The sequence below is a fragment of the Mus caroli genome, unplaced genomic scaffold (assembly GCF_978045245.1).
Source record: "Mus caroli unplaced genomic scaffold, Mus_caroli_1 scaffold_11, whole genome shotgun sequence".
Lineage (NCBI taxonomy): Eukaryota > Metazoa > Chordata > Mammalia > Rodentia > Muridae > Mus > Mus caroli.
In genome coordinates this window covers 36,043,410-36,115,498 of record NW_028227266.1, presented here as the reverse complement: position 1 = coordinate 36,115,498, position 72,089 = coordinate 36,043,410, and the positions used below count along the sequence as shown (strand labels likewise).

At 37.9% G+C, this 72,089-nt stretch overlaps 3 protein-coding genes across 5 annotated transcripts; all 3 read right to left on the bottom strand.

Annotated features, from left to right (window-relative positions):
• Window positions 1-8,396: 8,396 nt before the first annotated feature.
• LOC110301345 (olfactory receptor 8B8-like) lies at window positions 8,397-17,127 on the bottom strand. 2 transcript variants are annotated; one of them, XM_021171794.1, is made up of 2 exons: window positions 17,109-17,127; window positions 8,397-9,319 (listed from the first exon to the last, which is right to left on the bottom strand). In XM_021171794.1, exons 1-2 carry the CDS (start codon window positions 17,125-17,127, stop codon window positions 8,397-8,399), a joined length of 942 nt encoding a protein of 313 aa, XP_021027453.1. The 2 variants fall into 2 exon arrangements, with proteins under 2 accessions (XP_021027453.1, XP_021027454.1); XM_021171795.2 differs by lacking the exon at window positions 17,109-17,127 and having other exon boundaries at window positions 8,397-9,347.
• A 9,888-nt stretch (window positions 17,128-27,015) lies between these two features.
• On the bottom strand, window positions 27,016-27,969 carry LOC110301737 (olfactory receptor 8B8-like). The gene has a single exon (XM_021172361.2). The coding sequence runs from the start codon at window positions 27,946-27,948 to the stop codon at window positions 27,016-27,018; it is 933 nt and encodes a 310-aa protein (XP_021028020.1). The 5' UTR covers window positions 27,949-27,969.
• A 13,789-nt stretch (window positions 27,970-41,758) lies between these two features.
• LOC110301526 (von Willebrand factor A domain-containing protein 5A) lies at window positions 41,759-66,210 on the bottom strand. Of its 2 annotated transcripts, XM_021172019.3 has the most exons (20): window positions 66,085-66,210; window positions 65,143-65,216; window positions 62,034-62,091; window positions 61,716-61,918; window positions 61,215-61,437; window positions 60,922-61,097; window positions 60,458-60,572; window positions 57,339-57,508; window positions 56,611-56,699; window positions 56,316-56,460; window positions 55,759-55,838; window positions 50,161-50,275; window positions 49,278-49,442; window positions 48,481-48,578; window positions 47,941-48,191; window positions 46,360-46,425; window positions 46,167-46,265; window positions 45,564-45,694; window positions 42,994-43,120; window positions 41,759-42,518 (listed from the first exon to the last, which is right to left on the bottom strand). In XM_021172019.3, exons 3-20 carry the CDS (start codon window positions 62,074-62,076, stop codon window positions 42,439-42,441), a joined length of 2,376 nt encoding a protein of 791 aa, XP_021027678.1. In that variant the 5' UTR covers window positions 62,077-62,091; window positions 65,143-65,216; window positions 66,085-66,210; the 3' UTR covers window positions 41,759-42,438. The 2 variants fall into 2 exon arrangements, with proteins under 2 accessions (XP_021027678.1, XP_085700657.1); XM_085844531.1 differs by lacking the exon at window positions 46,360-46,425.
• Window positions 66,211-72,089: the final 5,879 nt, after the last annotated feature.

The following is a 72,089-nucleotide window of genomic DNA, read 5'->3' as shown; positions in this document are numbered from 1 at the left end:
AAAAATGTGCAAGAAATTGGAATATATTAAGTGTATGTACTATTTCTAAAACCCACAAACTAAGAATGATAAATTATCAATATAGTTTAGTATTTGCTAATTTTACTACATTCTTTTTTTAATATACATGTAGAGAAGTTATAGGGATTATAAACCCAATTTGAGTAACGTTTAAAACCATATATTTTAAGATAAACAGCCTTTAACTTAAGATGGCCAAAGCAATGATATTATATATTGCTGTAAAGACAATGATAAGAGTTTTAATTTTCTGATATTAAAGGTTACTTAATAAAGACTTGTTTCCATTAAACAAACAAACAAAAACAAACACAAACACACACAAAAAAACCAAACAAATGGGGTACAGGTCTAAATAGAGAAAATACAAATTTTTGAGGAATACTTAAAGATATGTCCAATATCCTAAGCCATCAGGGAAATGCAAATCAATATTATTTTGAAATTTCATCTTACAGCTGTCAGAATGACTAAGATTAACAAAACCTGAAAATTCATGTTGTTGAGGATATGATTAAAAGGGACAGTCATTCAGTACTGGTGGAAGTATAAACATGTGTATCCAGTGGGCAATCATTATTCTGGTTCCTTAGAAAGAATACAATAAACTCCAAGGCAATGGGCACAGAGAATCCTTGTTGTTGTTGGTATTCTTGTATCAGTTAGGGGCAGAGAAGATGGCAATCTTTTTTTTTTTCTAGCTTGATGCCTTGCTTGGTGGTCCAAGCTGTTTTGTGTTTAGGGCTCATTAAAATCAAATTGAGGCAGTGTAGCATAAAAGGAGGAAGATGGGCAGAGACCTACACACCTCCATGCCACCCACAGACTGATCCTACAGTGCACACCATAGGTGGGCCATGCAGTGAATATAGAGAATGTCACCCAGGGGCCTACCAGCCATGTGTCCAGTCTGCAACTGGAGCCACCACAATATGTATGTATATGGTGGTCAGATCAGAATGAAAGAGAAGTAGAGCTGCTTGAGCATTATGAAGAAAGAACTAGAGACTAGAGGCTAGGGAAAACTAGCCTGTTATGAATTTCCATCACTGCCATCTGGGGCCATGGTGAGGTTCCAGCATGAGCTGCTACTGGCACAGTTTCAGGGCTGTGTCAATGTCCATGGCTCATATTACCACTAGAGAACATTGGAATGTCCCTGGTCAGCGAAGTTACCAGTGACCATCTGGATGCCCATGCTCTGTGCAGAACTGGCCTCACCCCTCACTAGATGCTGTGCTCTGGAGAGATGGCTCTATCTCTCACCACTGGTTGCAATCAGGAGGGCAGGCCATGTGCCTCTGGGGAACCACAGTAGAGCTGGCCCTGCTGGCAGGAGTGGGGGTAAATCAACCCCTAGGCCCTGAGTATGTAAGAGCTGACCGTGGGGAGTCCCAGGGGCAGAGGTAAAGGCCCACTTCACTGTCTCCACCTCCTGCAGTTTGTGGTTGATCTCCAGAGGCTTATTCTAAGACCCTATTGCTGAAGACAATATCTACACAATTCATTGACATGGCAAAATCTAACTTGTGCCTGTCTAGAGCCCACACCCCTTTTAACTAGTGTTAATGGTACTAAAAGGTACTATTTTTACCACCAAAGTATAAACCAGAAACGTAAATATCAATTCATCTCTAGACTCATGATTAATAGTGGGAATTACATGTTTGATGTGCTAGTACCATAGTGACACTAAGTCTGTGGGGAATATCTAACCAATATATGATTGAATTTAAGGTCCATTATATGAGATGGAACTGGCCCAAAGCACTGTGTGTGTGTGGCCAAGAACTTGAGAGTAGATAGTTTAGAAATGTTAGGGGACCCCAAATGTTATTGTTCTGCTAAAGGAATGCTACAACAAAATGACTCCTAATGAAATTCCACTACACTTATAGATAAATGTCTTGCTCAGTCATCATCAAAGAAGCTTCCTCCTAAATACAGAGAACCACAGTTGGCAATGTGTAGAGTGAGAAACCTTGGAACACTCAGTCCTCAATGGTGTATTGTGTGGCTTTGAAAGGCAGCCTGTTTTCTGTTTGAGCTAGGTTAAAACCCTGGAGACCCAGCAGATAACTGTGCAAAGGATGGAAAGAAGTTTGCCAAGCTCCTAGACACTTGACTCCTGACACGAGGCCTCAGCTCCATAATTCTGCTTCCATCAGTCACATAGGGCAATGCCTCAAGCTCCTGGTATTCTGTCTGGACTCTATCCCCACAGTTAGCTGGCAACAGCCAGGGAGGCCTGGCCCACTATAAAAGGGGCTGCTTGGCCCTTCCTCCTTGTCTTACTCCTGCTTCCCGCTTGCTTCTCTCTTGTCCTTCTGCTCCCCCTCTGAATTCCCTCCATCATCTCTCCACATGGCTATGGCTGCCCTCTATTCTCTTCTCCCTCCCTCTCTCCCTCCCTCTGCCTCTACTACCCTCTTACCTCTCCTTCCTGCCATAACAATAAACGCCTTAAAACCATAGACTGCCCCTTCTCTTCAGAATCTGCTATGCTGGAACAGGTTGTGTCTAATCTCCCGTAGAAGGCCTCTCAGAAGGAAACAAAGCATTCACAGCTATGGACTCCACCAAGCAAAGCAGACCACAGAGCAAACCAAGGTCTCCTCTCCTTTCCAAGAGACCCAGCTGCAGTGTTCTCCTCCCAGCCCCTTTCCCTTTGGCCCCAAGCTAGAGCCAGTCCCACAGGCCCCACTCTGTTTTCAGCTCTTCCGAGGCATCCAGTGGTGTCTCCGGTGTCCAAGAGCCTGAGAATTTATCTTCCTTGGCCTCTGTGCAGGCCCAGAGACCTCTAGCTGACATTGGCAGGTCCGCAGGGACCTCAGACTGCACCTCCCCACCCCTGGATGGGGACCGGTGGCGGCATGGGGCATGTACAGTAAAACTTCCTGTGTCCACCTCCATGAATGGCCCTAGCCCTGTGGCAGCCAGACACAGGCCACCATTTTAATGCACAGTATATCAACAATAGTTCCATCCCCTCACTGTGCAGGGAACCCTGGCAAGAGGAGACAGGAACAGTCTAAGAAGCAGAGGAGGGTAAAGGACACCAAGGAAACAAGGCATTCTAAACAAGGCAGGACAAATATATTTGAACTGAAACGGACTATTGTCTTATGCACAGAGCCTGGACATGCTCAACATCCCTAACCCAGATGCTATCTCCAGTCAATACCATATATATATATATATATATATATATATATATATATATATATTCTCTAATGTATTCTCACTGGGAATAAAAACCAATCTCAATATCAGGCTTCATAGTCAGCATTAGATGCCAACATAAAATGATCTTAATGGTATCTATCTATCTATCTATCTATCTATCTATCTATCTATCTATCTATCTATCTATCTATCATCTATCTATCATGTACCTATCTATCATTTATCCATCATTTATCTATCTCATAATGCTTTGGGTATTTTTTCCTACCATTTGTCTTTTGCTTATATACTATGGTTTTTCATTTGGTGCTTTTAAGGGATTTCTGTGCATCCCAGCCTGTGTTTCTCTACCACTATATGTACTTCTTGTGATTTTTCTTTTGTTCCTTGTTTTTCTATTCAATTTTTTTTGTTTTGTCCTATGCCAGTTTGTTTGTTTATCTTATTTTACTGTTGTTTTTTTCTTTTTCTTTAAGATTCTTATTTGTTTTCTAATGAGAAAGAGCAAGAAAAGATGTGGTTTTGGGTAGATGTAGAGGTGGAGAGGGTCTGGGAGGAGGAGGAGAAGGGGCACTATAATTAGGATATATAATATGAAAAAATATTTTAATTAAAAAAATAAAGCTAGTTGAGATAGTAACTTTTATGCAGTATGAATGTGTGTGTGTGTGTGTGTGTGTTCCACACTAAGCAATTACAAGCTCAGAATGGTGTCATGTGGCATGAATATGAGAACTAGAACATTTGGGATGAAAAATGCTGACATAAGGTGATACCAGCTAATTAAAATAAATAATCAATAGCAAACTGAAAATAATAGAAAAGGAGAAAATAACAAAGTTGCAAATAGCTTGAATAAGTTATAATTTTATATAAATTCATAATGAGACATCAAACATATTGAAGCAACTGAGAACATTTTACAATACCCTCTTTACTACAGCATTGCTCCAAGCAAGGTATAAATCTATAGGTGGGATACACTGACTTCCATTCCATTACAGAATCTATGTGTCCTATGGGAACTCCATACCAGACACGGGGAAAAAATGAATGCCTTTTTTCAGAGTAGATTCCCCTTTCTCTTGCTGTTTTTCTAAGGTGAGACATTTTTGTATGAGACATGTGAACAGTTCAAATATTAGTGCCTTTTCTTCTACCTACGAATTTATATGTTGCTCAATTGCGTATATTTCCAACCAAAGTTTGAACTTTATTATATTGTTCTAAATAGTATATGTATAAAATTATTTAAAGTGTGAACAAATTTCTATGTAAAAGATGATAAAGACCTAAAATCATCATCTGACGCTGTAAATAAAATCATTAAACCACCATGCGATGCTTTAAATAAAATGGCATCATCACCCCATTTTATTTTTTCTTCATGTTGATTCTATTTTAAAAATTGGCTCAGTGTTTTTGTTTGCTTGTATTGTTTTGTTCTTTGTTTTTGTTTTGTTTTTCTTTTTGGTAGACCCAAACAAGTCTTAATTGTCATCTATCTTCAGACTACAAATAGAAAAAAAATGTGGAAGAGACACTAGTCTTGAAATGGCATCTATGATGTGTGTGATGGTTGTAGGCCACATCATGGCAAGACCCTTGGAATAAATATATGCTCCAGAGGAAAGAGAGAAGCAACCATTCCAGCCTCACTGCACTGATCTAATGGCAGAGATAAGAATGATATGAAATTAAGTGAGATATGGTACTCAAACATATTGAAGATTCTAGGATGGGGTAAGAATCAAAGAAAGAATGATGGCATCTGTCACCTTATGTTTCCATTTACTATGCCTGCCAGTGTAAATTATGGATATTTCACACAGCAAAATTGAGCAGTAAAAGCTATACAATATGAACTATTAAATGTACTTTCTGAACAATATTTTTAATTTAATATTTATTGTTACTGTGTACTTCAGTGCTTTTATTCATTAAATTGTAATCCTTTTACTTAGTATTCTTTTTAAAAAATCAGTTGAATCTTCAATGCCATATTTTTATCATGTTCACCCTTTTTCTCCAAGTCTTCCAAGCTGCACTCCCCCTTTTGCCCATTCATTCTTTTTCCTTTTTATTTTTTAAGTCCACCACATCCAATTTGTGCTATACATACATTCTTAAGTGTGTGGCTTTCCCCTGAAACACAGTCAACCTTTCAGGAGCCACACCCTTATACAAAACTGTCTCTCCCTCAGCTATCAGTCTCCAACAGCTAGATGGGTATGAGTAGGACTTCACATCCACTTTCCCTCTCAATATCAGGATTGTGTCTGCCTTGGACTTTCATAGTTCTTGGGCATGATGTCACAACTTCCTGGAATTAATATGTATAACTACCTGTTGTGTCCAGAAAACATGGTCTCTTGTGGACATATACCACATCTGGATCCTACTTTCTTTCTGCTTCTTCTGTAGTGACTTCTGAATCATGAGAGGAGGGATATTATATAGTTGTCTCAGCAGGGCTGAGCACTTCATGGTCTCTTATTCTCCATACCTTTACCACATTTGGATTTCTGTGTTGATCATAGTGCTTTTGTTGTTTCATAATTACCGATTTTGAATGAAAGATTCAAGTGTCAGTCATGCATTTTTTATTGAGATTTGGAACAAGGCAGGGACATCTCTGAGTATCAGGATCAGCATCTGTGGAGCCCGGTGAAGCATTTTTCTATTTTGGTTTCTGAATTTTTCCTAGTTAGCAAGAAGGTTGACAAATAGCACATTGAAGATAAAAGTGTGTGCATTGTTCCTCCTAGTGGTGTAAATACCACTGATATTTCTCTATGGTTAACTGAATTCTTTCTGAGAGAGACTTTAAATCATGTAGATTACATCAGACTACTCACTAGGGGAAACATTGGCCTTGCTTTCGGCTGTAAATCTTTACTGGGTGGGATTTCAGTATATAAAGGTACATATTGTATACTTCAGAACCCATCTTATGACCCAACCCATTCATATTCCTAATAACAATAGTGAAGTGTCCCAAACTGGAGCTAAAATCCTACTGTATCAGAATCATAGACATTAGGTTAGTGCAATCAAATTTAAAAGGAATTTTAGTCAAAAAAAAAAAAAAAAAACAAAAACAAAAACAAAACCAAAAACCAACCAACCAAACAAACAAAAAAACACATCTGGAAATTAACCAATTTGGACTACAACTCTACTGTACTACTCTCTAAAGCATAACAAAAATATTGTATATAAAGTAAAAATTAAAAATCCAAATTTCCATTCTTTAAAATAAATTAAATTTGAGAAAAATAAAGTATATTGATATTGGAGTCATTTAAGGGGTATCACTGAACACTGAACCCAAAAGGAAGGAATTAATTCATATCAAACACACCAAATCAAGAAACTGACACCACAACCCCTTATGTATAATTTCTCAATCCCAAAATATGGAAATAGAAAACCTAGGAAAGTATATGTTATTACAGATATAATTTTAAAAAATAAACATTTAAACTGAGCCATGGTATTATATTGAGAAATTCATTTATGCAATTATTTGCCTGTTTCACTTAAGAAAAATTACAGCATCCTTTCAAGAGGACTATTATTATGTTTTCTATTTATGAATCATATCTTCCAAAAATCTTACCATGGTTCCAAAGTAATTGAAATTTTGTTTTAAAATTTATGTAGGAATAATTCATGACAGAGCAGTGGTAGGGTGATTTAGTTTCACACAAAACACCCGGCTTTCTAGAATTGACTATTCTTTAATATTAAGTAATATAACCCAGTATTATCTCCAGAGAAGTACTATAGTCTACCTTTTTCTGAGTATTCTGCAATACAGAAAATGGAGGTTCCATTTTCTCCATTGTTCTATTTCAAAATATTTCTTCTTATATTGGAAGGATAAAATCTTCACTACTGTTTGTCCTGAAATTGCTCCTTTTCTCTTCATTCCTCACAAAGTGTCCATAATATTTTCTTTCTTAAAACTTTGTTAGTCCATTTAATATGAATAACAAGTATGACCAATGTTTTATGAGAAGAAGGGGTAAACTATAGAAGCTAAAACTACACAGAGTAACAAAATCCAATCGAAGTGCTCCCTAAATTTTTATTGTTGATTCTCTACACTGCAATCTCATATTTCTGAGCGACACATTTCTTCCATGTGCATTTGACATCCTCTTTTCTCTTCACAACTCCATTATATTAATAAAGACAGGGCAAAATTTTCAAAGGGCTTCTACAAAAAGATATCAAATTTTAATGAACTGAAGTCATGTGTTAGTCATCTTAGAAATATACTTTGCCATATCCATCCTTTTTCTTGAAAAACGAACTCCAATAAAATAACTTTCATCAATAAAAATTGGTGTGACTCATATACATTTATAGAACAGCAAGAAAGAATATACAGTCAGAAATTAAGGTGGAAATGTTACAGCCATTTTGTTGAAATTTAACTTACAAAAAATTTTTTAATAAAGTAGAAATATCCCTTCATTCTTTCTTTTATTGTGACTACAGAAAAAGCAGATAAAAGTATAGTGAATAATGTGAGATGTTAGCATTCTGATTAGTGATGCTTTTTCTTGATTTTTTTACCTTAAGAGAGAGAGAGAGAGAGAGAGAGAGAGAGAGAGAGAGAGAGAGAGAGAGAGAGAGAGGAAGAGAGGGGGGGGAGAGAGGAGAGAGAGAGAAACATTCACAGTTTAACAGGCTTTTTTCTTTTTTTTTTTTTTTTACTTCAAATGATAAGTGAAACAAATCTGACAAGAATATTGCACAGAATATATCATTGTCATGTATGCTATATTAAACAGTGAAAGAGGAACAGTTTGTATAAATTTCACACTGGTATTTAAAAGCAATATATTTCTCACCTTGTGAAGGAATGATAAAAAAAGGATACAGACAGATTCTCTGTCGTGGAATTTTGTTTCAAGTGAAAATAAAAACTATCTGCAATAAAATACTAACAACCTATAGTTGCTTTAGTCAATTTTAGATCCATTCATATATTCTAAAAAGATGTTTATATTAACAGTAAGAAATAAAAGATTTGCTTTTCACTATTTTAAAAAGGCAACAGGCTAAAAGGAATAACAATGGTGGAAATATTTTTAAAGATAATATGAATATTAATTTATATTTGTGTGCTAAAATATGTGATTAACACAGAAAATGTCTACTTTGCAACTATACTTTTAAAACTTCCTCCTACTCAAAGTCTTTCTTAGGGCAACTTTAACATCTTTGTTTCTCAAGCTATAAATTAAGGGGTTCATCATAGGAACCACAATGGTATAAAAAATGGAAGAGATTTTTCCTTGATCAATAGATACAGCAGAGGAAGGTTTCAGGTACATGAATCCACATGATCCAAAGAACAGAGAGACAGCAATTATGTGGGAACTGCAAGTGCTGAAGGCCTTGGACCGGCCCAGAGTGGATCTTATTTGGAAAATGTTGGAGAGAATAAAGCCATAAGAGAAAAAGATAATGGCACTGGGAAGAATGATGTCTTTTCCCCCTACAATGAAAATTTCTGTCTCATTGATATAGGTGCTGGTACAAGAGAGCTGCAGTAAAGGGAGGACATCACAGAAATAGTGGTTGATGATGTTGCCATCACAGAAGCTCAGTCTGAGCATGCAACCAGTATGGATCATAGCATCAAAAAAGCCCATCAAATATGAACCAAGCATGAGATAAGAACACACCCTTGGGGACATGGCAGTGTTATACAACAGTGGATTACAGATAGCAACATAGCGATCATAGGCCATTGACACCAGTACATAACATTCAGAAATTATGAAAAAACAAAAGAAGTAGAGTTGGGACATACATCCCATATAAGAGATAAGATTCTTCTTTAGTATAAAATTCATCAGCATTTTTGGTGTAATCACAGAAGAATAACAGAGATCTACAAAAGATAAATTCAAGAGAAAAAAATACATGGGAGTATGTAGGTGAGAATTTAACAGAATTAAAAATATCAAAGTCAAATTACCAAATACCGTAATCATATACATTAATAGAAACAGTAAGAAAAGAGGCATTTGGAGTCCAGGCTGGTCTGTTAATCCCAAAAGAATGAATTCAGTCACAGTTGAGCCATTTACTAGAGCCATTCTTCTCCAAGAGAATCTGTGGACAAAAAAAAATATAGCAAAATTGGAAAACAGAATAGATTTGCCAGAAATATCTTCTCCCCAAAATATGAGGTATATGCTGACAGTGTCTGAAATATTCAGGATGAAATTTCCAAATAGCTTGCCAAGTATGGTGTTGCATGGCTATTATTCCCAGCACTTGAAAAGTAGACACAGGAAACTCAGGCCTGTAAGTTTATCTAGCGTATACAGGAAGTTTGAGTCAAGCAAAGGCTAAAAGAGACTCTGAGTCCAAAGATATGAGAGAGAGAGAGAGAGAGAGAGAGAGAGAGAGAGAGAGAGAGAGAGAGAGAGAGAGAGGGAGAGGGAGAGGGAGAGGGAGAGGGAGAGGGAGAGGGAGAGGGAGAGGGAGAGGGAGAGGGAGAGGGAGAGGGAGAGAGAGAGAGAGAGAGAGAGAGAGAGAGAGAGAGAGAGAGAGAGAGAGGCAGACAGGGACAGAGGAGGACAATCAAAAGAGAAAACATTCACGCTACATGTTAGTATATAGTATCTTATACCCCATATTAGAGTCTGAAAAATTAAAACCACCAGCTTATCACTAATTTTAACCATCAAAAATGATCCCATATTCTAATGATGCTGTATTCTAATCTAACTGCTAGAAAACTCAGGGGAAAAGGATGAAGTGGGATAGGCAGGATAGAGTTGCCTTTATCTCTTTATTGTAGGATGCTGACTTCAAAGAACGATAGCCATTACCTTCATGTTGAAAGGAGCTATGGTTACCTGCAAAGGATTCTTTGTTTCTGCTTCTTGATTTTCCTTTACAAGTGAAGAGAGAAGTTCAATAGACCATCGTGTGAGATTCTGGCTATTCTATCTGTATCCCACTTGTATATAATTCTGCCTCATTTTACATAGTGTTTTAAGGTATCACTTACGATGAGTATGGAAGGTTAACTAAAGGGGAGCCCCACCTATGCAGCTACAGGGAAATAATCATCCATTCCAATATAAGACATGTCCATGATATAGATGTGCTGTGGTTATCATACCTCATCCATGCTGCTGTAAGTCCAATAAAGTCATTGGTTCTTTGAATTACAGTTTGGTAGAATCATTACTTTGATAGAGTTCTGGTGCTGTATCTTAGCTACATAGCAATCTGTTCATATCTCCCTTGGAAAAGTTCACACAGCACTGACCTACCAAGTCTTTATGACTTCACCTTCTCCCCAGTATAGTTGCCAACATTAGACACCTGGTGATGAGCTCCCAGATTGGAGTCATTAGAGTTGGAAGCTGGAAACAGATCTTAAGAAAGGTTACATTACTGCCTGTGACATAAAGAAACTCGGATGGAAAAGAGTGTAAGAAATGCTCTTGGAGTGGAAACTTACTGATAAAGACCTTGCAAACACTCTGGTCAGAGTCTGAATCTTCTCTGCTCACCAAGGTGCTTATAGGAAAGGCACTGGATTTTAGGGCTGTAAGAAATGGGAAGTAAAGTGTGCATCTTCATGCAGTGTGCAACATTTTAGCATGGGTCTACTATGGAAATATAAAAAGCAAGACAATACCTAATGCTTTTTACTGAATTGCAGTTATGTTCACATCTGGTGTCAGTAAGAAAATCAGTTGATGCAAACCGAAATCTAAATTTTTTCAGGTATGCAACATGATTGGGTTCTAAACTTCAACATGTTGTCTCTGGTTAGCTTACACCTTGAATTTCCTACCAGGACTTACCTTAAACTACCTCCTCACTGAATGTGTGTACATAAAATACATAAAAGAGTCTTATATATAGGGAAGCATATTTGAATTAGCTTCATTGTTGAGTCATTTTTGAGTGAATATTTTAGTCTAACATAAAGTTCTAATTGTCATACACACTCTTTTAAAGTTAGGGGTGTACCAATGACGTTGTTCAATAAAAAGCACAATTGTTAGTATAGATTACTAATTAGAATTAGTTGAAAACTTACCCGTCTTATGACAGAAGTCCTTGTTATTTCCTTACTACTACAGTTCACCCTTATCATCGTAATATTAGGCTATGAGGCTTCAATTCCTTTACTCATAAAGTGATGCAGAATAAAAATATTCTCTCCTATACACAGATATTTCTGAACTACTAGTCATAACATGTAATTCTTAATCTTCTGACATATAATGGGAAGTACAAATGAGCCTTCTTATTATCACAGTTGCCACTTGGTGAGTTCCTCCTCCTCCTCCAATTCACATGGGTTTAAAAGCTTCATGTATTTTTTTCTTTCATATGAGAAAGGTATATGCAGGGTTTTTGCCTCCTAGAGAAGAGATGCTATACATAGACAGAAAATGAAGCAATTGCATTTATATATTGCACAATTGTGTATCTTTAGTTACCTGGAGGCTCAATGTTTTAACCTGCTCTGAACTTTGCTTCAGGGATTATACACTGTCCAATCTTGAGCAATAATGAACTTCAGTCTTCCACTATATTTTATCCATAAATGAAAATTGGTAGTGCTCCACAGAGTCTATCCCCACATTACTTCATCAAAGTTTTCTTTCCACTAATATGCTAATATATTTCAGGTATCATCTCACTGATATTTCTCAAAAATCACTTTAAAGTTAGTTTCTGTTTAGTAGGTGTGTGCTTACAGTGTTCTGGACCAAACTCAACTCCTTGTATATACTTCTACTATGACAGGGTTACAAGCCTAGCCCTCCAGCCCATCAAGATCATAACTTTTAAATTTAAAAGTATTTTTTGGCTGGGTGATGGTGGTGCATGTCTTTAATCCAAGCAATTGGGAGGCAGAGTCAGATAGATTTCTGACTCTCAGAAATACTCAGATTTTCTGGGTGTTTTTTTTTTTTGTTTTTAGTTTTAAAACTTTTAATTAAAATATAATTACATCAATTTCCCCATTCACTCTTCTCCCTTCAGCTTCTCCCTTCAAAAATCTCATCCCTCCAACTCCTTCTGTTGTTGACCACTTTGTTTTGGACAACCAAGTATTTGGAGTTATAGAGAGCCCTAGCATTGTAAGAGGCCAAAAGAAGCAATTAGAGAAGGTTCAGCTTCAGTAGCAGTTAAAACCCCAGGATAGAAGGGATCAACAGAGAAGCTGAGGCTTTGCACTATGAACAGAACACAGGAGAAAGTATTGTTGAAAGTGTGCTAAATATTTGCAGGTGGCTTAAAGGAAAGTCAGAAACCAGAAAGAGGCCTCTGACCTTGGACAAGACAATGTTTATTGGCCAACACACAGAAACACCCACTGGCATTGTTTCATCTATGTGGGTAGATTGATGAGTAAATGCCTCTCACCAAGGAGGTAGATGAGAGAATGCCCACAGGAAGAAGATGGCTGCCTTCTTTATAGGGGTGAACGTGATAACCTTGAATACAATACCTTCCATCTCATATTTCCTCCCTTCCAAAGTTGCCTTGTCCTGCCACAAGGGAAGCTGGGCAGTGTAGTCTTTCAGCAAGAATCAGTCATTGCGAATTCTAAGAGGATATAGGGAATCAGGGCTGTTTTTTCTGTTGAGAAGGGTCTTTCAGGAATAGTCTGAGTTTCTGGAAGACCTCAGGAAAAGGTGCTCTGGTCCCTTAGCAGAAGTTTTAACTCTTTCTACTAGTCTGGATTATCTGATTGTCATTCTGTATTGCTGAAGAGAATTAAAAACAACTGTGAAAGCTGTAAGCAAACAACTTGGTTATAGAAAAAGACTGTTTGCCTGGGATGTTTGAGGGAAGGGAAGGAATGCAGGTATGAAAAACAGAGTGGGTCTGTAAGAGGAAGCTGTCCTAGAGTCCATTCAGGGTAACTGTAACTGGTGTTAGCAGGATTGCTACATGAAAATGAGCTAGCAGAAATAGCAGTAAGGTTAAGAGTATCAAAGGAAAGTATCAGGAGAAAATATAGGACTAATGTAAAAACTGTATCTGTCTGAAGGTTAAAGAATAAAGTATCCTTTTAGCCAGTTTTTCCACAGCATCTCAAAGGTCTTTTTGCAAATGGTACTAAGAGCAAATGGAGTTGATGTGGGGCAAGAACAGTTGGGACAGTTTATGTGGTACATTGTGTATGGGTAAAGGATACAGTTCTGTAAGTAAAGCACTTACAAGACAGAGTAAAAACATACATGAGGGTACTAAGGAAGAAATATGTGACCCAGGAAGGAGTCAGAGTAGCAGAAGCTCATACATAGAAGTCTAGTGGTTGAATTTTTCTCTAGTTCCAGGTTTTAAGCACCACCTCAAATCTGTTAGGATTTGTTCACATAAAAGCAGTATACTGGCAAAGGAGAATAGACCTCCAGTTCTTAACAGTGGTCAAATCCATTCCTTTTTAATTTTTGGAATACTACCGCAGGCATGCAGAAGAGATAATCTTGAAAGATTGTAAAATGATCTGAGCTGAAGAAACAAAGAAGTTAGTTGATGCAAAGAAGGCTTCAGCCCAACTGTTTTAGTTCTGGAGTCCCAAACAAAGTCAAGAGTGGCAAGAATAGGGATGAGTCGGAAGAGTGGCAAGAATAGGGATGAGTCGGGGGGGGGTCCATGGTTCATTCTTCTCTTTTATGAATTCACCTGAACTGCTTTTAGAGTCCTTGGGGCATTGATCTTTCTTGTACTTTGAGTCTGCAGTTAGAGGGCATCAGAAGTGGGTTGATCCAAGGAGCCATGACAAAACTTAACAGGTAGTTAAGATCCAGAAGATAAGCCTGAAAGTAATAACTATACAACATTGCAGTTAACATTAAGAGACAAAGTTACATAAGGAAATCTTTTACAACAAGATTAACATGAGTTTAACATAAAACTAAGCATAAAGTTAACATAATGTTAAAAGTAATTTGTAATTGGCTAGATCATGTACCATAGTTCTGTAGAAAAATAAAGTAACTGAAATTTGCTATTTGTTTACTGGGGCTCCTTCATAAAGAATAAAAACCTGAAAGCTTTGCAAAAAAAAGTTTAAAAACTTACAGTGTATAAGGAATGAATATGAACAGAAAGTATCTAAGTGATAGTTTTTGCTTCCAAGTATCACAGATAAAACCGTATATGTGTGTGTGTATTTTATTTTATTTACTTACATTTTTGTTATTTTTTTTATTTACATTTCAAATGTTATCCACTTTTCTGAATTCCCTTCTGGAGACCCCCTATCCCATCCCATTCCCATGCTGCTATAAGGGTGCTCCCCCACCCTCCCACGGACTCTGGCTTTCCCACCCTGGCATTCCCCTATACTGAGGCATGGAGCCTTTACAGAACCAAGGACCTCTCCTCCCACTCCACTGCTACATATGCAGCTGGAGCCATGGTCACTCCATGAGTAGAATATCACTATTTGCAGATGATATGATAGCATACTTAAGTGACCCCAAAAATTCCACAAGAGAACTCTTAAACATGATAAACAACTTCAGCAAAGTGGCTAGATATAAAATTAACTCAATCAAACCAGTAGCCTTCTTCTACTCAAAGGATAAACAGACTGAGAAAGAAATTAGGGAAATGACACCCTTCACAAATAATATCAAATACCTTGGTATATATCTAATCAATCAAGTGAAAGATCTGTATGACAAGAACTTCAAGTCTCTGAAGAAGGAAATTGAAGAAGACTTCAGAAGGTGGAAAGATTTCCCATGCTCATGGATTGGCAGGATTAATATAGTAAAAATGGCCATCTTGCTGAATCTACAGATTCAATGCAATCCCCATCAAATTTCCAACTCAATTCTTCACAGAGTTAGAAAGGGAAATTTGCAAATTCATCAAGAATAACAAAAAACCTAGTATAGCAAAAAAATATTCTGAACAATAAAAGAACTTCTGGTGGAATCACCATCACTTACCTCAAGCTCTACTACAGAGAAATAGTTATAAAAACTGCATGGTAATTGTAAAGGCCAACAAACAGACTGGGAAAAGATCTTTACCAATTCTATATCTAATAGATGGCTAATATCCAATATATACAAAGAACTCAAGAAGTTGGACTCCAGAGAACCAAATAACCCTATTAAAAATGGGGAATAGAGTTAAACAAAGAATTCTCAGTTGAGGAATATTAAATGGCTGAGAAGCAACTAAAGAAATGTTCAACATCCTTAGTCATTGGGGAAATGTATATTTGTGTTAACTATTAAAATAAAATTTAACTTAAATTTTTTAAGAACTGGTACTATTACCCTCAATGACAGTATCTAGATAAATGATAAAAGTAGTCAAGGATGTCAAATTTGTAACGAACAACTGAATTAACAAAGAAAGCCAAAGCCAACTCTTTACTCCTTCTGGTGATGGATACTGGATAAACACATACTGACAGGTGTAAGCATATTTATTGACATCATTCTAATTAAAAGATTACACATTTAGAGTCATGATTTGTATGACAGGAAAGATAACCAAATAAAATGTACTTTTATAATTATTATTGTGGTGATCTGAATAATAATGGCTTCTATGGGCTCATATATTTGAATTCTTAGTCACCAGAGAATGGAATACTTTGAAAGTAGTAAAAGGATTAGGAGGTGTGGTCTGTTAGTAGTGTGCCACTAGGGAGATGGGCTTTGGAGTTTTAAAACCCTACATTGAGGCCAGTCTCTGTGTTTCTCTGTGTCTCTCTCTGTCTCTCTCTCTCTCTCTCTTTCTCTCTTTCCCTCTCTCTGTCTATCTCTGTCTCTGTCTCTGTCTCTGTCTCTGTCTGTCTCTCTCTCTCTCTCTCTCTCTCTCTCTCTCTCTCTCTCTCTCTCTCTCTCTTTCTCTCTCTGGGTGTGTTTTCTTGCCTGCTTGATTGCTTGCCAGCTTACCTGCCTCTCTGTCTGCCTGCCAATCAATATGTAAATTTCTCAGATACTGTGTGTCACTATGCTCTCTACCATGACAATAATGGACTAATCTCTGAAACTATAAGCAAGCTATCAATGAAACACTTTCTTTTATAGAAGTTGCTTTGATCATAAAGTCTCCTCACAGCAATAGAATAATGATGTAGACAATTAGCTTTGGAATTTCTTAAGAAACAAGCTTCATTGCCAAAGCCTGTATATTCTTTGTAAACTTTAAGGTAGGAATATACACACTGGCTCTGGAGTTCTCTATGTAGACGCTAGATTATATTTTTAAAGCACCACAGGTGATCTGAGATTAGAGAGAATCTCCTTAAGGAGATTCTGATAAAATATTTAGAGACAATATTTGTTCACCTCCTGCTCATCTCCTCCTGATGATTCTAAAAGCTTAGTATATTATTTAATAGAATTATTTGTTGACTCTAACAACGCAAGAAACCTAATGCTCAGTTACTGCTTGGGTATTCTAAATAACTACCCAAAGCTGTTAGTCTGATGACAGGGTATATGGCAGCCTACTTTAATCAAGAAACATGGAACATTAGAGTGTGGACCCTGAAAGTAGCTTTGGGTAAGAGGTAAATGCCAAGATAAATGAATGCCAAGACAAAGGACATGAGTAATTGACCTAGTGTGGAGGTCTCATACCAGGTGGGTGGTTCACTTAGGCACAAGGCTCCCTGTTGATAACATCCTACAAAGTTCAGTCAGTTCAAAAAAACTGAGGGAAGGTTGATTGCTATTTGCCTTTCTGTTGTTTGAAGCATTTAGGATGTGAGTAAAGTCCCTGAGATCCTACACTGTCATGTGATATATGAGGAGTTATCCATCTTTAAATGAAGAGGGGGGGTTGTTGTTTTGTTTTATGTTGTTTTGTTTTGGTTTTTGTCCTGTCCCCTGCCCACCCCACCCACCCACCCCCCGTTTTTTCCAACATGGATAGAGATGTTCAGGCCTATACAGCGGGAGTTGGAGACAGAAGAATTCTGGTAGGTCTTATTTTCCATGGACCCTTGTCCTTTAGTGAGGCTAACTGGATGGTGCATGCTCCAAAGGAACTACTTGGGCCTGAAACTGGCCATGCACGTGTATCATAAATTTCACCATTTTACTCAAGAATGCATTTTTTTATAACCAATATATAGGTATATGTCTATGTGTATATGTACACATTATACACATATTTCATAACACACATACACACACACATATATATATTCCTAGTTAGGGTTATTTTACAGTCACCAAAGCAACTCAGGAAAGAACTACTTCAATGTTTCTTATTAAAAAAGTCAGGACAGATGGTCTTTGCTTGTTTCTCCAAGAAGGATGCTGTTTCTAGGTCAACTAATCTGGGATAGTGAGTAATAAAATACAGCAGCTACAATCAGACATCCAGAATCTCAGGGAAAGTGAGGTCTCAATTTCTGGATTTTTGAAAACCCTATATGGAGGTGGCTACTTCCTTTTGTAACTCCTTTTCTAGTCACTATCATGGTGTTATTATTTGCTCTCTGCCTCAATAATTGTGTTTCTACCTTCCTTCAATGACAAATACAAAAAAATTCTAACCAAATTATTAATCAGTTCCTATTACAGGATTACCAGCCACTGCCCACAGAAGAGCCGCAGAAGTTTTGAAAAACTAATTCGTAAAGTTGTTTTGTGTTAAATTAATAGAGTAGTCCATGAAGAACACACATTCTCCACAGATCTTTGAGGCTTCCACTTCTGGGATATCTGAGTAAAAGCTCACCATTTCAGGAGATCATCGGTGAGTTACATGGAAACTCAGATGTTCTAGTCCCTAAGAATCCATTACCAATTCAATAGAGAACTCAGAAAGCTGAAATATAGAACCCCGAGTTTTCTCCTTTTGAGATTTTTGCATAGAATTAAATATGAGCTGTCAGCTTCAAAACTGAAAGGAGCAGAATAGAGTGGGACAGGAAAGGAGAATGGGGAAAAGTTTTGGTTGGGGATTAACAGACAGTAAAGCAGCAGGGTCAGTGTGTGCAAATTCTTGGCATCTTAACATTTTAATAGGACATTAGCTTAGCTTCTTCCAACATGAGTTCAAAGATATAGTCAAGACCATTAACAGAGGTAAATCTCATTAAATCTTATTCCTTGGAAACTAATCACTTGGGTCACTGATTAAGTCTTCCTTTGGATTCTGGGGTCAATATAATCCGCCTATGCCCAATGCTTAAAATACCAAATTCCAAGAGCAAGACACTCAGGATAGTTGCTCTAGAACACTAGGTGGAAATGTTAAAACACGAACAGGATCCGCATTTTTAGATATGTACCTTATGCAAAAGTAGGCTTGTTTTTAATGTTGAGTAGATTTGTCCCTATCCCGGGACACAAGTGGTTTTCATAACACTAGCACCCTTTTGAGAAGTGAGAAAGGTGACTGTAAGAATGATGGAATGGATACCCATACTGATTAAAAGAAGGTCATGCAGTTAGGAAGTCAGCCCTCCACATATAGTGTCTACCAGTCCTTTCTAACTACTTCAAATTATTTAATTCTCATGAATCAGAGCTTGCTTGTTTATAAATGAGCATCTCTACTTCTTCATCTCAGTTTCCTTTTGTGAAGTATCAAGGTAGTAATTCTTATTACAAGGTTATTGTAATGTCAAGAAATAATAAAATTCTTAAGAAAATCAAGTTAGGGCTTACCTCATACTGTTAACTATAATTTTATATATTATCATTTTTAACTTTGTGCAATTATTATTTTTTAATTTATTTTTTTAATTAGGTATTTTCTTCATTTACATTTCAAATGCTATCCCAAAAATCCCCCAGACCCTCTCCCCCCACTTTTCTCCCCCCTCCCACTTCTTGGCCCTGGCGTTCCTCCATACTGAGGCATATAAAGTTTTCAAGATCAAGGCATTATTTATTCTAAATTTAATATTTCACTTTGTTAGTGTTATGCTTCCTGTTGGTATAACATTAAACAGTTTTAGTGAGCTAAGCTAACTCTTAGCTCACTAAACTTAGCTCACTAAACTCTTAGCTAACCTTCCCTTTTGCTTCTGAAAAGATAGGAGAAGAGGCAGAATATGTGCACTAGGAAGCAAGAGATAGGAATCAAAGATGGAAGAAATTATCAAGACTGAGATATGACCTAGTATATCCTCCAATGGACTGCCAAAGCTGGTCACAGAAAAGACATGTGAAAATATTAATGGGATCAAGGAGGTGTCACAAAAAGAAACTGAGACCTCGATGATTACATATTGAGATCCAGAAACAAGAAATTCCATAGGGTGAATTATAACGATCCTAACTGAAGACCAGCTTTTGGAAATTTCCTCAGTTTTTAATGTCACAGCAGAAAAACGCCAAGCCCAGATGTCACACTGTGAAAGTCATTGACCCCCAAGGAGCATCCATGAATACAGTTTGAAAATGAACACATTTTAGTACCCTTCTCTTGGTGTGTGTGATCCCTGCAGCCCAATGTAGAATGGGCCAGAGAAGCAAAAGAGAGCAAAGCATCAATGTAGGTTTTTCTGGCTTTCATAAAAGGTAAGTGCACCTGTAAGGATATGTTTAAAATGACAACCACTATATTTAGATAAGAATCAGACCTCAATGAGAAACTAAGTTTAGTGTAAGAAAAAAAAATCAAGTAATCTACAAAGGAAGACTTTGAGTGATGGTTTCAAAGTTTAATATCTTCATGACACAGGAAACCTAAAAGAATTCTATATTAAATTTGGCAATTCTTACTAGTCCTAAGGGGAAAAAAAATCCCCTGATTTGAAAATGTCCATTATTAAATAGTGACATTGTAGCTCATCCTATAAGTGGGAACACAAATTGTGACTATATTGCATTTTAATCATTCAATATTACTGGATTATATTGTAATACAAGTCACCATCACCTTCATACTAAATAAATATTTTAATTTACTTCAAAGGAAATAAATTGCCAAAATGAGAATTTACTTTACTAATTCTAGCCCTAGTACTTTCAAAGCAGTTGAAACAAATTAATTTGCTTCTGCACTGACAGTGTAAAACCCACCACACAATGTAAAGCATGGGGCTTGATCAGACTTGGACATTACTGATGCTGGGAAAGGAGAATTAGTAATAGGATTACTTTTTTATTTGTCCTATTTGTAAATAAGAGTCATTGTCACATGTTGATAATGGGGTGAATAACTTTTTGGGAATTATTTGGTCATATTTTTTCCTCTAGTTATCCAATAATCTATATGACTTAGCCTAAAGGACATAATTAAGTTCACTCGTTTTACCATGTAGAAGTAAAAAGTCAACATTTCAATGGCCATATACTGATCCTGGATAGAGGATAGAAAATCATGGATACTTAGAAGTTACATCTTAGAAAGGGACCATAGTCCGGGAGATAAAAATATGTAGCTTCATGTCCAGCATCCCCATCTCCACAGTCCCACAGTGCTTGGTTGCTACGAGGTGACATGGTCTTGTACATTCCGTGCTGTGGGGCTGCACTCACTTGCACTGGTCTCCAAGAAGCAAGAAGCAGCCTTGTAGCACTGTCAGGGGCTCACAGGGCTACACTGAAGATGCCTCCCATCTCCCGCAGTGGCCCTAGGGATACCTCCTAAGTCTCCCTAGTTTTGTTCTCTACCACTTTCAACAGTCACAAAAAGCTTTCAAAAATGGTCTGTGTTCTACATCTGTTATTTGAGCAATGGTCAGCAACACAGAGGTAACAGCTAAGCAAGGAGGAGGACAGGGTACACAGGAGAGAGACTTTTCCTGAGGGCCAGCAGAGAAGACTGGAATACAAGAGAAGAATTTCTACTGACAGTAGCAAGAAGTGTAGAACAGAGGCAGCACAGCTGAAGGAGAGTGTCTGACAGCAGAGATTTCAGACAACTGCAACTGCAACTGGCAACTGCAAGAGACTGAGAGAGGAGAGAGGTACCAATTACAGTGAAATATTGTTTCCCTCACTGCATGTTTCACCATCTAATCCAGACCTCCCTTCTGCAGTCAATCAATTGTAGCAAGTGTTAAAATTCCTTGAGGTAAAGACTGGCTGTAGATATGACCAAAGTTACAGTCTTAAACTAGATGCAGCAGTCAAGATTGTGAGCAACTCAATTGCAGGCAGAGAGCTTGGTGAGTCAGCTGGCCATACCCCTGCTGTTAACTGCTGCAGGGAAAGGGGGAATCTACTGATGTGTGGAATGAAGAGCCTTGAATAATCCTTACACTTTCCATCCAAGATCTCCAGCTCTTAGCTATTCACAAAAGACACAACTTTAATTTCCCCAGTGTCTATAGAGAAGGATTTCTGGCCTGCAATGGATTAAGATGGGTGAATAGTCAAAGCTGCATTGACAGGAAAATCTAACCTGAAACTGAGAAAAAAAAAACCAAAAAACATTCAGATAAAATGCTTGCAAATTGGAGGAAGAGTGAGAAGAGGGAGGTCATAGAGAAATGTGGTGGGTTTGAGGGGGTAAGAAGAGGAAGGACAAGGGAGGAAGGGAGTGAAGGGAAAAAGGGGGAAAAGGGAGGGAGGAAAGGAGTCAGGCAGGGATGGAGAATATGAACCTGAAATTGAGATCATTTATATACTATCAATTTAGAGAAATCTCCTAGAAACACACACCAGGATTAGATTTTTTCCCATCCCACCCCAGGATTTCTGGTAAAAGGCAGTTATAATAAATAATTTGTGTTGTTAACTAGAATAAAAGGCAAGTCTTACCCATTAGAATGATCAGTTAGGATTTCTCTCAGAGAGAGCTGAGAAGAGCATACACCTGTCTCCTGAAGTCTACACAGCTGTAAACCAAAGTGAAAGCAACTTCCAGGAAGACCTGCCTCCTTCTAAGGACCAGCTATAATTTTACAATTGTATGATGGAGGGATGGACTGAAAATTCTTAATCAAATAGTAAATTTCTGCTTCTGTTTTGGTAGAAGGATGAAAGTGTTTTGTTTAAAATTTGGAGCAATTTCTCTATTTTTCCTCTCTGCATAGCCTACTCAGAGACTCAAAAAAACTATTAAAGATAGTCAAAGGTAGAGGATTTGTTTTTCAGGGTTGAATGCTGAAAACATATTATCTAAAAAATGATATAAAATGAGGTAACTATTGGATTTCCGAACCTGGAACAAACACTTGAAATGAATATTTAACATACCAAAGCAGACCTGGTCTCCAGGGTCTCCCAACATCTCTCAGTTGCTACCTGGCATACCCTACCCTTACCCATGAACCTTCAGGACCAGGGACTGGGCTTCCCCTTCCCAAGAGGCTCTTGGCTATAAAATCCAGACATTTTGGTCTCTCCCTCTCTTTTCTCTGCTTCTCTTTCTCTCTCCTCTCTCTCTTTCCTTTTCCTTCCGTGTGCATGCCTTCTCTCATTCTTTTACCCCTGTCCTTTGTCTCCCTCTCCATGGTGGCTTCTCTAGCCTACTTCCTTGGGGCCAGTGAACATGACTACTCAAGAGCCTTCCCAATAAATGTGTGTTTATATATATTTTAAACTGGCTTGAATTGGCTCCTTTCTTTGAGAAAGAGCTTATACACCTCAATAACAAGATCGCACACTAAGAGCATCCTCTCTGGTAGATTTAACTTGTTGGGAAATTATTGAGCATGATTACATTGGCTTTGATCTGTATGTCTATATGGTATACCTGAAGATGGCACATGTCTTCTAACAAATACTTTCCTCCTAAATTGAATATTATTGTGTCTATAGAATTGTAATAAATGTATAAGTACCTTTGGACTGTTTTAAGTTATAATAAATCAAATGTGCCTGAAGCTCCCAAATACATACACAAATGTTTATTAAAGCACAATATGAGCATAGGTTTTGTTTTGTGAGTAATGGATATTTTTTATATGACTAGCTGACTGTAAAAGAGAATGAGTCTGTGTAGGAATAATATCCTGTATTTCCCCCCTCTCCACTGTAACAGATCTCCATTGACTGCAGTATATGGACAGCAAAGTCAGAAGGGCAGAGCTCTTTCTCTGATCTGGTGGATTCAAACCCTAGGACTTGAATTTGGCTGCAGAATAGATGCAACTGTTTGCTTAGAACGTAGTATATGAAGGAAGACATAGAAGATGCTGGTGATCTCAGGAATAATTACATAAAATAAAAGTAGGCATGAAATTCTACAGGCTTTTACAGTTTTTAAGCATGAATGAATTTTATTTACATGTTCATTTGTGTTATGTTTAAATTGTCAGGAAAGTTGACTCATTTCTTATAAAATATTAAGTAAATTTAACAACCAAGGATTTTAGGGAGAAACGTGCTATTTTTTTTTTTTGTTTTGGCAATTTTTCTGGTCATGAATCTATTTGAATGGAACAGAACAGTGCACTGATTTTCTTAATCATAGACATTTTCCAAGAAATGCATCAGCAATTTCTTCCCAAGGAGCTTGCTGTGTATTACATCCTTTATCTTACCACAGCTCTTGGTTCAACCTGGAGACACAGAAACGCAAAGCAAAGGAAGCTACTGTTGGAGTACCATTGCTCATTGTTTGACCGCTTCATTATATATATATATATATATATATATATATATATATATATATATATATATACATATATATATATAAGAGTCGCATAGTCATATCCACTGGGAAAGGTCATGAAGTCAGCAGAGCTGCTTAACACAGTCCCGGCAAAATGGAGCACATTGACTAAATCACTGTTATTCTATTTCCAACTTTTTGGATTTTGTCTCTGTATGCTGCATTTTGGGGAACTTTCGGCACTATGATTCAATGTATAGTGTTTTTTTTTTTTTTCAGAGAAAATTATATCTGAGTCTTTGTAGGAAAATCCTACATTTAACTTTATCTGGCCATCCTTTGGAAGTCTTCCATTTGCCCTGAAGTACATTAAGCACAGATAGCTAGATGAAGCCATTAGTCCTGGAATTGTCTTAGGGTATCTGCTCCTGAGAAAACTCAAACAGTATAATTGGTGCAAGGCAAATAGAGACAACTGCCTAAATCTGACTGACCAGGAGAGTAAGTCACAGATTCAAGGTCTACTTTCATTATAGGCGTAGAGTTCTCTGAATATGTAGTTTAAAGATAAAGGGTATTAGAGGGTACGCCCCTGAAGGACTAGAATTCAGTTTGACTATATATGTTTTTAGGTTCGGCTAAAATAAATATTTCCTATTTTATAGCACAGATGATGAAACATATAGTAAAATAAGTTAGGTATCAGTATTTGCTCTTCATAAAAAGACCAGTTCAGATATTTTCTCTGTCTGAAGTTCTTTTAATAGCAAACACATTCACCATAAAATCAGGTTGCCAAGTAATTAATTTGTTTTGGAGGAGACATTATTTAGATTTTTTTTTAAGATTAGAGATGTACATGGCTTATAATAAGAACAAACTCTGTTCTGTTTGTAAATTCTAATTGGGACTGACATTATAACAAGGATGTGCCATAAAAAAATCAAACATAATCTGTACCACTTGGATAATAATTAATCTGTTTTTGTTTTGTACAACTTATATAAGTGAAGAATAACTTGGTGGCTAGTAAGTCAGAGTCACAGAACTGGCCTGATTGATTAGTCAGAGCTGCAAAATTACCCTGACCATCCCCTGACTCACACACTCATCAGGGGAAGTCCTCTCCTTTCCCAAGGAAGACCTTCCCCATGGTAAAAACAGAAGGAGTAAAAACATGATATGGTATATGTCTTAGTCAGGGTTTCTATTCCTGCACAAACATCATGACCAAGAAGCAAGTTGGGGAGGAAAGGGTTTATTTGGCTTACACTTCCATACTGCTGTTCATCACCAAGGAAGTCAGGACTGGAACTCAAGCAGGACAGGAGGCAGTAGCTGATGCGGAGGCCATGGAGGGATGTTCCTTACTGGCTTGCTCAGCCTGCTCTCTTATAGAACCAAGACTACCAGCCCTGAGATGGTCCCACCCACAAGGGGCCTTTCCCCCTTGATCACTAATTGAGAAAATGCCTTACAGTCGTATCTCATGGAGGCATTTCCTCAACTGAAGCTCCTTTTTCTGTGATAACTCCAGCTGTGTCAAGTTGACACAAAAAGCCAGTACAGTATAGTATATAGTAAACCTAGACCAGTACCTCAGTTACTCATTGGCAATATCAACAATCATGTACTTATGCATTTGAACATGCTAAACTGGTACACAGCTCCCAGTATAGAGGGCTCCTTACCCCAGAATTGTGGTGAAGACATAGAACATGGGACTATGACAGTGGCTAGGGTATCTCAAGACAGTAGTGTTTTTAGTTCCATGGTAGTTTTATGTAACCACATTATCAGTGTTTTCTGCTTGTTGTTTGTAAAAAACCTCTTCATGAGATTTACAGCCTTATATCATAAAGAACTTATTCATTATTTCCACAGAGGAATTTCTGTATAATATGGCATTCTTAATTATTGTCTAATATTCCTGTCTGATGTTCATCTAGTCCTATTATTCTCTCTTCTCTATAAGTCCCTTTCTCAAATTTTGGTATTTTTTTTAATTGAAAATTTATACAATATAACATGATTGCAGTTCCCTCTTCCATCTCATCCCAGATCTTTCCCATCTATCACGCAGTATGACTTTTCTTTGTACAGTTAGAAATAGACAAACAAAAGCAGGGTTGAAAATAACTAAAAAGAAGACATACAGAAAACACACACACCAAAACAAAAAAAAAAACCAAAAACATTAAAATCATACAATTTTAAACTACAGTATATAAATAAAAGACCAATAATGTTTAAAAGATGCTTTAAAAGAATAACACAAGGCTGGGCAGTGGTGGCATATGCCTTTAATCCCAGCACTTAGGAGATAGAGACAGGCAGATTTCTGAGTTCGAGGCCTGCCTGGTCTACAGAGTGAGTTCCAGGACAGCCAGGGCTACACAGAGAAGCCCTGTCTTGAAAACAAAACAAACAAAAAAAAAACAACCAAACAAACAAAACAAAAGAATAATATAAGACAAAAAAAAAAATCTACAAAATTCCCTCTGAGTTCATGCTGTCTTGCTCATCTACTGTGCAAAACATACCTACCCATAAGTGAAGTATATATTTCCATGAAAAAAAAATGACCTTTCTTTTGCCACCAGTTGTCAACTGAAGATGGTTTCTTGGTTCAGTATGGGAGATTTTATCATGTACTTTTCTTTCCGAAGCTTGGATCCTGTCTAGCTTTAACTGTGCAGCCTGGTGCATGCTGCTACCAATGTCTCCATTAATTCATACATGCTTCAGTTCTATTGTGACTGGGAGACCTTTGCTTGCTGTTCTCCATTCCCTCTGGCTCTTAGTTCTTTCTGCAGCTGTCTTGTCATGCCTAGAAAAAAAAAATATGTGCCCCATTCTTCCCTGGTGTCTGTGTGTTAGAACTGTTTTTACACCTCTTTTATGATGATACCTGAGTTTTGAGGGAGGGTTTGTGATACAGATGTTCTATACGAGCATTGTACAGACACAGATTCTCTATATATTAAACTGTTATGAGTTTCTGTGTTAATCATATCCTGCTACACAAGGAAACTTCTCTGATGGGGCCTGAGAACTGCAGTAATCTATGGGTAGAGAGTTCAGAATTTATATGGCACTGTGATATTTTGTCTATTCAGCAAAAGCATATGAGGGGGTTTACTGCTAGTTGCTATGAGGGTTGCAAATGTTTTTTTTTTAATTTATTTTTATTTTTATTTTTTTGCCAGACTTGTAGGACCAGGAATGTGTTTTCATTAAAATGACAAAGAAAAACAATTTCCAATTAAAATAAATTACAATTTCTGATTACAAGATTTTCTTTCTCAAAGTTTTTCTCAAGGCAACTTTAACATCTTTGTTTCTCAAGCTATAAATTAATGGATTCATCATAGGAATTAAGATGGTATAAATTATTGAAGGTATCTTTTCATTGTTCATTGTTCCAGTTGAGTTGGGTTTGAGATACATAAATGCACCAGACCCAAAGAACAGAGAGACAGCAATTATGTGGGAACTACAGGTGCTGAAGGCCTTTGACATGCCCTTAGTGGACTTCATTTGAAATATGCTGGAAAGGATGAAGCCATATGAGATAAAGATGATCACAGTGGGCACAATGATATCCTTCCCTGCTACAATTAACACCTCTATTTCATTGACATAGGTGCTGGTGCAGGAGAGCTGCAGCAAAGGGAGGAGATCACAGAAATAGTGGTTGATGATGTTGCCATCACAGAACGACAGTCTCAGGACACATCCAGTGTGGATCATCGCACCAGAAAACCCCATCAAATATGAACCAAGCATGAGATAGGAACACATCTTCGGAGACATGACAATGTTATACAAGAGTGGATTGCAGATAGCCACATAACGATCATAGGCCATTGATGTGAGAATATAACACTCCAAAATGACACAGAAACCAAATAAAAAGAACTGAGTCATACAACCTACATAGGAGATAAAATTTTTCTTTAGAATAAAGTTCATCAGCATTTTTGGTATAATTACAGAAGAGTAACAAAAGTCCACAAAAGACAAGTTAAAAAGAAAAAAATACATAGGGGTATGAAGGTGAGAATTCAGCACAATGAGAATAATTAAAGCCAAATTCCCCAATGCAGTTATCATGTACATTAATAGAAAGACCAGGAACAGGGGTACTTGAAGATCAGGCTGGTCTGTTAATCCCAAGAGAATGAATTCAGTTACCACAGAGCCATTTACCAAAGCCATCCTTCAATAAGATATCTTGTGAAATATAAATAAATGGTGGATTAAAGGATCATGAAGATCTCTAATCCTGAGAGTGGGGCTGTCAAATACTAGATGGCTACAATCAAAGTCAAGGGAAAAGCAAGAAGTATGATGCACACAGCAGCATCTCCCTTATCTTATCTTCCTATTTCTTTTTGTTTTATCATCTCTGTGACACAAGTAGAAACTCTACACACTAAATTTTACAATCCATCCAGACTGAACTCTGGATGTGTTAGAACCATGAACACTGTTTCTAATTTAAACAAAATAACCAGATTCTAGGAATGGTGAGCATTCTGCTATGTTCACATTAAGTTCTATGGTGTAAGAACTGTACATGCAGAGTGAACTTACTAACTTAAGCACCACAACAGAAGTATTTACTGACTCTGGAAAACACTTTGCTTTGTCTTGGCCATGCATCTGGAAATTTCTTTGGAATCCTAGGACTTTACAAAATGTGAAGAAAATGGCACGGCTCTGGTTCTTGGACTGTATAAACGTGAAGTCTCTGAAACAAAGCACATTTGGAGGTATATTACATGAAATGAACTCCATATGCAATCACATTTATATTAATAAAAAGATAGAGTATAGTGATGTCTGATGAAACCCAGGAAGGAAAATTTATATCATTCTTATCAAAATGAAATAACATTCAAATATCTAACATGACTAATTTCCAGACTATTCGTTGTGTTACTGGAAATTAACTATGTCACATTGCATATCCACATTTTCTAACATAATACAATAAAATAAGGTTATAATTGCATACACACACAAACATCAAACCACACACACACACACACACACACACACACACACACACACACACACACACACACACACACAACCTTTTAAGCCATTTCAGGTAAGTTTTTATAAAGGTCAAGATGCTCATGTAACTGCTTTCAAAGCTTGCTTTGTCATTTACTACTCTCTTCCTTGATAAACAGTTTTTAGCACTGTAGTATTGGTGCATTTTCTTTTAGAGAATACAGCACAACAAATACTCTAATCCTACAAACATTCTCATATTTTAAAAAGCAAACCTTAATCCACTAAAACACTAGTTGAAAATGAGGATCCTGTCTATTATCACACTAGCCACTGAGAAACCTGACACTTCAAATGAGTTTCATGATATACTACACATGATTATATGCAAAGTAGAAGCTTACACAGTATCATTCCAGGAACAGAAAGTAGTTATGAAAAGAGAATTAGGTGGTAGCATTTTCATACTATGCAATGATAGGTAATTCATATCTTGGGGATTTAAGTTATGCACACAGTTCTCTATGGAGATTGTACATATTCTGTGCTTGAGCCAATTCTGAACTCTTATCTTCCAATTACATCTATCTCCTTGGAGACAGCAAGTGTTTTGATTCTTTCCTTCATTGCTAAATAAATCTCCACTGATAATTGTACATATAAGCCCTTAATTATTTAATGAAAAATGTATCAATAAATATAGTATCACAATTCAGGTGACATCTTTCCTAACATATCTCTCAAATCATTTTTTTTAAGTTTGAGCTTCTGGGAGTGGATCTAAGCACTTCATATATGCTAAGCAAGTATTCTACTACCAAACTAATTTTCTCAGCCCTCAAAATCTGTGTTACATTTTATATAATTTCTAAGATTTTGCACTTTCTATAATTTCCTGCTTGACTATCCTTCTTACTCTCCTTAGACATAGCACATTAGTGATGGGATCAGCAATTTCTAAACCTATTGTAGAACAGAATCAGGATGACAGACTTAGATGGTCTGTATTTGATACCTCTCTCATATACTTCCTTACTATGAGAATATGGAAAGTTTACTGGCTATCTCCATGTCTCAGGTTTTACTTTGTAAAACAGGAATTGCAAATGTATATCCATTTTCCACTGGAACATCCTATTGATTCAGAAACATAAGGGTAAAGTGATCAAATAATGTCCCTGAGTATGGGAAATAATAGTGAAATACATTATCTCTGAATATATGTGATGTTCTTTTGGGCTTATGAAATCTCTATGCATATTAGTTAATAATTTGACAATGTATTAAATTGAAGGACTTTAAAAATGTAATATAAAAAGAGTTACCAACATCCCACAGATTACTGACTTGAGGAAGAAGTTTTGAAATGTGTTCATATTGGCTTTATATTGTAACTACTTATATCTATTAAACATCAGAGAAAATTTTGCACTGGATTTAGTTATTCAAGTGATACTCATTTTGAAATATGCTCATAACATCTAATAAATTGTAGAAGGAATCTATCTGGAAAATATCACCTAATCTGTTACATTTATTCATTATTCACAAGTCTGTTATGGATGTAAGAACCTAATACTATAATATTAATACTGCATATAGTTTGCACAAGGACATTCACACTCCATCAATGTTCAGTTTATTGAGTAAAACTTGTTAAAAGTTCTGTCAAGCCAGTAACAGTTCACATAATTCTAACATTCAGGAGTTAAGGGCTGAGGATTGTGAGTTCCAGGTCAGTTTTTTATGCTCATCCACTATTCTTTCAAATATATCATTTAACTAGCGTTCAACTTAATTAACAATAAAATTTCCAAATATTGGCAGAAGAACACAACTATGTTACTGATCTGATCCAGCAGGTTGTTCTTCAGTGACAAGATCCTGAGGGGGAAGACCATCTAACAAGTGTGTAGAGAAAATGGAAAATCATCAACATTGGAGCACCATAATTTTCCTTCTTGCTCTCTCTCTCAAATTCATGGTCTTCTGTTTCACTGGTTGTTGCTATATAAATAAATGTGTATGTATATACATATATATTTCTCGATATGTTGTCATTCTTTTCACTGCTTTTTTTGACGCCCCTTTTTTCAGAACCCCTCTCCATGCTGAGGCTGGTCCTTGGCACCACAAGAAATCCAACAGATTCAACTAACCTGAGCCCTATGAGCTCTCAGAGACTGAACCACTAACTAGAGTGATTATAGGCTGGACCTAGGCCCCTGCATATATGTAGTAGATGGGCATCTTGGTTTTCATGTGGGTCCCACAACAACTGGAGCAGGGATTGTCCCTGAATCTGTATCTGTTGCCTGCCTATGGATCCCTTTTACCTAACTGGACTGATTTACATGACCTTAGTGGAAGAACATGTGCCTTATCCTGCAGTTACTTAAGGTGCCAAAGAGAGATGATACTCAGAGAGGGCTTCCCTCAGAGGAAAACAAAAAGGTGAAATGGCAGGAGAAGCTGTGTGGAGGGGAAGGGGTGGTAAATGTGGAGGAGAGAAACAGGGATCTTGGGCTGTAAAGGGAATAAATAAATAATGCAAAATAGAAAGAAAGGAGACCATTTATGCAATGTACTCTGATTGCACTTTCCCCTCCCCGTGCCAGTTCCTTCCAAGTGCCTCTCTAATCTTTATCCTTGCCATTTTTGTTTTCTTTAAAAAGAAACAGGTATGTAAGGAAAAATAATAAAATAAAATGAGACGATACTACGGTAAGATAAAAAACAAATCAAAACAAGTAAAAACAACCACACAAGTAAAATAGTCAAACACAAGGTATAAGAAAGGCATACATGCAAAGAGACACACATGTTCATACTCTAGGAAACCCATAAAAGTCTCAATCTAGAAGCCATAATATAGGCACAAAGGACCTATAAAATTAGAGGTGTGTTTGTGTGTGTGTGTGTGTGTGTGTGTGAGAGAGAGAGAGAGACAGAGAGAGAGAGAGAGAGAGAGAGAGAGAGAGAGAGAGAGAGAGAGAGAGAGAGAGAGAGAGAGAGAGAGAGAGAGGAGACATTTTTTGAGACTTAACATTAAGAAATATCCTCCAAGGATGCCACTGGGCTCATTTGCATTGGTCATCTATTAATGGGCATGTGTATTGGCTTTAAGCAACAGTTTATTTCCCAATGAAACTTCTTTGGAGAAAGCTATTTTTTCATTTGCAAGTAACTATTAATTGGAAAGACCTTCTGGGTTAGGTACTGGGGTATGTGTTTACCCTTCTGACTCTAGGACCTCATCTGGTACAGACCTTGTGCTTGCTGCAGCATCTCTGGAAGTTTATATGTATACCACTCCCTTTTTTTCTAGAAAGTCTTGATTCCTTGATATAATCCACCATTTCTGACTCTGATACTTTTTCTGCCTCCTGTTCTGAAGGGTACTGTGAGCCCTGAGGAAAGAGATTTGGTGGATACGTCCCCTTTACAGGTAAGAGTTTCAAGGTCTTTCACTCTCCACACTATGTCTGCCTGTGGTTTCTGTATTTGATCAAATCTGCTGCAGGAGAGGGGTTCAGTAATGGTGGCTGAAAAGGGCACTAAACAATGAGTATAACACAATGGCATTAGAAGTCATTATATTGCTACTTTTTTTTTTTTCACAAAAAGGCAAAAGACCAGTGTTTGGTTTTACCCTTAGGTTCCTGACCTATCTAGTCTCAGGCTCAGGGTCACCCATGCAGCATTGCTTATGGGTTCCATCTCATAGAGAGGACCTTAAGTCAAATCAGATATTGGTTGGCTCCTCCCACAAGCTATGTCACATGCAGGACACTCTTATTGATCAAAATGTAGTTGATTTGTGTTTCACTTTCTCTTTTGGTAGCCTGAAGGGTTGGCTAACCAGTGTTCAGAACCATGAACACTAGTCTTTACAGGTTGTAGCTCCCCTTTCTTGGGTATTTCAGCTAAAGTCATCACCAGTGGATCCTGGTGGCCTCTCACTTTCCTGGAACCTGGGACTTTCTAGTGTCAACCCCTAGTTCCCCATCCCCCACTGCTACATGTTTCTAGTCAATTTCCTGACCTTCTCTACTTCTCTCCTGTCCCTTCCAATAACTGTTCCTGCCCCTGCTTTTCCCCTCTCCCTCCTCCCTCCCTCCCTCCCCCCCCCCTCCCAGATACCTTCTTTCCTCTAGCCTCCGTGATTATTTTGTTCCTCCTTCTTTGTAGGATTGAAGCACCTACACTTTGGCCTTTGTACTTAAGCTCCATATGATTTGTGGGTTGAATCATGGGTATTCTGAGCTTTGGGGGCTAATATCCAATTATCAGTGAGTACATATCATGTGTGTTCTTTTCTATCTGGCTTACCTTGCTCAGGATGATATTTTCTAGTTACATCCATTTGCCTAAGAATTTTATGAAATCATTGTTTTTAATAGGTGAGTAGTATTCCATTGTGTAAATGTACCACATTTTCTTTATCCATTCGTCTATTGAGGGACATCTGGGTTGTTTCCAGCTTCTAGCTATCATAAATAAGGCTGCTATAAACATAGTGGAGCATATGTCCTTGTTATATGTTGGAGCATCCTTTGGGTATATGCCGAGGAGTGGTATAGCTGGGTCTTCAGATAGAAATATTTCCAGTTTTTTAAGAAACTGCCAGGTTGATTTCCAAAGTCATTTTACCAGCTTGCCAGCATCTGCTATTGACTAGTTTTTGTTGTTGTTGTTGCTGTTTGTTTGTTTTGTTTTTGTTTTTATCTTAGTCATTCTGATTGGTGTGAGGTAGAATCTCAGAATTATTTTGATTGCATTTCCCTGATGATTAAAGATGTTGAACATTTTTAAGTGCTTCTCAGCCATTCGAGATTCCTCCGTTAACTATTCTTTGTTTATTTCTCTACCCCATTTTGGTTCTCTGGAGTCTAACTTCTTGAGTTTTTTAAAATATATTTTAGCTATTAGCCCTATATCAATATAGTGTTGGTAAAAATCTTTCCCAATCTGTAGGTTGCCATTTGGCCTATTAACAGTGTTTCCTGCCTTACAGAAGCTTTTCAATTTTCTGAGGTCCCATTTGTCTATTGTTGTCTGCCTCAGCAGAAGATGATGTGCCTAATCCTGTGGAGACTTGTTACCCCAGCATTTGGGGATAATGGGGCAAAAGGTAGGGAGGATGGTTGGAAGAATTTTGCAAGGGGAGACAGGGATGGAAGGTAACATCTGGGATGGAAATAAATAAAATAATAATTTAAAAACATGAACATAAATAATATGAAAAGAAAAAGTAATGAGCAATTAAGCAGAAATAACTTGGATAAGAAGATTCTCTGGTTCCTTCTAATCACTTGGGCAGATATCCAAGATCATGGATAAAATTAGTCATCTCTTGATGACATCTCTTCCAGATAATCTGGATCCCCAGAGTTCTAGTAGTTTCCTCCTCTGTAAGTGCTAGACTCTGTAAGTGGTGGACTACATAGGCTACAATATCTGATAGAGGTTGAAGAATGTTGGTAGTTGAAATTTATATTTGTGGTTAAAATTATCTTTTGTAGCAATTGAAATCATTTATGATAATATTGATCAAGTTTATCTTATTCATTGTAGTAAAGAAGATAGCCTGACTACTCAATAGCCTTTCCAATAGAGATTTCTTGAGTAAATGATTTACTCATGGATACCATTGAAACATTCAAATTATAAGTGTATATTATCATTGAAATAAATAATTAGGCTACAGAACATCATAATCTATTTTGAGTGTGTGTATATATGTGTATGCCTGTGTTTCTATGCTTAAGTAAGATTGAGAAATATAAAAAAGAAAATCAGAATAGTGACCATGGTTGCTTTGACTGTTTGATACTGAGAAAAAAAAATCATGTCTAAACATGTGATATAGTTCCTATATTGTTAATTTGTTTTCATGATATAGATTGAAAATGTCTGAGAAATATTTTCCAGAAATAAGCAATATGTTTTGTCAGCATTTTGATTGGGGTGGAGTGGGAGGGTAGTCATTGCTGGAACTAATATCACTTAATTCTTTCCCCTTGAGGATGCATTTTCTTCATAAGGATTTGTCTCTAATAACCATGTGTTGGTTTCAAGTTTGTCCACATTCAGCTTTGCTTTCTCTGGACTGTAAAACAAAGCACATGGATCAAAGTCCAAACAAGATAATAGTTTCCTAACATGTTTATGGAGGGTTGTGAAAGTATGACTGGAGAGTGCTGAGTCATACTTCTGAAATTGCTTCACTTTACAGAGAAGAGGCTTTTTTTTAGTGATTTTTTTTATTCATACATTGCAAAAACAAAGCATTATTCACAATAAGAACTACATACTATATTTACTTCAGCATTATGTTGCTTTCTTGATCCCTAAACAATATAATGTATCTTACAAGTGTAATGTAAGACTTACACCTCACATAACAAACACATTCCGTACATACAGCTACCAACAAAAACAAGTTCTAGAAAGCAAATACCTACCTCTAAGGCTAACCAAACTGTCTTTAGCAAACAATGTAATTTTTTCTAAAAATTCTTTATTTGATAAGTTTTTTTTTTTTAATTTATTTATTATATGTAAGTACACTGTAGCTGTCTTCAGACACCCCAGAAGAGGGCGCCAGATCTCATTACGGATGGTTGTTAGCCACCATGTGGTTGCTGGGATTTGAACTCTGGACCTTTGGAAGAGCAGTCGGGTGCTCTTACCCACTGAGCCATCTCACCAGCCCCATTGATAAGTATTTTTTTGTTTTCTTTTTAGTAATATTCCCTTTGTCAAACATCTGCAAATAAACAGTAAACACATTTCTAAAATGAAACCACTGAAATTACCTGATGGAAAACTTTCAAAACAGAAGTCTATTCTTCCCTTGAATGTCAAGTTGTAGCTACACACTACATTAGTAAAATCTGAAATAAAATTATTCTGTTAATCTCTACACAGTTTCTTTTAAAAAAGTATTAGAGCCGGGCGTGGTGGCGCACGCCTTTAATCCCAGCACTCGGGAGGCAGAGGCAGGCGGATTTCTGAGTTCGAGGCCAGCCTGGTCTACAAAGTGAGTGCCAGGACAGCCAGGGCTACACAAAGAAACCCTGTCTCGAAAAACCAAAAAAAAAAAAAAAAAAAGTATTAGTGGAGATAAATTACCAACTTTAACAGAAGAATTTTTAAAGACTCTTCAGTGTTTGTGTAGTCAGGAGTTTGGTGTCCTTTGGACATGGCTGGGGGCCAGTGTCTTAGGAAACATTGTTCCTGCATCCCATTTCAATCAACAATGACCTCTGAATCTCGGTTTTAACATTCAATTCTATGCTGTTATCTTGTCAATGGATGTAAGGTTTATTTTGGTATGAGAACCTGGACAAAGCACTGGCCTTAATGTGCCTTGCTATACTGGAAAACATTTTTGAAAAGATTATAATACTTCCTTTTCTCCCACACAATCATAGAATCTATAAATGTTCATCTCACTATCAAACTGAACTTGGGTCACCACATCCACCAACTCATCCTGGCCATCTGCTTTGATAAAAAGAGAGCTAGAGTCTATCTGAAAAAAAAAAAAATTAAACAGTTTAGTTTCCCTCAAGTCAGCTGATATGAACTGAGAGGTTAATTTGCTAAAATAGATAGGGGTCACTTTGTGCAACCCATTCTTCTAGTCCAAGAACAACAAACTGGGATGAATAGGAACTTTGCAAAGAGAAGGTACAATTAATTTTATTTTCTTGCAAAGATATTACTTTCCAAATGACATACACTTAAGTGATATCAGCATGAAACATTGCCCTGCTACATGTGTCCAAGATGCAGAAATATGTGATCTCTCCAGAACATAGTCCTCAGCCATTTTCACTTACAATAAGCCAACAAATAAATACAGAATATTTATTTGTCTACCCTTCCTATGTGAGATCTACTCTTGGACTTAGAAAAAAAATCTATTATATATCGTTTGCTTTCTTTTCTCTCTTTTTATTATTGGCTATTTTATTTATTTTATTTCTAATGTTATTCCCTTTCCTCATTTCTCCTCTGCAACCCCCTGTACTATCCCCCTACCCCTGCTTATGAAGGTATTTCCCCATCCACCCATCTATTCCCATCTCACTTCCCTGGCATTCCACTACATTGGGGCATGGAGCCTTCATAGGACCAAGGGCTTCTCCTCCCATTGATGCTAGATAAGACCATCCTCTGCTACATATGCAGCTGGTGGCTACTGTTTGCTTTCTTTCATCCTTTAACTACTGCATGAATGCCAACCTACTCTAGTTATTTTCTTAACTTCTTGGTTTTCCCAATAGGCTTCCACTGTTACCACTTAGAGTTCTTCATGGTTTCATTCCCATGTTAATCACAGAGTCACTCATTAAATGCTATCTGTCTGAACTCTTTATAAAAGGAGCAGACACCATATTTTATAATTTTTTGTGATTGCCTGAGCAGCTGCTGGCTAGGCCCTAGAGCAATGGAAATGTGGGCCCGAGTATATTGACAATGGTTGGACATAAACTAAACATTAAATAATAAGACTTCAAGAACTGTCTTTATGATCTTGTGCCAATTGTTAGGAATAGATGCAACTGAAATTTTAGTACCTCTTAAAAATGCTAAGATTACATCATTATGAATGATCAATGAAGTTTGGCAAAGTGCTTGGAGTAATTATTTGGGGAAAGTTAATAGCAAATATCCAAAAACCAAGTGCATAGATTTTTATAAAAAGAACTAATTAAATTCTTCCACTTATCATAAATAGAACACCAATTCCAGAGGCACCAACATTCTCTAAAAATGCAAACAAATGGGAATGGCGGCTTATAAATCAGAGAAAATAAGCAAGATGCTCAAAGGTCCATATCCATCATTTAAAAGGTCAGAATTAATTCCAATCATTGTGGTATTATTAGATGTTGGTAAATTTCTTAAAATAATCCCTGATTATTTATATGCAGAAATAGTTGTTTTGCATATAGATACTGCTGAATTTGTACCTGGTAACTCAAAATTAACCTTATTACTTACACATTTGCAACAGGCCATTAGAAGTAGAAACCATATGCTATGTATTACTCAAAAGTAAAGATATTAGAAGCTCCAAAACTTCATGAGAGACCTCATATTAATGAGAAAGTTTTTTTTTTGTTTTTTTTTTGTTTTTTTTTTTTTTGGTTTTTCGAGACAGGGTTTCTCTGTGTAGCCTTGGCTGTCCTGGAACTCACTTTGTAGACCAGGCTGGCCTCGAACTCAGAAATCCGCCTGCCTCTGCCTCCCGAGTGCTGGGATTAAAGGCGTGCGCCACCACGCCCGGCGAGAAAGTTTTTAAAGAATAAAATTTTCCATCACTTGGCATCTGGCCAAAGAAATAATTTTAAAAATGTCCTCAATAATTTCTATACTACCAAATCCTGTTACCTGCTGGTAATAACCCTAGAGGTACCAAAAGAAGTTATATGTGGCAAATGAATGTTTTCCATTTTACAGAATTTGGAAATCAAATGTGTGTATACTATATCATTGACACATACTGAGTGTTTCAGTAGGCAGCTGCTTTAAGTTCTAAAAAGGCTGATTGTGTTATTACTATGTATGTAACTCATGGCATTTAAAGGAGATATTTGCAAAAGTTAAAATTGATAATGCTCCCACATATATATCCAACAAATGAAGTAATTCTATGTATATTATAATATAAAGCATGTTGCTTGTATACCACACAATCCCATAGGACCAACAGTTATAGATAGAAGGATCTAACTGTACCTTAAAAGACATGCTTATCAAACAAAACGGAAGAGTAAAAACCCCCAGGACAGACTAAATAACACCTTGTTAACTCTAAATTTCCTTAATGTTGGTAAAAAAGGAATAAAAGCAGTTGAGAGACATTGGGTTATTGAAAAAACTGAGGAAGTAGGCCATCTAATATACTATAAGGATTTGTTGACATTAGAATAGAAACTTGTAGTAGTTTTAAGATGGAGACATAGTTATGCTATGTACCTATGGAGGATGAAAAATAAGGTTACCAACAAAGCTTCTAAAGATTAGATCTGACCAGGGAAAACCTCTTATCAGCTATGAAATGAATGTCTTCACAAGGCAAGTATCCCCAGTGATTCACTCTCACAGACTATCTCAGCTACTGAATTCTCCAAATTATGTATGTACATCAACTTCAAAAGTGATAGCTCAAATGATTGAGCATACAGAGACAAGACAGACAACACAGAGACTGAATAACAAATGCTAAAGATAGCTTTTGTCAGGATAACCACTTTGTTCCTTGAGCCCCAGACAGGAATTATTTATCTCATTTGTCGTAGGCCTTTGGGTGGGTCCTTACCAGTTGCCCAGTGTGCAGGGAAACTCATGGGATGCCTTCAGGCTGTGGTATCTTTAGAGGAGCAGACTAGCTAGCAATCTGTCCTGACCAGATAAACTTTTCAACCAAGGTCGCTGTTCTTTATCCCATGGTATAAAGAAGTCTGCCCAGGGAATGAGATACTGGATGTTATTTCTCAAAAATATTCTGCTGGGACATCTTGATCCAGATTTGAGCATTATTTTCCATAACTTTCACTGAGGCTTTCCAGTCATTTCTGCCAGATATTGTAAAAACCCAAGTTGATGATCTTTGATCTCTAGTCTTTTACTTAGCAGCCATACCCAATCAAGTGCTGTGTTGTGCCTAGGAGGCTAGATCAGGAATGCTAGTTGGTTCTTTCAACAAGGGTAGCCTAGTAATTACTGAAGGCTGTTGTAATTTCCAGATTTGATGGCATTTTCCTGTCTACCTGCTATCTGTTAATGTTCTTTTACTTCACCTGTTGCAGGCTTAATAAACTCAGTCATTTGAAATCTAAAGTGCAGCTATATGGCATAGATACTTGCTCTGGAAAAAAACCAGAAGTCTTCCTGGATCACTCTCCACCTTACTTGGGAGGTAAACCATAGTCTAGTTGGGCTGATCAGTGAGCTCTTGGGATCTCCTGTCTCTCTCTACAAGCACTGGGATTAAAGACAGCTCTACCACATCAGTCTTATATAGAACTAGAGAACTTGAACTCGGGTTGTCAGACTAGTACACATGTATTTTGTACACTGGGTCACCTCCTGATCAAAATCTTTTCTCCATTAGGTTAATTTTCTCAAGTATTTTGTCACAGTGTCAGAAAAGAAGAAGAAAGAACACTGATTGACACAAGCATCCTTAATCCTAGCTGTTTTTCTCTATCTCTTAAGTTGAGCCTGGGAAGCAACCTTGCTTCATCTGAGAACTCCCAGTCATCTTACAAGGAGGGAAGAGATTAAGGAGAAACACTTATCTCCTTGTATTAGTTAAACCAGTATTAGTTACAAAATGGAAACAAAGACATGAGATATAGTCAAAAATAAAAAACTAAATCTATTCAAGATATCCATAGTAGTTTTGAAATAGGAAATGCATGGGCAATGCTTCTGTCTTTCTGTTACCTTCATGTTGATTTTCAACTTTCATCCAATTCTTAGGAACATAAAGCTTACTACTATGGTCCTGATAATCATTCTAGAGCAAAAGTGAGTTGCCATTTAGTAGCTTTGACAGCCACAGGGTGAACAGCAGCAGACAGCCCGTGGAGAGGTTGCTGAGAGCAGCTGACAGGGCATGATCAAGATATCAATGGAGGTTGTTTCCCATGTCAGCGATTACAGGAAATAATCAGCAGATTTTTCTTTGAGGGAACAAAGCATAATGTACTGGGGCTGGTACTCCCCATCAACAGAGAAAAACTTTGAACTCTTTTGACTCCTAGAAGTTGTGAGAAACAAAAGGAAAGAGAAAAACTTCACACACACACACACACACTGAGTAAATGAGGCAAAAGCCAGACTCTAAAGACTTCATACATACAAATATATACATACATTCTGACAGAGAGAGAGACAGACAGATGGAATGGATGGACCAAAGCTCCAGACATACACACATACACAGATACACACATACATACATACACACACACACACATATATATATGTGTATATATATATATATATGTATATATATATATATACATACATATGCATATGTATGTATGTACCTGGTAGGCGACTAAAACAAAGTTGGAACAAGCAGGCTCCAAAGCATTTTGCACATATCCACACATATATACACAGTTGCTTGGAGCAAGCTCCAACACACACCCACACAAGCTTTACATATAACATACATATAAATTTGATCGATGGAACAAAGTTCTAATTCACTCTCCCACAAACTTTACACATATACATACATACACGTACATGTATAAATATATACATACATACTTGGAGGTGGAAGAAGCAAAGTTTCAACATTATTTTTTCCCATCTCTTATATATCCCAGAAAAACCTTTTAGACAGTATAAAATTATAGTTTTAGTACTTTCTATTTTCCTTCTAGTGAATGACTATGAAAAAATTCCCAGGATGTTATACAATATCTTTACAAGAAATAACATTTTATAGTACAGGTAAATAAAAGAAATTATTCCCAAGAACCCATGTTCATTCATAACTAAGCAACTTGTTATAGATTTAAAAAGTGTGAATAAGCAAAGGTGTTTTCTCAGCCAGCTCCTCTTACTCTCAGGCAGCAATTTGCACTTACAAAGGAAGGATTAATTATTGTATTTATCTTTAAGAGTAGTCATACAAAAATCTCCAATGAGTCAAAAATCTGAACTTTTATATAAAAGTCAGTCTTAACTACTTTAAATACTAAGAATGTTTACCTAGTCATCAGCAATTCTTATTAAATCATATCAGAAAGCAGAGGGCAAAACTAGACATAACAAATCAATCAGTAGCAGTCCAGCCTCAGAGTCCAGCCTCTAGCCAATGTTGTCATTTTTCTTGTTCTCTGACCATGAAATGTCCGTAGTTTAATGAATAAGTGTGTGCCCTACAGAAGTTCAAAATGTTCACTAAGATTTTTTAAAACAGTATCAATAACAAAGAAACAAAAAAACCCAACACATCTTAACATAGGTTTACTAAAAACTTTATTTTTCCAAATAAAGGTTTTAAGGGTGGTGAACATTGCTGAAAATCCACATCTTTTTAAGTTCTTTCCTATGGTAGTACTTGGATCACTAATCTGCTTCAGCAACAATGCCTGAAAGATATTAGGCATTATTATTGCTTAATGTCAATGATACTCCCCAGTGAGGGGCTGGAAGCCTGATTAGACTTTTCATACAATCCTTAGATTAAGAGGGATGTGAAGGCAATGGGCAGGGCAAAAATTCATAACAGCATGAGGTCCTCAGGACACATAGTTCTAGTAGTACTGCCTCGACTGAGGAGCATCCATCATGTCTGTGCTAACTGGTAGGGCTATTCTATGAGTTTAAAGCCATTTGTTGACCGTACTACATGGCTCTGCGTAGAGAATGGATAACAATAATGCAGGGTATTGATTTAAGCACTGATCATGGTTAATGCTGCATGATTACTATAGATCTCATGCCAATCATTATATTGTAATTATGTTGTAAATGGTCTTGAAACTTTGTGTGCCATTCTGCATATGAATAAAATAAAAGCCTCAATTAAGAAAACATGGTGGGAGACTATGTTAACTTCTGACAAAAGAAATGATAGGGATTAGAAAATAAGGGACTCAGTGGTTGCCAGAAAAGGCTCTCCTTTCATGGGTGACATCTTTAGACGCCAAACACAGCAGGATTCACAGATAATTTCAGGAGACTATTGGCAGCTTGCACAAGCATGGGGATGGAGGAACCTGTGAGGAAGGAAACAAGAGTTCAGAACTGTGGGAGAGGAGAGGGAGGCTCTTTCCTCAGCCTCCCTCAGTCATTCCTACTTCCCATTTCAGTCTAGATTTAGCTTACTGTAGTAACCCCAGCTCTTCCCCCCTTTCTTCTTCGGATTCTGCTTTTGTCATTTCTGTCCACAGGAACGCAGCAACAAGGATAAAATAAACATCCAGAACACTTCCTACACGTCTGGGGATAGTCTTATTCAGCTAGGCATCCACACCTGTACGCCTTCCTTTTGCTCAACTTGTCCCAACTACCAAGTACATGCTTTGCCCTAATCCTGAAAAGGAAGAATCAGCTGGAGGAACGGACCATGTTCTGAGATAGCATGGGGTTGGGCAACCATGGGGACTCTTGAGTGCTCTGCAACACAGAGAGGCGTGGCTCCTTGAGAAGCAGATGGAAAGAAGGAAAGGGAGGGAGGGTCTGTTTTCCTACCTGCATGGTCATGAAGCCAGGCCACAGCCTTCCTTTCCAGAAGCTCCCATTCACACTTTAAGTCTGTGCCGTTGGCATGCAACCAGACCACAGCCAGCACTGTGGCCCAGGCTGAGGGGTCCTCATGCTGCAAAACAGGAGGAAACTTCTGTGATGCCACAGGCAGGGCAGGAATTCCCTCGAGAGGAAACAAATAGATATACTATCACCTTCTTCAATGTTCCCTAATCTGCTGCGTCATAGAATTTCTTGTCCCGTCCTTATCAAAAAAAGAAAAAAAAAAAAAAACAAAACAAAACTGGCCACAGCCTCAAGACAGCTTTCCATTACCACTTAGAAAAGGACTTAAGTTATAAGTTCAGTGTAACCATCACCAAATTCCTCAAGACATTTCCAAGCACTTAGTGCATAGATAACTGGATGGTGGAAAGAGAAGAAAATGTAAATTTGACTTCTTTTAAGGTATTATGTTCATCAGTTTTTATCCTCAATTGCTGGAAAAAAATCCCTAAGAATAATCAATAGAACATTTCCAAGCATAAACATAAGTAGTACAAAAGTGAAAATATTTGTATAAAGTTAGTCTATGGATTATTATAGTCTAGTAATGATAGATATTACATTTTTGTCAGCTATTGATGTGGTCACAGTATAGGGTAAATGGTGTATGGAAATCCATAATCAGGCAGTGGTGGCACATGTCTTTAGTCCCAGCACTTGGGAGGCAGAGGCTGGCAGATTTCTGGTTCAAGGCCAGCCAGAGCTACAGAGTGAGTTCCAGAACAGTCAGGGCTATGCAGAGAAACCCTATCTAAAAACAAAAACAAAAACAAAAACAAACAAAAGAATAGCCCAAGAATGAAGCTCATCCTGAGAGTCTTGATTTAGATCTACTACTCACATTGCCTGTGGCTATAGGACACTTCTGGATTCCATGAGCATCTATTCTCTGTCTCTATTGCAGTGGAGGATTAAGAACCAGAAGCAATTCTTGACTCTTATTCCTGCTGCATGTTTTTTGTCAGTGCTGCTAGTACTGACTACAAACCATGATCAGAAATGCTCAGGGGAGCTCGAGTCTCCTACTTATCATTTTTCTTTCAGTTTTATTATCTACTTATAGAAATCATTACTCTATACTTTAATTAAGGTCATCATTGAAAATATAGATCTGTAAAACTTCAGACCTTATTGGATGCATTAGATAGATGTCTCCATTTTGACATTGATTCGTTATTCATTAGCATTATTTTCCGCTAACATTTTCTGGTTTCTAACTGACATTCTGATATCAACATAACACATAGACACATGCACACACACACAAACCATTCTATTTTGCTATATGTTTTTACTGAATAGAATACATGACCTCCTGTATGCTGGTATTGAGTTCTCTTGATTATCTACTTCTGTAACTGGCAGCAGATCTCATTTTTTTTAATGTTAAAAAGAAATCATCACTTTGTCAAGTATCCAACATGAAATAATCTTAATGAAATATTCCCATGACTTTACTCCAAATAATTAAGTCAGTTTATATATTGCAGTATAGATACCTTTTCTGATTAAAAGTTGTACACCTCATTTGCATCCACCACATTTCATAGGCTCAGTAGCCAGGCCTGACTAAGAGATAGGATACAAACACTATCCTACCATACAACATTTAAAGTTTATGTAATAGTGTTTCACATTTTAATTGGTTAATATTGTATTGCTTCTTCAGTATTTGGCATGTCTGTTATTGTAAAGACATTTTTCAAGTAGATTTATACCATTCAGAAGGAAATCTCAAAATTCTAAATAAAATTTACTGTAGTCATCCTATTTTGGGACATAAAAAACATCAATAGTGGGGGAGTTATTGGAGGCTCTAAAGACAGAGCATCCTAGAATTGAATTTATCTCTGCACTGACTGGCTCACACTGTGTTTATCTTTAAAAAGAAAAAAAGATTTACTGATTTTTATTCATATGAGTACACTGTAGTTGTCTCCAGACTCACACCAGAATATTGTATTACATTCCATTACAGATGGTTGTGAGCCACCATGTGGATTCTGGGAATTGAACTCAGGACCTTTATAAGAGCAGTAAGTGCTCTTAACCATTAAGTCATCTCTCTAGCCCCAGTGTTTTCTTAATGGACAATTTCTTCATCTATATGTAGCTGCATAAACAGAACCTGCATTAATTTACTGAAATGAGAATCAAATAAATGTAAGGGTATTAAGTGATTTTAAAAATTGCCTAGCACAGTGTGAAGACAAAAAAAATTCCTTTTGCAGTATAGTCTCAGGGATTAAGATTAACACAGAAGAGTATTTGGCTTTCCCTTTGACATTCATCATTCTGATCATGCCTTCCAGCAGCTAGTTCTTATTTCTGTGTTATATATGTTTCCGCTAAAGTGGAAGTGATTTAATCATCTACATATTAAAAGTTAATTCACCTTTGCATTACCTATGTTTTTATTTTTCTTCTGGACCCTGGCTCACTTCAACTCTCATTATGTTCCTGACTTCAGGAAGCACACATTCTTCCCCTTGTTTCTCTGTGCATCTCACCTTGGCAGGGTTTGCAGCCTTGATGTCTTTTGACTTAGGGCCCAGGATCTTGGTCAAATCTTCATCTAGCTCCCAGGAGCCATTTGCCTTTTGGAGACAAATCAGCTGTACCACAACATCCTCTCCAAATGCTTTATGAAAAAAAAAGAAAAAAAGAAAAAAAGAGGAATTCCATGAGAAATTATAGAGTCACTGGAATCACAGCCCACCTGAGGAATTAGGAGGCTGTAGTGAGGATTCTGCAGAAAATCCAAACTATTTCCAGTATATGATGGGTGTCCAGATGGTCTGTGTTCCAAACACAGCAGCAATAGATTTTGCTGGTACCAGTCATTGAAGACACATATACTGTCTAGGCAGAAATAGCCAGTGGCCTTAAAGAACTAGAGGACACTCAACTACAGTAGTTTAGAAGGTATCAAGTGTTATATTGTAGATTAATAAAGCTAGACTCATTCTGGCAAATACATAGGGATGTCAAATATCACCCCCTGGCTGATGCCTCAATTAGGTCACCCCAAGGTAGAAGCTTGAAAGTGAGAGCACTGAAGGTTAGTTTATGCTTATCACAAATCAGAGACAAAAATCTGAGCACCATTTCACCTTTATGTTCCTTTTTCAAGTTGCTTTTGTTGGTAGAAGAATTTGTCTTTTTCTTCTGAATACCAGAACGCGCAGATTTTTCTAGGGTAGGAATAGGACCTGTGACAAACAAACATTGCTGAGAATCTTTTCTGAGAAAGAAACTCCCTAAGGTTGTAGAAATTCATCTCCATAGACCCCTTGGGATACTAACTTTCTGCTAAACATAAATCATATGCTGGTACACATAAACTTCTTAGTTGTGAGCGTTTAAAGCCACCTGGAAAACACAAGAGAACAGTGAAGGCTGCATTATCCTCCGTGCTCCGAAGCAAGCAAAGATTAAAAAGTGTGGAGATGTGAGACATCAGCCCTACTACCCACATCAGCCTCATCCACTTACCAAGATGGACTGTACTCCTGTGTTGCTGCCTCCATACAGACACACCCCACCCCAAGCCTTCATTCTACTTCCTATTGAGTCTTTAAAATCTTTCTCATATGCTAAACAATCATAGCTGCATCTTACCTTCAACACAAGAGGATTCTCTCAGCTACATTTTAACTTAAGATACTTTTTTTTCTGCCCTATGAAGCTATTTTATCTCTGTCCCCTTCAAAAGCTCCATTGTACCCTGAGCATCCGAGTTCAGAAAGTAAGGTTGAAATTTTTTCTCAGCTCAACACAGTATTCTTGAGCTTTCTGCCTCACCTGGGTTATCTTTCTTGTGTCCTCACATCTATCAACCCTCAACTACTTAATTTAACTCTGATCAGTACCCAAAGTAGAAAAAAGCAACACCTTAGGTTTCCAGTGTCAACTATGCAACATTAGACCTTGCCTTCTTTGGATCCAGAGACTATGACTCTCAGGCACCTCTCTCATGCTCTGAAATCATTGCTATGCAGAATTGTTTGATTTGTCAGAAATATTTTAATCTTAGCTTTAAAACACATCACTTTTTTAACTTAGTGTTTCCTGTTTTAAAAAATGATCTTTGATGTGACCTGTGCTTAACACCCAATGTCTCTAATTGTCTAAATATGTCACCTTCCTTCAAACTTTATTTTTCACTCAAGCTAAACTGCAGTCACACATATTCTCATCAGTATAGTTGATCCATAGCCTTAATTTCTAATTCAGAGCTAAAATCATACATTAGAGATCAGTACAGTCCTCAGCCTACTTGATTCTTCAGTTAAAGCTCCTGACCCCTGCTAGAAATTATTCATACGATACAGGTCTCTTAGTGTTTATGGCTATTTTTTAAAAAATGGTATCAAACTCAACTTGACCTTCTACCATCCCAGAAATAGGTTTTGTTTGTTTGTTTGTTTGCTTGCTTTGTTTTGTTTTGTTTCTTATTCCTAGTTAGTCCCTGTAGTCCTGTCTGATTTCTACTGGTCTCTTAAATTCCTTATTTTACCACTAATATTAACAGGTTCTAGACATCTGCCTTCTGTGTGGCCACTGATTAATTATCAAAGAACAAAGTTGAATTCAAATTACATGGTTTTATTATCCAATGTTTACAGATATTTATGCACTGTAATATGTCTTGTGCTCTTCTGTACTTCTACACAAAATCTCCCTGCAAGTTGGAAATAATACAGTTTTCTAGAAAATTTATGGCAAGCTATATATCTTGGGAGTGGATGAACAAATGAAACCCAGGAAATTTAAGAAATGTATTTCAATTTAAATTTATGAGATTCTGAAACTTACCATTGATTAAATGATGTACAGTATATCTGAGATACAGTAAATATAAGCTTAAATTGGCATAAAACATACCAGAGAAATTAGAGTAGGACCGCATACTAGTTCCAGCCATCATTGGCCTAGGAATCACTCTGTGGGCCAGAGGCCCCTGAACTGGTTTGTTCAGCTCCTTGTTTATGGCAATGAAGGCTGTGAAGGAGCTAAGGACTCCAGACTGAAGGCTGATGTTCATCACATCTTCTTTTTCTTCTTTTGAGGCCTCCTGGGATCCAAAATCCTTAGTCTGAATCAAGGACTTTGCAGCCAACCGATGAATGGTGAAACTGAAAGAAGATACTGCAGCAAATTAAAGAAAAATAACTGCAAATCAAAGACTCTAAAAAGCTAGTGATTGCAGTCAAAATGGAATGCAGAGACAAGGAGGTTAAATGAATGAATCCAAAAGAGAAGAGTCAGAGATAGGTCCAGGAAAGACTGAACTTTCATGAAATCCACAATAAAAGAAGATGAGAAGAGGGAGGTGAGGGGAAGACAGGGGAGTAGAATGGAGAGGAGGGCAGGGAGAGCAGAGAAAGTGTGGAGAAGGGGAAGCAAGGCTGAATAAAGTCTTACTTGGCATTAGCCTTTGGTTGCAGGGAAAATGTCACCGTGTTTTCCAGACTCCTACCCTGGAGGATGTGCTTGAGGCACACTGCTCCTGTCTCCACTTGCTACAAACAAGAGGAAAGCAGGTGTTACCATTTTGTCTAAGCGCCACCCCAGAGTTACCTGGCAACAGACAGGTATGCCTGACTCACTATAAAAAGGGCTGCTTGCCCCCTCTGCTCTATCTTGCTCTTGCCTTCTTGCTCACACTCTGCCCTCTTGCCCCTTCCCCTTCTCTCCCCACTCCCCTTGGCCTCTATTTCTGTTTCTCTTCTTCCCCCCCCCCCACCAAACCCCACCACCCCACCTTTCTCTGTCTCTACTATTCTCTCATACTATCCTCTCAACTCTCCTCCCCATGCCCTGAATAAACTACTCTATGCTATATTATACTGTCCTTTGTCTGGTCCCTCAAGGGGAAGGGATGCCTTGGCATGGGACCTTGGAGGGACTCCCTTCCCCCATACCTGACAACACATCCACCAAACACATTCCTTCTCTACTTTATCTTTTTTATAAACATAACAGCAGGGATGACAAAACTGACACATAACCTGGAAAATTGTGAGAACTAGGGAAGTTCCTCAGATCAACAGTATGTCAGTCTAAGAACTGAGCATTTAGCCATGGCATCCAAGAGAGGATGGGTGGCTGGCTGCTAGGCAAATGCAGAAATCCCAAGTGACCACCAAGTGTTAATAAAAGCACCAATATAATATCTACTGAGAAGAAAAGAAAAGAAAAGAATAAGAATAGGGACTCACAGGCATAAGCCCAGTCAGTTGTGCATAGATGATTAACCTCTGACCCCTAAAGATGGTAAGTTGCTCTGGAGAAAGCATTTTAATAGACAAACCAGGAGGCAAATCCCAACTTAGAGAGATATTATCCACTGCACACTGTAGAGCAAACTTGAGAGACCCAAGAGCCTGTTGGAGGAGAGAAGAGGCAGAATTATACATGAGAATGATAATAATTTCCAGCATTCATTGAATATTTAACAGGTTATAGGGCATAACTGATATCAGGTCTAATCACCAGTACAAAGTGAGAAATGCTGTTTTTCTTCTACTTATGTGTATGGTGAAGTAACACTCGAGAGATATAAAAGTGTAGATGTATATGAAAGCAATATTTAAGAAAGGAAACCCTGCAAAAGAGATAGGAAAGGAATACTAACCTCATGGAAAGAAAGGCTGAGAAATATGCTTAGTGATACCTTCCATTTTTTTTGTATTTTAATAAAGGAATGAGACTTATATTTTTGAGTCTATGAGACATACACACTTGCTTGTCTTCTGTGTCTTTTGCATGGAGAATGGATTTCTACTGGATTTACTCAGTGTACAGTCTGTGGTTCTAGATAGAGCATCTAAAGCTTTCATTTTCTTTCTCTCTGGTCTCAAAACAAAAGTTACAACTGCCTTAATTATCTCCTCTCTGGATTTCCAGTAGCCACAGTCAGATGTCAGTCTTCTGATAAGAGAACAGAACACACATAACAAGTAGACCCTTTAAGAGTATAGACTGTGACTCATGAAGATGTGTCCTTCAGGAGAATGGATCATCTGTCTTTGCAGCAGTGACCTTGTCCTGTCTCATGCTTACTCTGGACTAAATAGCTGTGGAAACTCAGTCAGTTCTCACCTTGCTCTGCATCCTGTCCTTGCCTGTGATAAACACTGCAGTACCCCCTGATACCCGGGCGATATTTTTGATTAAACTGGTCGAGGCTCCTTGTCCAATTCCAAATGAGAAACATCTGTAATGGAAAAAGATGAGCATTAGAGATAGATTCTCCTTAGCAAAATTATCAACTGACATGGGTCAGTCACAAACACATGAAGAAATAAGGTACTTACCTAAACATCTGTGCAATGCTCCCATGTAGAAACTATACTAAAATTTCTATGGGCTTTAATACATACCTTAAATAACTGATAAAATTTAATTTTACATGTCTTCTATGAAGAAAGGCTCAGTTTCATTTTGCTGATCAAGAACTAGGGTCCATAGCATTTGAAATATCTCTCTCAGGTTCTAATCTCACTACAGGGCAGACAGAGCACCCTCTAATTAGCAAGGATCTAGCTCCAAAATTCCTCTAGTAAATTATGAAAACATCAAAGTGAAAAGTAAATGCACTGACTTTTGACTGATACATGTGGGCTCTTCTTAATGTGAGTCATCCTCCCTGTTTTCAACATGTAAGCTTTAGGATAAAAGTTTATTCTGTACTTTTGTTCCTTCTCAATAACCTATAAGTCAGCCACTATTGGTTTTATCATTCAATAAGACAGACAGATTAGTGGAGTTCCCAGAAATGTCTTCTGCAGAAGACACAGAAGTGAAATATATGACTGCTTAAGAGATTCTGACATTAGAGGACTCAAACACAAGGCTCATGACAAAATGAACTATGAGTTCTACTCACAGAAAACCTAGACTATGTAACTTAGGAGTGAGAGAGCTAGAGACCTGTAAACAGTAGTTTTAATTCTTTGTGTAATGCAGCCAACTGCCATGAAAATTGGCTCCAATGACTGCTGAGATAATATGAACCTAGGAACCAAGACCTGGAAATGGAGAAAAGAAAAGTAAAACGAGTCTGCGAATGCTGTCCATTTATAATTTGAAGCCCCTATGGAAACAGCAGTTTCAGATGTAGGAAACTAGTAGTTCTGAGTTTTAGCAGTGGCAAGTATCCCTGAAAACCCTGAGAATCTTCACAGAACAATGTAAAACTACTGATACCCAGTAAGTAGATGTCAGTAAAAAATGACCCAGCTATAAAGTTCATTTCACTTTAGTTGGATTAAAGATATCACCTCCCAGTCTAAACAATAATTGAAAGCAAAGAGTAACATCTATCAGTGGAATGATACCATGTAAAGGTATCCCCAAAGCCCCTACCAAGTCCACTAGGTCTGAATGGAACACTTGTCACTTCTAATAAACGTTAAAGAAAGGATATTTTTCATAAAATAAGAAAAGGGCAGTGTCTTAGGCTTATTGTGTGATGCAGGTATGCATGAATGCATAAACTTCATGTACAATTTAGATTTCACAGGATTATTTCCCATTAATGAATATTCCAAAATCCAAAGCCATATGGACCAACTGAATCCAGAATATGTGACAGAGATTGTTCATCAGGATTTAGATGAGTTTATTCAAAAGTGCCAGGTTGACTAAACTGTATTATTGATAGTCACGATTCCCACATCAAGCAATAAAGGGAAAAATCACCACCAACCTCATCAATGCATTAAATTCATCTGATGAAATTCAACTATCATACATACTCAAATGCACATACTCCAGGGGCATGAACAGCATGTAAATGTATACACACACACACACACCACAAACTCACTCTCTCTCTCTCTTTCTCTCTCTCTCTCTCTCTCTCTCTCTCTCTCTCTCTCTCTCCTGCCAACAAATAAAATAGAGAGCTTTGTTATACTAAATAAAGAATAAATTTTCAGTAAAGAGACTTGTAAAAAGGAAGGGAGTTCATTGAGGTGGTAATGAAGATATGAATTGGTGGATATGAGAGCAATAAGATATGGTCAAATTATAAACTTAATTATTAAAAAAGCATATAACGCAGTAATGGCAAAACAGACAAAAATCCTTATATCAATCATACTCAATAACATAATTTATAATGTGAGGTATAAAATAAATAATGATGACTAATATGCTCAAAAAATGTAGTTTAATACTTTCTTTGTGTTTGTCTCCCAGGCAATTGAGGAAAAAAGAGATAGGACAGTATAACAACTTCAAAGATGGATGAAAGGAAAATGAGATAAATTATTATAAAAAAATTAAAAATAAGGGAGCATGATGGCACACACCTATAATCTTGGGATTTGAGGATCTCAGATAAAACATGTGGCCTCCCTTCCCCCAGCCTGGAACCTGCTTGCTCAAGGGTGGAGCTACCTGCTCATTCGTCCTGCCACGCCTACTGCTGGAACCTGCCTTTGCTGCCTGGAGGCACACACGTGTTCGTCCTGCTACTGGACACTGAGTTACTTGGCGGGATATTGGGTTCCCTCCCCCTTCCTTTATAACTGAGTGTCTGAAAATAGTAAAATTGAGCTTTGATCAGGATGTTGTCTTAGCTCCATTCATTCTTCCGCCCCGTCTAAATTCCTCTCTTTTCAGCTTGAACTGCCATTCTCAGTTGAACCGTTCGTGTTGTGGACTGCAGGCAGGCTGCAACAAAAAACACCCAAAAGATTTTGGCCCTAGGCCTCATAGAGAAGTAAAGGATCCCACATCTAACACACAACAGCACCTGGGACTATGAGAGCATGCTTGGAATCATCACTGGGTGGGGGAAGGGGTGCTACATGTAGAAATGTATTTAACTGTTATGCCAATCTTGGTTGCACAGTAAAACTGAGACCAGCCTGGATTCAAAGGAAGGAAGGAAGGAAGGAAAGAAGAAAGGAAGGAAGGAAGGAAGGAAGGGAGGGAGGGAGGGAGGGAGGGAGGAAATAGGAACAAAGGGAGGGAGGTAAAGAAGGATGGAGGTAGAGAGGGTGGGAGAGAGGGTTAGAGAGAGGAAGGAAGGAAAAAAGAGAAGCAGAAGGAGGGAAGGAGGGAATGAAGGAAGGAAATATTGAACATGAGCCAAGGAGATGCTCTAGTACACTGGAAATCAAGAGTTACCAGAGATGATCAATTTGCACTGCATAGCCTAAAAACACATTTGTATCATGGGGCCAGTGGAATAGAACAGAGGGCTCAGAAACAAACTGCACATGTGCATATAATCATTGTGACAATCAAACACTGATTTTCAGTGAGGAAATTAATGATACAACATCTACCAAATATCTGGGTGGAAACTGAACTTGAAGTATATTTCAGACACTCTAAAAGAAATTGTGCATGTTTTCAGATAACCCCCAGATTCTTAAGACCCTAAACCAGTAAAATTGAAAGTCCACACCTTGTTTGGGTTATAGATTGTTCAAGGTGAGCTGAGATGACTCAAATAGCTGCTTAAATAAAACTTGAATAGAGGCCTGGCCTAGACCTCAGTACTGAGGGTCAGAGAAAGTGAAATAAATTTGGTTGTGCTGTAGTTCCTAACTTAATATTGGAAGGGAGATAGTTTAATGTCTGGAAAAGGCTTCTACTTGAAACCATGTGTTACTAAACAAAAGCTCAGTTCCACAAATGGAATAACTGTTTATGAAGTTTTGGTCAGGGTATTTCATGGAAAAAAAAAAGCCATTGGTCTTGTTATATTGCTCATGGTTGCCTACAAAAGAGAGATGATAAGACTATAAGGCTGATGTAGCTACCCACTTTGGTTGTATGATATAGAGAAATCAAGAGATGCTATAAAGGCTGGTGATAGAGAAAAAGGCATCAATGATCTTAACCAGCTGTGAGCCATACAAACTATAATACCATCTGTTCAGTAGGATATACTCACTAAAGTAATAATTGCATGACTATGATGGTAGTAACATCCTAAGATTCATAGTACTAGAATGGGAGATTTAGAGCCTTCAGTTGCATACCCACAAGTAAGTCCAACATTATTCAAAGGATAATCCCTATACAATGTTCATAAAAATGTCACTGATTAAACAAATTGGGTATCACTATAAAGTAAATGAACATAAAATGTGGAATGGAGCTGGTAGGGAAGAGAGGACTGATGGAGACAGGAGGGTGATAGGAAAAGGTGAGAGGCGATAGTAAACAGAATGAATTATGAACATATATGACCTTGTCAAAGAATCAACCTAGAGAGAGAACAAAAGTGCTTCTCATACAGAAAAACTTCAACAGACCAAATACAAAGGAAGAAATCACAAAGAGAATCATGAGAAAATAGAAATTTAAATGTCAAGTGCCTGAGTCAGGAATGTAGCACATGGCTGCAATTCCAGCACTCCAGAAGCAGCAAGCAGATTCACACCAACTGAGAACAACCTGGTCTGGTCATAGATTTCCATGCTAGTCAGGATTACATAAGGAAACCTATCTTAAACCACAAAAAGCAAAGAAAACAATTTTGTGAAATGTAAACTACCAAGTAAGATTGCATTTATATACCAAGTATATACTTATCGATATATTCATATACAAAACCTAAAATGAAATGCAACTCAGTGAAAACAGAAAACCTACTGGAGAAAACAATAACACTGGCAAAGAGATTTGAAGGTACACCAAAAGAGGCTACTCTAATGGCTAGTAAACATTAAAAAGTGTGTGGGGTAGAGATATCAAGAACATAAAAATTTAAAGCATTAAACAGTATTGTGCCACACACAAAACTGGGTAAGTCTCAAGAGCATAAACGATAATTTTGTGAGAAAATGAAGTTTTGGCATGTCATTTGTAAAGTTCATGTGAGTTACATTAATAAATCTTGTGAAACTGTTTGCTATTCTGCCGAAATTAGATGACTCTCTCTTCTTAAAGAATGGTACATGTGTGTAGTTATATTCCTGCAGCTGTGCTTTGCTTTCTATAGAGTTGGGCTCCAGCACATCCTTGCAAATACATAGCAACATTTGCTTTTAGCTTACTCACTCCCCCCCATATAAATTAAATCTCCAGTGGATTGCTTTGGCGTGTAATAAAACTACTACAATGCTCTAAGAGAGTCATCATTATGAACATCAATATAAAATATAGTGACCTACTTCATCGGAAATCCAACACACATACAACACTTGACTATGACTATATGCAGGAAACTTGTGAAATGAAAAGATAAAAATGATATATGTATGCAGAAAGAGACACATACCGAGAAACTCACCATGACAGAAAAACAAAGAGAATTTCTCAAAATCTTGAAGAATTATACTTCAGTAGGTATAAAATAATGAGTAGTGGAATGACAGAACAAAGACTCATTAACTGTCTAGCCATAGACCTGTGGTGAACACTCAGGGTGTCCACCCTGACTGCTCATCTGGCCACACACCAAATAGTCGATTAAGTTTCGATTTTAACTTGTCAATCCCTTTATGATGAAAACATGATTTAATGTATCATTCAGAGATTTAGAAAATTAAGGAACAATAACATTGTGGTATGAAGCTAACTGGAAAAGTATTTTTATATTTTATAGAGAACTTCAGGTAGATAACTGAAAAATCCTCTAGTCACTATGTTCCCCTGATAGCATGTGGAAGAAGTCATAATGTGGTGTTGCTTGGAAATCCAGTCAGCACAGAAGCAATACTCTCCTCATACCTGTGTTTCTTGCTGTTTAACTTAACTTCTCTAATGACACTAAATGTGTCACTCACTTCTCCATCCGTGAAGACAAAGAGCTGGAAAGGAAAGAATATATTCATTAAGCCTCTGTCGAGTTCATTAGAAGTCAGCAGCAATGGTCATCATGGACCACAACTGCTTCCAGTCTGAGGCTTTTTCACACAGGGGCAGTGACACTAGTGCTCCACTGTCACTTACTCTAAGCTGTCACAGAGACTCTCCAGACTGAGAAGTTTCACATCCTCCCCCTGCTGCCTCATCTGAAGCTTTGTGGTACTAACTGCCTACCACATGGAATAATGAAAGAATGTTGTCTCTGGTCTTCTTTTCTATTTGTTGTCTAGTAAATTTTACAGAGCATTACTCAATTCTATAAGGAAGAATTACTCAGAACTGTATGATTGAAGAATTTCTCTCTTTGTTATTCTTAGCTTAGCCTGTTTCTTTCTCCCTCCCCCCATTATAGTTTTTTCTCTTTAAAATACACATGGCTTTTTATTTTTTCTCTCTCTGCCTATGTTTCCAGTGCTCACCTGTAGGGGATGACCAGGAATGGAGGATGCCTTGTAAATGTTGCAGAGGGGTGTCAAGATTTCAGTACCCCCTAAATTGGCTTTTAAAGCCTTCACTCTTTTCACTGCGTCCTCCATTGTATCCTGAGTGTACTTCACACTCTCCCTTAGAGAAACAAACATGTCTAGTCACATGCCAGTAGCACACATTGCACATTGTTACTCCTGACAACCCCAGTGTTCAGGTCAACTCTGCATTCCAGATCCTCCTTTAAAGCACATTCGATCAGAGTCCACTGTCTTCCAAAAAACTTACGGAAAGAATTTTTCATAGGAAGATCCAAATCCATAGATATTAAAATAACAACCCATAGGTAAACTCTTCAGCAACAGCAACAGAGTTTCCTGAAGGTGAGAAAAGAAAATGAGATAGAGGGAATGAGCACTCTACCTGTTAGCATTTCTTCTAAGCTCTGCCCAACAGTTACCTAGCAACAACCAGGTAGGAGCCTGGCTTGCTATAAAAGGACTGTTTCCTCTCTGGAGCCCTTTGACCCCTCTCTCTGCTTCTCTCTGGATTCTCTCCAGGCATTCTTTCTCTCTCTCCTGCCCCATCGCTTCATGTCTTCCAGGCTGGCCTCTTCTCTTTCTCTGCTTTCTCTGTCCCACCCTCTTTCTTTTCTGTCCCCACTATTTCTCTGCTACTACTCCCATCGCAGTCCCCTTCTCATTCCCCAAAATAAACTTCATTTCATAGTAGACCCAACATATGGGTGGTATTTGATACCTTAGCATGAGCCCACTAAGTCACTTCCTCCTCCCACTTCATACTTCATTTCATAAGCATATCACTACTAAAAATACAGACCCTAGTCTATTTCCTAAAGGTAAAAAATGTCACCATATTATGTTACCTTGTATTTCAATGCTGAGAGTATAGTAGCCATACTTGCTGTGGCTCAGATATGGCTACAAATGACCCTACTCCTACCCTTACAAATCCTCCTCACATGGTATTACTGAACAGTGAAGGATCTGGCTTACCTTGGCAGCCTCTATGCGTAGCTGAGAATTGTTCTCTGTGCTCATGGGGGAGCCCATACTTCCTGAACGGTCCATGAGAAACACAAATTCTCCACAGACCTTTGAGGCTTCCACTTCTGGGATATCTGGGTAGAAACTCACCATTGCAGAAGGAGCTCCCATCAAACTGTCTGTACAGAAAGGAGAAGAACCCTATAAGGTATAAGGAAGCTAGGTGTTGTAAAGTTCAATTACCAATTCAGTAGAGAACTCAGAAAGCTCCAACAGAACTCTGCGTTTGTTGTGCTTTTCACACAGGACTAAGTGTGAGTTGTCAGCATAAAAATGAAAGGAGCAGAACAGAGGGGAGAGGAAGAACAAAGAGGGTAGGAATTAAGTCAAATAGCACAGCTGTATCAATGTGTGCAAAATCTGGATATCAAAACACCTGAGTAGGGCACTTTAGCTTACCAGCTTCCAGCATGAGCTCAAAGATACAGTCAAGATTCTGAATAGAGGTCAATCTCATCAAATCTTATGCATGAGAAAGAGATCATATGGGTCATTAGGATTAACTCCTCCTTTGACTATTGGGGCAAAATGATGCTCATATGCATAATGTTTAAAATGATAAATTCCAAAGGCAGGCAACTCAGAAATATTGTTGTAGAAAACTAGGGAAAAACATTATAAATATGAACAGGATCCATATCTATGGATATGTACATATGCAAATGAAACATTGTATTTAATATGTAAAGTAGATTTCTTCCTATTCTGGAAGATACCATGACACTATCACTCTTTTGTGAACCCATGAAAATGATGTAATATTCACACTGGTGAGAAGCTGGTCATATAGTCAGCCTTTCATGTGTGGTGTCTATGAGTTCTTTCAAAATAATTCAGATGATTTTTACTTTCCTTAGTCAGAGCTTCCTTCTTTATAAATGAGCATCTCTGATTCTTAGCCTCAGTTTCCTCTTCTAAAGGATCCTTCTACAGGGTTACTGTAAGGTCAAGTCATACAATATGCTTAAGAAATTAGGTAGGGCTTAACTCATACTGAGCTATTAATTGCAATTTTATACATTATGCTTTTTAACTTTGTGGAATTATGTTTTAAGTTGAATATTTCACTTAGTCTACTAGTTCTATACTTCGTGTTAACATAACATTAGAGGTTTTTGTGAGCTAAAAAAACCTGTTAAACTCCCCTTTGCTTGTAGCAGATATGACAACAGGCAGACATCTGGCAAAATATGTGCACTAGGAAGCAAGATTTAGGAATCACTTATGGAAGAAATAATCAATCCTGAGATATGACCAACTATATCCTCTGGTAGTCTATACAAGCTGTTCACAGAAAAGAGATGGGAAAATCTTCATAGGACTAAGTACATGTCCCAGAACAAAGGTGAGACCTCAGTTATTACATACTGAGATCCAGGATTATGAGGTTCCATTGGAATAATTGAAATGATCCTGGGAGAAGACCAAATATGAGCTTGAATATTTCATGAGATTCCAAAAAGAGATCAAGAAATCAACAAGACACACAAAGACACAGAACTACAGAGGAGATGAAGCAGTTACATGAAATAACACGGAAGCTAGGATTCCCCTGAGTGACCTCAAACACAAGTGGTCAAATACTGAGGGAAGAACAGAAAGCCCCAACTTGTGGTACAGTGTGAAATCACCTTTGCCAAATATTGATAATGTGAGGTCAGTGAGGGCTTGGGTATGGAAACTCAGCTTCATGAAAAGTTCTCATAGTTCTTAATGTTACAGCAGAAAAAGGCAAGCCCAGATGTCACACTTTAAAAATCATTGACACTCAAGGAACTCTCATAAATTCATCTTGAAAATAAATAAGGTTCAGTAACCTTCTTGTGGTATGTATGATCCCTGCTACCCAGTGCAGAATGGGACAGAAAAACCAAAAGAACTACAACAATGTGTGTGTGTTGCCACCCTTTTTACAAGTTAAGTGTACCTATTAGAAAACATTTAAAATGAAAACTAAATGTAGATAAAAATCAAAACTCACTGGGAAGGTCAGCATAGTAAAAAACAAACAAACAAACAAAAATCAGGTAAGCTACAAAGAATTAGTTTGAATGGTGGTTTCAAAGCTTAATTTCTTCAGATTAAAGAAGAACTAAATATAATTCTATGTTAAAATTGACAATTCTTACTAATTATAAAACAGAAAAAGGAAAGAGAAAGCAAGAAAGGAAGAAAGAACAAAAAGAAAGAAAATAAGAAAGAGAGAGAGAGAGAGAAAGCAGGAAGGCATGCAGGTGTGATAAATTAATCAACAAAACATATTTAGCTAAAGTGACATTATTATTCATCATGAAAAATTAGTACTCGCATATTGCCTAGATTATACTATTATCATTTTCCTACTCCAATGGTTATTTTATAATACTAAGAAAAATTATAACTACCTTTCCATTCCCATTATTTGGAGGTGTTCAATCTAAAATCTTCCAATTTGAAATTTAGATTACTTTAATAATGATATTATAACTTATCATGTAATTGATAATACAGATTTTAACTCTTTTACATTTTAGTTATTTAATAATACCGGATAATATTATAATATAAGTCAATAACATCTTCATATCAAATAAATATTTTAATTTATTTCCAAAGAGAATAAATTGACAAACTAGTTGTTTACTTTACTATTTGTAGCCCAAATAATTTCAAAACAGTTGAAGCAAGTTAATTTGCTTCTACACTATCTGCCAATGTAAACCTCAGCACACCATGTAAATCATGAGGCTTTATCAGACTTGGATCTCACTAATGCTAGGAAAGGAGAAGTGGTTACAGGATTTTTTTCCCCTTTTTATAAAGAACAGTCATTGTCACATGTTGATAATGGGCTGAATAATTTCTTGTGAATTATTTGGTCATATTTTCCCCTCTAGTTATCCAATACTCTGTGTGACTTAGCCTAAAGGACATAATTACCTGATTACATAATAAGTGTATACATCTTTCTATGTGGAAGTAAAAAGTCAACATTTCTATGGCCATATAGTGATCCTAGATAGAGGACAGAAAAAAGGATAATTCGAAGTTACACTTAGAAAGGGACCGTAGTGGGAGATAAAAATTACCTGGCTTCATGTCCAGCATCCCCATTTCCACAGCTACACTGGGGCTGTGCACTTCACTGTAGTAAATCAGGAGTTCCACATCCCGGTCAAACTTGTGCCCTTCAGTCAAGGAAACCTGAGTAGGAGACCAGCAGAGGAGCCATGTTAGAATTCCCACTGACAGCTTCCTTATATAATCTCAGAGTTCAGGGTTGCAGACTTTTTACATCAGGAGCATAATCAGAAGCACAGGAAAGACTGGGTGAGAGAAAGGCTATGTGTCATGCAGAATAGGGATGGTAAATTGATTGCCTATCCAAACATGGCCAAAAAACACCAAAAACCAAACCAAACAAACAAACAAACAAAAAAAACAAAAACAAAACAAAAAAACCAAAGGAGATATCTGAAGGTAGAGTGAGGACAAGGTCAATAATAAAATTTGAGGAGACTGACACAGACAATAGTATTGTCTTACTATTCACCTGAGCAGAAGTCTTGTCATCTGTAAGGTACTGAATAGGGCTCAAAGAGCAATTGGACTGGACCCTTTCAATACCATGCTGGGAAGTGATGGTGGCAGTCATGTTGAGTGTGTAAGGCAGGTCCTCCAAAGGGACTGTGGGTTTCTGGATGTTCAAGCAACTGTTTGCTGACTGTTCTACAAAAAAGTACATTAATCTTCCCTTTTAATATCAACAATTTCCAGCACAACCAAAATTTTGTGTATATTCCCAGTCATTTTCTCACCAGTCTGTCAAAGGCAGAAATTACTTACCAGAAAGCTGATATCTTGGATTCAAGATTGCTGGGAGCAGATAGCGCAGGGCCCCATCTGTTTCCAAGGGCAGTTCCTGCACATACCTCAGGGTAACTGCAACCTTAGCTCCAGGCTGCAGGTTCCCCACATTGCAAGAAAAGACATCTCTGGAATAGTCATCCTCTTCCAATAAGTATGCTTGGTGGCCCTGGGAGAGGGCTTCCTCATACTCACTGTGAGCCTAGAGCAAGTGCAGGGTGCATTCAAATAAAATAAAAAATAGTCAGAAATATATGAACTATCTAAACTATTCAATTAGTCACATATCCTGTGAACTTAACAATTCATCTGGTATCTTCTACTTCATTGCCCCTGTCTTACTGATTTTGGGCACATAGTAATTAAAAGGGAATGAATGAAAGAACAGGCAATATCAGCACTTATGAATTGTTTACAAAGATAAAGAAAAATGCAATTTCAAAGAAAGAAGAGAAAAAACAATGTACTCATCCTTCAGACCTTCATCTTATCCTGCAACTCTGCCACAATTTTCTTCCCATCCACCAAGGCTTCAAAGCTGTAGACAGCAGAGTCTTCATCCATAGGAAACACAAAGGTTGCCTCTAATGGGACTTTCTCCTCATTCTCATAATTTAAGGTTGCCGCCACAGCAGCCACAAAGTCATTGATGGACAATGTTACTGAGATGTTCTTCAGTGGTACTGGGGAAGAGATCAGGGTTTAGGAAATCAGCAAGCTTTTCTAGAGTGACACCCATAGATGAGGAGTAGTTCTGGGTACACAGCTCTCATGACTAAGAGTGCAAGCCAGGCTTACCTGTCTCTTTGTTGCTAGTGATCAGACCACAGTGATGCTCCATGGTGACTGCACGCTTCTGTAGAAATGACAAACCATTAAGAGGTCCAGGTTAGGAGTTACACCATCAATACCAGTAGCTTATGAGTTTTTCTCTAGCAGAAACAGCTTCTAATTTTTAGTGTAGCAATAAGCAATTAGAGGGTGAAAACAAGGAGAGATGCAGTGGTGAGGTTGGTGGTTAATGATGCTCAGGTGGGGTGTATGTAAGTGTCCACTAAGCAGGAAATTTTATATTTTGAGGTTGCTTCAAATACTATTCTACTTTTACAAACAGTGTTGAATGAACCATCCAAAACGACCTGGATAGGTGCCATAATTTAACCTCGTTGAACATTGGAATATTCTACACAGAATCAAAGCAATATATTTATGTATGTTATTTCCAAGTCTAAGATCTGGCCCATAGGAAGTATTTATCAATGAGGATGGATTGATATTGTTATTTTTATTTACTTTCATTCTATTTCAAGATCTGTTTGTCAATGTTTAAAATATTTTGTTAATTTTTATGTCAAGCATAAGAGTGTTTGCCTGAAGGTATGTCTGTGTATCACATTCAAGCAAACACTTTTACATATTATATTACACATTTTAGAGGCCAGAAGAGGATGTTGAATCCCCTGGAACTAGAGCTACAGATGGTTATGAGCTGCCATCTAGGACCCGGGACTTGCACTGTGATCATTTTGAAGAAAAGACAGAGCTTGTAATGATCGAGCCACAGCTTCAGTACCTCTTCCCAGATCTTTACCTGCACACCTGTGTGATTCAAATGACATCTTGTATTATACTCCTCTTAGTTAATTACTTTTCTATAAGACTTGGTATTGAAACCCACTGTTTTGTTCTTGATATTTAATTTCATGATATTGTCATGTGATCACTAATGGTCCAATGCCGAAAAGAAATAAGAGACTGATAGTTCTAGTCCCATCCATTTGCCTAAGAATTTCCTGAGGTCATTGGTTTTGATAGATGAGTAGTACTCTATTATGTAAATGTATCACATGGCTGTATCCATTCCTCTGTTGAAGGACATCTAGTTTTTTTCCAGCTTCTGGCTATTATAAATAAGGCTGCTATGAACATTGTGGAACATTTGTCCTTGTTATATGTTGGAGCATCTTTTGGGTATACGCCCAGGAGTATAGCTGGGTCATCAGGTAGTACTAGTCCAATTTTCTGAGGAACCACCAGACTGATTTCCAGAGTGGTTGTACAAGCTTACAATCCCACCAACAATGGAGGAGTGTTCCTCTTTCTCTACATCCTCGCTAGCATCTGCTGTCACCTGAGTTTTTGATCTTAGCCATTCTGACTGGTGTGTGGTGGAATCCCAGGGTTGTTTTTATTTGCATTTCCCTGATGACTAAATATGTTGAATGGGAGGAGAAGTCATTTGTCCTGTGAAGGCTTGATGCTCCAGTGTAGGTGAATGCCAGAGTGAGGAGGCAGGAATGAGTGGGTGGCTGGAGAAGTACCCTCATAGAAGCAGGGGTGGGGCTGATGGGATAGGGGATTTCTGGAGGGGTGATAACCTTTGAAATGTGAATAAAGAGAATATCTAATAAAAACTTTAAAGAAAAGAAATAAGGGACTGTAAAGTGCACAGCTCTAAATAACCATCTATATCATCTTGTCTGTATTCCCACACAAGAATAGCTATCACTCTGCAAACTATACTCTAAAAATACAGGGAAGTTTCATAAAGTTTCTGAGAGGCAGGGGCCAGGAAGGACTATTGAAGTCAGAGTTTTTTGTCCATTGTACTCATGATCGTAGAGTAGGGGTTCTTACCTACATAAGACATACCTGAAGACATGCCCGGTCAAACCAATCAATATTTAGCACAGATAAGTGAGGGGGACATATAATCGAGGCCCTACCTAAAGAGTTTTATAGTAGATAGCTACTTAGAATGAGAGAAACATTTTCTTCAAAGCCTTTTGTCCTTGGTACATCGTACCTACTTCAATTCATCATCCCACAACTATTCATATATAGGTACTGTTAGACTCAATAAGTTAAGAGGAAATATAGAACGAAATGCAGTTGAGAAAGGGAACTGCTAGAGTCAGGAGGAGCTAGAAGGTGAGGAAGGGGCAGGTATGGGTGTATAATCAAAAGACATTTCACACATCTATACAATTTTCAAAGGATAAATTAAAAATATTATATATTTGGAAGGATATTCTCAGGTATAAAGAAATTATAAGTAAAATATGTTTTCTTCTTTTCAAACAGACTTTCCTAATTTTATTTCCTGAATTGATTGGGGTATTATATAAATCTTGAGTATGATATGATGAGAGAGATAGAATGATTTTTTTTCCAGGTTATGGCTTACAGGATATTTTATCCACAGAATGTAGAGATTGGTCTAATCCTAATGATGGCCTGGGATAACCATGAGAGCTGTTTTGGGTCTTTCTAAACCTGATCATATGACCCATTGTAACTCTATGTGACCTCAGTTCCTAATTCCAAAAAGGGTGGTTTCCATTGGAAATGCATCCTAAGGAGCTGAAATGGCACACCTGGGAACACATACCATGCTTTTCCAGAAGCACAGTAAAGAGTCCGAGAATCCTAGACTAGGACTCCACACATGGTCTCCTTGCAGGTGGCTGCATGGACTCACAATAGGGCCTGTTTGATCACCCAGCCATCTTTCAGGTAGCCAGAGCAGCTTGGCCAGTGAGACCACAGCAGGTGCCATCTTCAAGTCTAATGTAGGGTCACACCACACTGAGGTTGTTTGCTCAGTGACAGGGACTGGGCACATCCCTGCTGCAGGGATACTCACTTGCACCAGCTGTGTTCTGTCTGTTATTTGAGCAGTTGGAAAAGTCTGACAGAATTAGAATGGCTCAGATCAGGCCAGCAACAAAGAGATAGCAGGTAAACAAGGAAGAGGAGGAGGATGGTCAGGAGGAGGATCGCAAACATAGGACCACAGGAGTACAGGAGCACAAGAAAGGACTTTTCCTGGGGGCCAGTGAGGAGTCTGGAGTATGAGGGAGAATTTCTACTGACACCAGGTAGACGCTTAGAGCAGGAGACTTACCTAGCTAGGAGCAGCACCGCTGAAGGACAGATTATGTCTGACAGCAGAGATCTTGCTGTGGCTACTGCAGGAAGCTAAGAGAAGAGAGGGGTATCCATTTCAATGAAACATTCATTTCCTCATTCCAACCTCAGAACAGATTTCCCTCATCGAGTCTTCTATCCTCTCCTGTCCTCTTTCACAGTCAGTCAGCTGTGACAAGTGTTAATATGCCTTGAGTTAAAGACTGGCTATAGACGGGTTCAAAGTTATAGCCTTAAACCGGATGCTGCTATATAACAGCCAGTGAGCAGCTTAACTCCAGGCAGAGTTTGGTGAGTCAGCTGGCCACACCCTGTTGTTTACAGCTGCAGGGAGAAGTGAATCTGTGATAGGAGTTAAGAAATGTGCTTTGTGGAGTGAAGAGCCTTGAATAAAAAATAGTTATTTAATCCTTAGCGTCTCCATCTAAGACCTGCAGCATTGGATATTTACAGAAGGCACAACTTCAATTACCCCAGTGTCTATAGAGAAGGGTTTATGGGATGCAACGGAGCAAGGTAGGTGGATAATCAAAGCTGGATTACCATAGGACAAACTAACCTGAAACGGAGAAGAAAGACAAACAAACAAGCTCTCCTTGTAAATTGAAGGAAGAGGGATAAGAGGGAGATCAGAGAGAAATGGGGCAGGGGTGTGGAGAGAGTAAGCAGGGGAAGAAGGGAGGGAGAAAAAAAAATTTTTTTTAATTTTCCAGCTGGAATTAATTGCAGGAGGGAAGCAGAGAGAATATGAAACTGAAATTGAGATCATTTATGAACTGTCAACCTAGGAAAATCTTCTGGAAACACACACCAGGATTAGTTTCTTCCCCACCGCACCCTAAACCCCACGGTTTCCCACTAAAAGACAATTATAATAAATACTTTGCTTGCGCTGTTAAGTAGAATAAAAGGCTCTTACCCTTTAGAGGGATCAGTAGGATTCTTCCCAGAGAGAGCAGAGTAGAGCAATCACGAACCTCCTAAAGTCTCCGCAGCTTTGAAAGTGAAAGCAACTAAAGCAGAACTTCCAGGAAGACACACCCCCTTCTAGGGACCAGCTATAAAGTTACACTTGTAGGAGGACAGGGATGGACTGAAAATTCTTAAAGAAATAGTGAAATTCTGCTTCAGTTTTAATAGAAGGATGAAAGTGTTTTGTTTAAAATTTAGAGCAATTGGTCTATTTTTTCCCCTCTGCATAGTCTTCTCGGAGACTCAGAAAAACTATTAGATAGTCAAAGGTAAATTTGTTTTTCAGGGTTGAATGCTGAAGATGTATTATCAAAAAATGATATAAAATGCTGTATGTTATTAAGTTTCAGAACCTGGAACAAACACTTGAAATGCATATTTAACATATTAAAGCAGAGCTGGCCTCTAGGTTGTCTCAATATCCCTGAGTTCCTACCTGGCATATCCCATCTTTAACCCTGAACTTTCTAGCTCACAGGCTGGGCTTCCCTTTCCACAGAGGCTCAGGCTGGACTTCCCCTCCCACAGAGGCTCTTTGCTATACTATTTGGACATTTTGATCTCTCCCTCTCTTTTCTGTTTCTTCTTCTCTCTTCTCTTCCCCTCTACCTTTTCCTTTTCTCTGCATGATTTCTAGCTTTCTCTCTTTTTCTTCACCCTTCCCTCACTCTCCTTCCCCAAGGTGACTCTCCTGGCCTCCTTCTTTGGAGTCAGGGAATTTGCTTGCCCAAAAACAGTTTCTCAGTAAACCTGTATTTATATATGTTTTAAAATGGCTTGATTTGCATCATTTCTTTGTCTAAGAAATAACTTATCATATACCTCAGTAACAACCTTGCTCACTAAGAGCTTCCTCTCTGCTAAGTCCAACCAATAGGAAAATTATTAAGCATTATATTATATCATTGGAATTGGCCTATATGTTATACCTGGAGACAGAACACATGTCTGCTAACAAATATTTTTCTTCTTAAACAGTTTCACCTAAAATGAACTTGTGTCTATAAAATGATGATTAGATTTATGACTACTTGGACTGTTTTAAGTTATAATGGTTCAAAATGGGTATGAAGGTCCCACAAGCATATACAAATGTATATTAAAGGAAGCATAATGTGAGCACAGATTTCCTTCTATGACTAATGGATATTCTTATATCTTTTTATATGTCTGACTATAAAAGAGAATAGGAATAATATCCTGTGTTGTTTGCCCTCCCCACTCTAACAGATCTCCATTGTTAGATCTCCATTGACTGCAGTATTTAGACAGCAAAGTCAGAAGGGCAGAGCTCTTTCTCTAATCTGGTGGATTCAAACCCTAGGACTTGAAGTTGACTGCAGAACAGATGCAACTGTTTGCTTGGAACTCAGTGTATGAAGGAGCACATGTGGAAGTGCTTGCTGAAGGGAGCCTCATATGGGTGTCCAATGAGAGGCTCTGCCAGAGCTTGACAAATACAGAGGCAGATGCTCACAGCCAATCATTGGACTGAGAGTGGGGTCCCTGATGAAGGAGTTAGAGAAAGGGACTAAAGGAGCTGAGGTGGTTTGCAGCCCCATTGGGGGAGCAACAGTGTCAACCTGCCAGACCCCCCTGGAAATCCTGGGGACTAGAACACCAACCAAAAAATATACATTGTGGGACCAATGACTTGCCACATATGTGGCATAGGATGGCCTTTTTAGACATTAGTGGGAGAAGCGGCCCTTGGGACTGAGGGTGTTTGATTCCCAGTGTAGGGAAATATGATGGTAGGAAGACAGGAGTGGGTTGGACGTAGAGGAGCACCCACATAGAGGCAGGGGAAAAGGGATGGAATAGGGGATTTCCTAAGGGGATACCTGAAAAGGGGAAAACATTTGAAATGTAAATAAAAAAATCCAATTAAAAATGTACATGAAATTCTATGAACTTTTACAATTTTTAGGGATGAATGAATTTTATTTACATTTCCATTTGTTTTATGTTTGAACTGAAAGAAACTTGACTTATTCCTTATAAAATATTCAGTGAAGCTATCAATCAAGGATTTTAAGGAGAAACATGATATCCAGTTTTGGCAATGTATCTGGCCATGAATCTAGTTGAATGGAACAGAACAGTGCACTGTATTTATTAATCAGAGAGCTTTTCCAAAAAATGCATCAGCAATTTCTTCACAATGAACTTGCAAAGCCTCAGATGCTGTGCATTACATCTGTTCCCTTACCACCGCTCTAATGGAACCAAGAGACACAGAAACACAAAGCAAATAAAGCTAGTGTTGGAGTGCTATTGCTCATTGCTTTACAGTTTCATTTTTATAAACAGTGACACAGTCGTATCTAATGGAAAAGGTCATGAAGCCAGCAGAGCTGCTTAACACAGTCCCGGCAAAATGGAGCAGATTGACTCAATCACTGTTCTTCTATCTCCAACTTTTTGGATTTAGTCTCTGTATGCTGCATTTTGGGAAACTTTTGGCATTATGATTCATTTTATGCCTTTTCCTGAGAAAAGTGTGTGAGTCTTTGTAGGAAAATTCTACAATTAACTTTATCTGGCCGCTATTTGGAAGTCTTCCTTTTTCCATGGAGATCATTAAGCAAGGTAAACACATAGCTAGATGAGGCAATTACTCCTGGCATCTTCATGGGGTGTCTGCCCCTGAGTAAGCTCAAACAGTTTAATTGGTGGAGGGTAAACAGAGACAACTGACCACCACTTACTGGCCAGGAGCATTGGCTACAGAGTCAAGGTCTCCTTTCATTATGAGCTTAAGAGCTCTCTGAAAATACACTTTAAAGATTGGGGATCTTACAGGGTGCACACCTGGAAGCCTAGAACTTAGTTTGACTTAATAAACTTTTAGGTTTGACTAAAATAAACTTTTCTTATTTTATAGTATAGATGATGAAAGATACAGTAAAGAAAGTTAGATATTAGTATTTGCTATTTATGGAGGAACAGTTCAGATATTTTCTTTTTCTCTGGAATACTTTAATAGCAAACATTTTCAGTGTGAAACCAGGCTGTCTATAATAAATGTTCTTGCTTTATAGGAGACATTTTTAAAATCTTTAATTGGTATTATAGGGCTTATAATTAGAATAAAATCTGTTTGTTTGTAAATTCTAATTGTGTCTGATATTGTAACTGGACATGTAATGCAAAATCAAGCACATAATCTATACCACTTGGATAATCAATTATCTGTCTTTGTTCTGTAAAACTTGTATAAAAAACATGTGTTTTCTAGTAAGTAAGAGTCAAAGACATGGTATTATTAATAGTCAGAGCTGTAAAATAACCCTGACCACCCCCTGACTTCCTCCCTCCTTGGGGAAAGTCCTCTTCTGCTTGGGGAAAGCCATCATCTCTCTGAGTTCATATGTGTTTCAGTCCTGTTGTGTTTATGAGACCCTTTTTCTTTGCTGTTCTCCATTCCCTCTGGCTCTTAGCTCTTTCTGCAGCTGTCTTGTCATACCTAGAAACACTATGTGCCTCATTGTTCCCTGGTGTCTATCTCTTAGAATTGTTTTTATACCTCTTTCATGATGATCCCTGACCTTTGAGGGAGGGTTTATGATGCAAATGTTCCATTTGAACATGAGCATTGCATGGACACAGATTCTCTACACATTAAGCAGTCATGAGTTTCTGTATTAATCACCTTCTGCTACACAGAGCAACCTCTGATGAGGCCAGAGAACTGATCTAATCTGTGGGTGCCCCGACCTGCAGGACTTAAACAACAGGGTTCTTGAGGGAAGGGAGTTACAACAACAAATTTTGGGATCAGAAAACTCGAAGGAAGGAGGCAAGACAAAAATTCTGTTCAAGCCTCTTTTATTCGGGGGAAATGGGGAACTTTTTAAAGCTGAAAATCACAAGGGGAATTTGCTCAGGTACACAGGCCAAACCAGTGGTGCTAGGTAACATATTAGGTCAAAGGAATGTCCCCATTGTTAAAAAAAAAAAAAAAAGTACTGAAAGAAGTCCCCTCATTGTAAAAGGAAAAGAATGCCCTCATTGTAAAATGTCCCAAGTCAATTACAGTCAATTACTGAATGGGAAGCAAGATAGTGGAAGAAGCAAAAGAGTGTTAGATAATAGCCCAGGGACAAGATTCCAGGGGCTTCCGGGCCCCAACATGTGGGCACAGAGTTTGGAATTTATATGGCAGTGTGACATTTTGTCTATTAGTAAAATAAGAGTGGGCCTTTACTGCTGGTGCCTGTGAGGTTACCAAGGTGTTTTACGCCAGATATGCAGGACCAAGAAAGTGTTTTCTCTAACAGAACAGGCCATAAGCCAAACAGAGAGTAGTTGGTTACCTCCGTAGACTTCTTTCAACGTTGGAGCCTGTAGACAGGTTTCCATGCCAGGCATTACAGTTCACAGGCAGGTAAGATGATTGATTGCATTCTCCCTGTGCTAGCTAGTTTTAGGTCATCTTGATACAAGCTAGAGTCAAAAGGGAAGTGGGAACCTCACTTGAGAGAATGTCCTCACCATATTTGGCTTTAGGCAAACCTGTCATACATTTTCCTGATTGACAGTTATTTTGGAAGGGTGTATTCACTGCGGGTGATGTAACCCATGAGACTGATATCCTGGGAGTTATAAAAATGCAGGCTGAGCAAGTCAAAAGGAGAAAGTCTGCAAGTAACATTCCTTCATAGCCTGTGACCTAGTACCTGTCTCTAAGTCCCTGCCTTGACTTCTCTAGATGGTAGACTTTTAAGCTGTAAGGTAAAAGGAGATTTTGTCATGGTGTTTAGAATAACAATAAAAAACTTAACTATTTTATTATTAGGTATTTTCTTCATTTATATTTCCAATGCTATCCCAAAGGTCCTCCATGTCCTCCCCCCCATTCCGCTACCCACCCACTCCCACTTCTTGGCACTGGCATTCCCCTGTACTGAGGCATATAAAGTTTGCAAGACCAATGGGCCTCTCTTCCCAATGATGGCCTATTAGGCCATCTTCTGATACATATGCAGCTAGAGACAGGAGCTCCAGGGGGTACTGGTTAGTTCATATTGTTGTTCCACCTATAGGGTTGCCAATATCTTTAGCTCCTTAGGTACTTTCTCTAGCTCCTCCATTGGGGACCCTGTGATCCATCCAATAGCTGACTGTGAGCATCAACTTCTGTGTTTGCTAGGCCCAAGAATAGCCTCACAAGAGACAGCTATATCAGTGTCCTTTCAAAAAAATCTTGCTACTGTATGCAATGGTGTCAGAATTTGGAGGCTGATTATGGGATAGATACCCCAGTATGGCAGTCTCTAGATGGTCCATCTTTTCGTCTCAGCTCTAAACTTTGTCTCTGTAAGTCCTTCCATGGGTGTTTTATTCCCAATTTTAAGAAGGGGCAAAGTGTCCACACTCTGTTCTTCATTTTTCTTGAGTTTCTTGTGTTTCACAAATTGTATCTTATATCTTGGGTATTCTAAGTTTCTGGGCTAATATCCACTTATCAGTGAGTACGTATCATGTGAGTTCTTTTGTGACCGGGCGGCCTCACAGAGGATGATGATCTCCAGGTCCATCCATTTCCCTAGGAATTTCATAAATTCATTCTTTTTAATAGCTGAGTAGTACTTCATTGTGTATATGTACAACATTTTCTGTATCCATTCCTCTGTTGAGGATTCTTTCCAGGTTCGGGCTATTATAAATAAGGCTGCTATGAACATTGTGGAACATTTGTCCTTGTTATATGTTGGAGCATCTTTTGGGTATACACCCAGGAGTATAGGTGGGTCATCAGGTAGTACTATGTCCAATTTTCTGAGGAACCACCAGACTGATTTCCAGAGTGGTTGTACAAGCTTGCAATCCCATCAACAATGGAGGAGTGTTCCTCTTTCTCCACATCCTCTCCAGCATCTGCTGTCACCTGAATTTTTGATCTTAGCCATTCTGACTGCTGTGAGGTGGAATCTCAGGGTTGTTTTG

Bases quoted from the DNA above. Each gene is read 5' to 3' on its own strand.
- LOC110301737 (XM_021172361.2), bottom strand. From the start codon at position 27,948: ATGGCTTTGGTAAATGGCTCTGTGGTAACTGAATTCATTCTCTTGGGA.
- LOC110301526 (XM_021172019.3), bottom strand. From the start codon at position 62,076: ATGGAGCATCACTGTGGTCTGATCACTAGCAACAAAGAGACAG. The intron at 49,443-50,160 runs GTGAGAACTGAC...CTCCTCCAACAG, and splicing joins AGGACAGGATGCAGAGCAAG to GCTCTTGGGTCTCTCAAGTT. The intron at 48,192-48,480 runs GTAAGACTTTAT...ATCTTCTTTCAG, and splicing joins CAACCAAAGGCTAATGCCAA to TTTCACCATTCATCGGTTGG.